Source organism: Marmota flaviventris, chromosome 15 (assembly GCF_047511675.1).
Source record: "Marmota flaviventris isolate mMarFla1 chromosome 15, mMarFla1.hap1, whole genome shotgun sequence".
Lineage (NCBI taxonomy): Eukaryota > Metazoa > Chordata > Mammalia > Rodentia > Sciuridae > Marmota > Marmota flaviventris.
The window spans coordinates 29,918,142-29,979,089 of record NC_092512.1 but is presented as its reverse complement, the minus strand read 5'-3'; the positions used below and the strand labels follow the sequence as shown (position 1 = coordinate 29,979,089).

The 60,948-nt window shown below is 34.5% G+C and overlaps 1 protein-coding gene and 1 long non-coding RNA gene across 2 annotated transcripts; one reads left to right on the top strand and one right to left on the bottom strand.

Annotated features, from left to right (window-relative positions):
* Nucleotides 1–1,172: 1,172 nt before the first annotated feature.
* Nucleotides 1,173–49,925, bottom strand: Eif3e (eukaryotic translation initiation factor 3 subunit E). The gene is made up of 13 exons (XM_027949273.2): nt 49,805–49,925; nt 44,322–44,436; nt 42,640–42,757; nt 40,101–40,143; nt 39,007–39,111; nt 33,470–33,595; nt 32,683–32,807; nt 20,997–21,123; nt 20,108–20,209; nt 18,593–18,702; nt 2,698–2,800; nt 2,263–2,397; nt 1,173–1,351 (listed from the first exon to the last, which is right to left on the bottom strand). Exons 1-13 carry the CDS (start codon nt 49,892–49,894, stop codon nt 1,313–1,315), a joined length of 1,338 nt encoding a protein of 445 aa, XP_027805074.1. The 5' UTR covers nt 49,895–49,925; the 3' UTR covers nt 1,173–1,312.
* Nucleotides 49,926–50,037: 112 nt separating this feature from the next.
* On the top strand, nt 50,038–51,324 carry LOC139702081 (uncharacterized). The gene is made up of 2 exons (XR_011704668.1): nt 50,038–50,264; nt 51,242–51,324. It is a non-coding gene; the product is annotated as an uncharacterized lncRNA (long non-coding RNA).
* Nucleotides 51,325–60,948: the final 9,624 nt, after the last annotated feature.

The following is a 60,948-nucleotide window of genomic DNA, read 5'->3' as shown; positions in this document are numbered from 1 at the left end:
TCATTATAAAATTCAACTTATACTCCTATTTGGTCTCTGAAGCTACAGTGATTACAGAAGTATTTGAAGAAACCAAGGAACATCTTTATTTATAAAATCCCCCACATGGAAAGAGCCAAATATCTTTCGATGGGTACATAGTTAAAAAACATGGTACATCAATACCATAAAATCCAATAAAAAGCAACAAATCAATGATCTATATGACAATTTCAATGGATCTCAAGGAATTGAATGAAAATATATGAAATATAATAATCTCAGGGTAAAGGTCTGCCTCACATGTGTGAGGCCCTGAAATTGTTCAATTCCTAGCACAACCATGAATAAATAAATGGAAGGAAGGAAGGGAGGGAGGGAGAAAAAGCTAATCTTGAAAGGTCCCATATTACATTCAATTATATCTGCAGGGGGTTACACAAATCCATGGATGCTTAAGCCTCTTACATAAAAAAAAAGAATAGTATCTGGATATTAACTAGGCACTTCTTGCCATATCTTTAGACTATTTATAATGCATAACACAATAAAATTACTACATAAGTGGTGCATTAAAGAAATAATCACCAGAAAAGTCAAGTCTGCATACAGAACCTGCAGACACAGGGGGCTAACTTTAATTCTACTTGTCATATTCTCATTATGATAAAATTATAGCGATGAAGAACAGATTAGTTTTTCTTGGGGAATTAGAGCTGCTAGGTTAGTTATGGTTACAAAAAGATCACATGAAAACGATCTAATGAGAGTACTGCACCTTGACTGCAATGACAGTTACACAAATCTATACATGTGATAGAATACTTTAGAGGCATTCACACACATTGTACCAATGTCAATAACCTGGTTGTTGTTTTTTTAAAAAATATTTTTACTTGTATATTAACACCGTATCTTTATTTTGTTTGTTTATTTTCCTGTGGTGCTGAGGATCGAACCCAGTGTCTCACATGTAAGAGCAAACTCTCTACCATTGAGCTACAACCCCAGCCCCTAACCTGGTTTTGATATTTTATAATATTAAAAAAATAATAATAAAAGAGGGGAAACTGGGTTTAGCTGACACAGACCTCACTGTACAATTTTTTCAACTTTCTACGAATATATAAGTATTCCAAAATAAAAAGTTAAAAACACATACTTGCACATACAAGGAAAAAAATCACAACAAATGAAAATGAACCTCAGCCAATTTTATTTAAATTCTTCAAAATGTACACTGAATATGTTAATTGCTTCTAAAATGTGTCACCCTTTATATATTGGCTTTATTATTTCATATTTCCCATTTTCATGTATTCTTTACAGCTCTTCAGTAGAAGCCAGAATCTTGGGTTGCCCAGTTAGGTGCCTAAAATGTGCAGAAAAAAATTGACATGGTAAATAGAAAATACTTTCTGAAAAAGTTAACATATAAAAAAGTGATACAGCATTAATATAACTCTTGGCAAATAGCAAAATATAACAATAACAGAATCATCAACACTGAAACAATAATCGATACAAAGTGATCCTGGAGTAAACAGAAAAAAAATCATAAAATTTATTAATAATTCAGTTATTCTAGACTTGGTTGAAAGATGCCATTCTAATTCATCCTTTTCTTTTAAAATTAAAGAACTATTCTATGAAAACAAACCTTTCTTTAAAATCTCAATTAAATGGAGTACCTGAATGTTCCACAATTTCCTCCTACCTAACAACTTCCTAATCCCCAGCCACATATAATCTTAACATCTAAAGAGAATTAAGGATGATTTGGAATCTCAAAATTACAAGATCCTTCAAGTTCCCTCAATATCTAATATATAGGATCTCTACCAAAATAGGGCATTATTTTTTGACAGTTAAATATGAACATCAGATAAAAGATATAATGAATTTTGTATAAAACCAGCATTAATAGGTAAAACAAGACCAACATTTTAATAGATACATTTCTTTTACTTAGAAAGAACACACATTTCAAGCACAAGAAGGCTACATATGTAGGTATGTTATCAACTACCAACTAAATGAAATATTGAAACCCTGGAGAAATGAGTTAATGAAGTCACACAGGAAGACAAAATTGTTTCAGTTCCTTAATCTTAACATATATAATACTTCATAGAAAATTATTTTCAGTTAGTAATTTCTTAAAACAAGATGTTTATTAAGTTGGAAAGATAAAAATCTGATACTGAAATGTTTTCCAAATTCATGCAGCAATTATGTTCTTGCTAAATCCCAGAGAGAAAGAAAAAAATAAGTGGTTCTTACCTCTGACCTACTATTCTGATTAAGTTTCTTTTCAATATTCATGGCCAACATCTGGCTTCTAAAAGAAAGGCTTTTGGTCTTTTCAATCACTTGCTGATAGGGTGAGACTGCATTGTTACCCATAACCACATGGCCCTAAAATGAAGCAGAGGAAAATTGTTCCTGTAATGCTAATGACAAGTTTCCCAGTAAGTCATGAGCATGACACGACAATACTACATATTGTTGCACATATTTTTATATACTGTACAGAAATAACAATATTTCTGTGCAAGAAAAAAAAGAGGTTGATGTTAACCTCAAAGAACTATTATGCATTAAAAAAATGAAACAAAAATTCTTAATAGATTAAATGCACTAATAGAAAATTCTCAGAAGTAGTAAAAAAATCAGTGATTATGATTTAGTATGTACCATAACTAACACAATACTCACTAATTTAGAATCAATCTTGGCATCCAGTCTTGCATTTCTAATCAAATTCACAATCCATCTTTCAGCTTCTTCTGGAGTCATGTTCAGTTTATCTGCCAACATACTAATAACAAAAAAAGTAAAAACAGCAATGTTAATTAACCAGGCCAAAAACTTGTTTTACATACATAGTGTTTGATCCACTCTGTGCAGAGACTTCTGGGTTACATTCTTTTACATACCATGTCTGCATTGTTCATATTTTTGTCTACTGTCTGGTAATGTTTTCATTTCACCAGCCAGACTATAAGATCCTTGAGTGGAAGGTACTATACTCTGCATTTATAGAAATCCTTCTGGTTTCTGGTGTACCACCTTATACATAACAATGTGAGGGAAAAACAGGTTTTATGATATATAATGATTATACAAAGTAAACCTATAAGGAGCATCAGTAAATAAGTATAATCTAATGAAAAACAACAAAAGCAAAAGGATACTGTGTATGATTGTGTTACAAACTCGGGTTTCTCCACAGAGATGTACACCACATAACCTAAATGGCTATCAAACTGAGATAATCAGAAAGACAAACTCTTTAAGTCCTTCATCTAAAAATGTTTTCTGACATCAATCAATCTGTACTTTATATTTTTTCAACTTATAATCAGATTTTAGATGACCACTGCAGTGCTAGATTTATCAGGGCTAAAACAAAGTACTAGCTTTTATAGCAGCTAAATCATCAGTCAGTTGATGGGAGAGTACCTATGTATGCATGCATGGTATTAAAGAATATAATATATATGCACACATATATGATATATGATAATATTACACAATAGCCAGCCCCTTGGTGTAATCACTGGTTTGATTAAAACATTAACAAAATAATTCCTTGCAAAAAGACTACAATTCCTGAACTGATAGCATTCTCACCTTTAAAATGCAAATATTTAAGACATTAGCATAATTAACTCTTATAATTATGTAATTCTAGAGCTCCCAACCAAAATCTAACCTAAATTTACTTAATAAAAGTACCTTTATAAAAATAATTTCTCTGTGGTATCCTTATTTCATGTTTATTAACAGGGAGTTAAAATGTGAAAATTAAGTTGGGCTATCAATACAAAGGTACAAATTTATGAAGAGGTGATTTCTAAAATCCCAAAATAGACAGCGAAGATGGCCGAGAATAGAGTGCATCACACCCCGTGTACCGCGTCACTGCGCGGATGAATAACGAGTTAGAGCCACAAAGGGCTATCTGGTTAGGAATTTACAGCAAAATAGAGGTGCACCGAAACCTAGAGGAAGGATTTCCAGCACCGAGGACCGGTTATTGAATCTCTAACACGAGCCAACTGTGCGACTGGAGTTCCAGGCCGACTGATCTGCAGCCCATCGCGCGGCTCGCCCCATGGCTACAGATGGCGGGGCGCCCCCGAGAAGCGACCAGCAAGCAGAGAGAAACACTGCTACGGATTCTGTGGAATCCTACCGGCTGTGCCCTCACTGAGCTTCGGGCTGAGTTCGGGATTTGAGATGGGGAAGGAAGCGGTCCAGTTCTATCTCCCACAAGGGAAAGTCCACCAAGGAAGCCAGCGGCCACCATCTTGGAGAGCTGACGTTACCACCACCACTCTCCGAAAGATTGCAACAATAAAACAGGTGTGTGTTACACAGCCCATCTCCCATACAGCGGAGAATTCGAATAAAATCTCTCCCAGGATTCCCGGGGGAGGGATTATCAGAACGAGCCTGCATAAAGACACAGGGATAGGTAGAGACACCTGACCTTCAACTCCCCCTCCCATCAGCGGCGAAAATGAAACCTGTCTAGCCAGCGCTGGGGGAGGGGCAAGCGGAAAAAATCAAAACAATAGGGTGTCGGGGATCCCAATAGCCACCCTCCACACCCAGCAAACTGCAGGCCCAGAGGACAGTTTGAACTGCTGAGAGGCATCACACAGGGAAAGGCCGGGCTAGCAGGAGAAGCCAGGGCTGGCAGGAGAAGCCAGGGGACGAGAGGCCAGGCCCTCGCGACTGGGTGGCTAGAGATCGCTCGCCCGCCAGCGACCGACCGCCTGCCCGCTGCCACGCAACTGGGCGGCTGGAGACCGCCCGCCCCCCGGCGACCACCCGCCCGCTGCCCGAGTGACTGGGTGGCTGGAGACTGCCCGCCCGCCGGCGACCGCGCAGCTAGACCCCGAGGTGCGGCCCAGCAGGTACAGCGCAGAGACTCTAGGAAGAGGTCTATAGACAGGCCTTCATGAAGTAGCTAACCGGGAGCTGAAACCAACCAGAGACAGACCAGTCTCACCCCTCCCTTCGGACACCCCGGCAAGGAGCCTGGGGCCGCCATAGCAGAGAGATAACGTCTGGGGCCTTCGGAACTCCTGCCCAGCAGAATCCACTTTAGCAGGCATAGTCTACCACCACAAAGGAGAGACAAGAGAGATATACAAAACCAAAACAAATTTATAGGAGACAGCAGAAACACAGCAATCAAACAGAGCTGGTAAGTAACGTGAACAACATGAAAAAACAAGGGAAAAAAGGATTACAAACAATGCAGGACAACTTAAATCTACAGGAGGACCTAGAAGCATCAGAAACATGGATAGGGAAAGAACTCAAGGCATACCTAACTCAGATGGAAAGGAATATTAGAGAAGACATGAGACAGCAAGTCCAAGCAATGAAAGTATATTTTGAAAACGAATTAAACAAACAAATTCAAATGGCAAAGAACGAGCTTTACCAGGAGATAGAGATTTAAAAAAAAAAAAACCAAACGGTAATCCTAGAAATGCAGGAAACTATAAACCAAATTAAAAACTCAAACGAGAATATTACAAATAGACTAGATCAAGTAGAAGTCAGAACATCAGATAATGAAGACAAAGTTTATCAACTTGAAAAGAATATACTCAACACAGAAAAGATGCTTAAATCCCACGAGCAATCTATTCAAGAGATATGGGATGTCATAGAAAAGCCAAATTTGAGAGTCATCGGGATAGAAGAAGGCATAGAGGTTCAAACCAAAGGAATGGACAACCTATTAAATGAAATAATTCTAGAAAACTTCCCAGAGATGAAAGATGGATTGGATTGCCAAATCCTGGAAGCCTACAGGACCCCAAACATTCAAAACCGTAATAGACCAACACCAAGACATAATTATGAAGATAGCCAACATACAGAACAAGGAGAGAATATTAAAAGCTACGAGAGAAAGGAGGCAGATTACATTCAGGGGTAAACCAATTAGGTTAACGACTGATTTTTCATCACAGACTTTGAAAGCGAGAAGATCCTGGAACAATGTATTTCAAACGCTGAAAAATAATGGATTCCAACCAAGAATACTCTATCCAGCAAAATTAAGCTTCAGATTTGACAATGAAATTAAAATATTTCACGATAAACAAAAGCTAAAAGAATTCGCAGCCAGAAAACCAGCACTGCAAAGCATTTTGAGCAAAATAATACAAGAAGAAGAATTGAAAAATAGCGCCCAAAACTAACAGCGGAAGGTATCTCAGTAAAGGGGGAGGAAAATAACCAAAGAGTAAAAACTAGCCAAACTAAAATAAGTAAAAAAATAAACATGACTGGAAGTACAAACCATATTACAATTGTAACCTTAAATGTTAATGGCCTAAATTCATCAATCAAGAGACATTGGCTAGTGACCTGGATCAAAAAAACAAATCCAACAATATGCTGCCTTCAGGAGACTCATATGATAGGAAAAGACATACACAGGCTGAAGGTGAAAGGTTGGGAAAAATCATACCACTCACATGGCCCTCGGAAGCAAGCAGGAGTGGCCATACTCATATCGAATAAAATCAACTTCAAACCTAAGTTAATCAAAAGGGATAAAGAAGAACACTATATACTGTTAAAGGGAATCATCCACCAACAAGACATAACAATTATCAATCTGTATGCACCAAACAATGGTGCTGCAACGTTCATAAAACAAACTCTCCTCAAGTTCAAGAGTCAAATAGACCACAACACAATAATTATGGGTGACTTCAACACACCGCTCTCGCCATTAAACAGATCCTCTAGACAAAAGCTGAATAAAGAAACTACAGAACTCAATAGCACAATCAATAACCTAGACTTAACCGACATATATAGAATATATCAATGATCATCAAGTGGATACATGTTCTTCTCAGCAGCACATGGATCCTACTCAAAGATAGACCATATATTATGCCATAGGGCAACTCTTAGTAAATATAAAGGTGTGGAGATAATACCATGCACCATATCTGATCATAACGGAATGAAACTGGAAATCAATGATAAAAGAAGGAAGGAAAAATCCTACATCACATGGAAAATGAACAATGTTACTGAATGATCAATGGGTTACAGAAGACATAAAGGAGGAGATAAAAAAATTCTTAGAGATAAATGACAATACAGACACAACATACCGGAATCTATGGGACACAATGAAAGCAATTTTAAGAGGGAAAATCATTTCCTGGAGTTCTTTCCTCAAAAAAAGAAAAAACCAACAAATAAATGAACCCACACTACACCTCAAAACCCTAGAAAAGGAAGAGCAAAACAACAGCAAATGTAGTAGAAGATAAGAAATAATTAAAATCAGAGCAGAAATCAAAGAAATTGAAACAAAAAAAAAACCATTGAAAAAATTGATAAAACTAAAAGTTGGTTCTTTGAAAAAATAAATAGGATCGACAGACCCTTAGCCATGCTAACGAAGAGAAGAAGAGAGAGAACTCAAATTACTAACATACGGGATGAAAAAGGCAATATCACAACAGACACTACAGAAATACAGAAGATAATTAGAAAGTATTTTGAAACCCTATATTCCAATAAAATAGAAGATAGTGAAGATATCGATAAATTTCTTAAGTCATACGATCTGCCCAGATTGAGTCAGGAAGATACACACAATTTAAACAGACCAATAACAAAGGAAGAAATAGAAAAAGCCATCAAAAGACTACCAACCAAGAAAAGCCCTGGACCGGATGGAGTTTTACAAAACCTTCAAAGAAGAATTAATACCAATACTTTTCAAGCTATTTCAAGAAATAGAAAAAGAAGGAGCTCTTCCAAATTCATTCTATGAGGCCAACATCACCCTGATCCCGAAACCAGACAAAGACACTTCAAAGAAAGAAAACCACAGACCAATATCTCTAATGAACTTGGATGCAAAAATTCTCAATAAAATCCTGGCGAATCGAATACAAAAGCATATCAAAAAAATTGTGCACCATGATCAAGTAGGATTCATCCCTGGGATGCAAGGCTGGTTCAATATACGGAAATCAATAAATGCTATTCACCACATCAATAGACTTAAAGATAAGAACCATATGATCATCTCGATAGATGCAGAAAAAGCATTCGACAAAGTACAACATCCCTTTATGTTCAAAACACTAGAAAAACTAGGGATAACAGGAACTTACCTCAACATTGTAAAAGCTATATATGCTAAACCTCAGGCTAGCATCATCCTAAATGGAGAAAAACTGAAGGCATTCCCTCTAAAATCTGGAACAAGACAGGGATGCCCTCTCTCACCACTTCTATTCAATTTAGTTCTTGAAATACTAGCCAGAGCAATTAGACAGACAAAAGAAATTAAAGGCATAAAAATAAGAAAAGAAGAACTTAAATTATCACTTTTTGCGGATGACATGATAATATATTTAACAGACCCAAAAGGGTCTACAAAGAAACTGCTAGAGTTAATAAATGAATTCAGCAAAATGGCAGGATATAAAATCAACAGGCATAAATCAAAGGCATTCCTGTATATCAGCAACAAAACTTCTGAAATGGAAATGAGGAAAACCACTCCATTCACAATATCCTCAAAGAAAATAAGATAGTTGGGAATCAACCTAACAAAAGAGGTGAAAGATTTATACAATGAAAACTACAGAACCCTAAAGAGAGAGATAGAAGAAAATCTTAGAAGATGGAAAAATGTACCCTGTTGATGGATAGGCAGAAGTAACATCATCAAAATGGCGATATTACCCAAAGTTCTCTACAGGTTTAATGCAATGCCAATCAAAATCCCAACGGCATTTCTTGTAGAAATAGATAAAGCAATCATGAAATTCATATGGAAAAACAAAAGACCCAGAATAGCAAAAGCAATTCTAAGCAGGAAGTGTGAATCTAGAGGTATAGCGATACCAGATTTCAAACTGTACTACAGAGCAATAGTAACAAAAACAGCATGGTTCTGGTACCAAAACAGGCAGGTGGACCAATGGTACAGAATAGAGGACACAGAGACCAATCCACAAAATCACAACTACCTTATATTTGATAAAGGGGCTAAAAGCATGCAATGGAAGAAGGATAGCATCTTCAACAAATGGTGCTGGGAAAACTGGAAATCCATATGCAACAAAATAAAACTGAATCCCTTTCTCTCGCCATGCACAAAAGTTAACTCAAAATGGATCAAGGAGCTTGATATCAAATCAGAGACACTGCGTCTGATAGAAGAAAAAGTTGGCTACGATCTACATACTGTGGGGTCGGGCTCCAAATTCCTTAACAGGACGCCCATAGCCCAAGAGTTAATATCAAGAATAAACAAATGGGACTTACTTAAACTAAAAAGTTTTTTCTCAGCAAGAGAAACAGTAAGAGAGGTAAATAGAGAGCCTACATCCTGGGAACAAATTTTTACCCCTCACACTTCAGATAGAGCCCTAATATCCAGAATATACAAAGAACTCAAAAAATCAAACAATAAGATAACAAATAACTCAATCAACAAATGGGCCAAGGACCTGAACAGAAACTTCTCAGAGGAGGACATACAATCAATCAACAAGTACATGAAAAAATGCTCACCATCTCTAGCAGTCAGAGAAATGCAAATCAAGATCACCCTAAGATACCATCTTACTCCAGTAAGATTGGCAGCCATTATGAAGTCAAATAACAATAAGTGCTGGTGAGGATGTGGGTAAAAGGGTACACTTGTACATTGCTGGTGGGACTGCAAATTGGTGAGGCCAATTTGGAAAGCAGTATGGAGATTCCTGGGAAAGCTGGGAATGGATCCACCATTTGACCCAGCTATCGCCCTTCTCGGACTATTCCCTGAGGATCTTAAAAGAGCGTACTATAGGGATACTGCCACATCAATGATCATAGCAGCACAATTCACAATAGCTAGACTGTGGAACCAACCTAGATGCCCTTCAATAGATGAATGGATAAAAAAAATGTGGCATTTATACACAATGGAGTATTACGAAGCACTAAAAAATGACAAAATCATGGAATTTGCAGGGAAATGGATGGCACTAGAGCAGATTATGCTAAGCGAAGCTACCAATCCTTAAAAAACAAATGCCAAATGTGTTCCTTGATATAAAGAGAGCAATTAAGAACAGAACAGGGAGGAAGAGCATGAGGAAAAGATTAACATTAAACAGAGACGAGTGGGGGAAGAGAAAGGGGGAGAGAAGGGAAATCATATGGAAATGGTAGGAGACCCTCAATGTTACACAAAATTACATATAAGAGGTTGTGAGGGGAAAGGGGGCGGGAGAAACAAGGGAGAGAATTGAACAACAGCAGATGAGGTAGAGAGGGAAGATGGGAGGGGAGGGGAGGGGGGATAGTAGGGGATAGGAAAGGTACCAGAATACAACAGTCACTAATATGCCATTATGGAAAAATGTGAATGTGTAACCGATGTGATTCTGCAATTTGTATTTGGGGTAAAATTGGGAGTTCATAACCCACTTGAGTCAAATGTATGAAAGATGATATGTCATGAGCTTTGTAATGTTTTGAACAACCAATAAAAAAAAAAAAAAAATCCCAAAATAGAAAAGAGTGCCATTTTATTTAAACAAAAAGGTATTTTTTTAATGAAGAATTCTTATAATTGTGTTTTCTGTGGCTTCCTTTTATTTTTCATGGGTATTTGACTTGTTGTAGAGAAATATAAATTCCATTCTCATGTGCACTAAAGTAAGCAAATCTGAAGCTGCTAATTTAGAAATAAATAACAAGTTTTCCAAAATTTTATACTCACATTTTCTTCAGTTAGCAAAGGTAAAATAACTATTAAAATTGAAATCTTTAAGATCTATATTCTTTTAAAAAGCAAAAACAATTTTTACATAGCAAATAGCTATGTACAATCGGTATAAAAATTTTGTAGTTACAATATAGAACCACTTACAAGCTATTAAAGTAATAACAAAATATCCAGTCTTGAAACCTAAGTTAAGACTCCTCTCCTTGTTGCCTATGCCCAATTAAGAAATCCTTCTGTCACTAATCATAACTTCTCATCTAAAGTTCCTTACACATCTATTCTCATTTTTAAAGACTCTCATCTCCACAAGCCATACTAAACCTCTCTGTTCATTAAACACGCCAAACTCTTAACTACTTCAGGGCCTTTGCACATGCTGTGAAATCTGCTTAAATAGGCCCACTCACCCTTTTCTTTACTTAGAGCTGTTAACATGGGTCTCAGCTAAAACAGCATCCTCATAAGCCTTCCAAGACACCTCTTCAAACTATGATGCATTTATTTGGTGCTTTTATAACCAACCCCCTTCCTTTTCAACAGTATCAATAATAGCTGTAGGTTATTTTGTTGTATATCTACTTTTTATTGTAGACCATATATATGTAACCAAAGAGCATGCATTATATTCTCCTTCATTACTACTATGTATCCAGCAATTAGCACAATGCCATTCACACAGGAGACAATTAATAATAGATTGAATCTTCCCTGTCATTTATTCAATAAAATATGAACTGTGTTAGATACTAACACTAAAATATCACCTGATCTCGGCCATTAGAGTTTTAAACAGGAGGGTAGGGCAGGGTATAATCAACTAATTCTGAAAATATATAAACTAAGACTAATGAAGAAAAACTTGAAGGACTATATGAAAGGCACAGTGTTTGCCAGTTCTAGTTCAGGGCTTTGCCAACAGTTTTCTTGAGGAAATTATATCTAATTTTCGATTTTAAGATTTTTTAAAAATCCATTTATGTAACTACACTATAATTCTCTATCCCACCTCTTTCTTTAAATCCATATTCTAAATCTTGTATTCCAACACGGCTGGAAAAAATTCAACATTGCAAGACAATTTTGCAAGACCAAATGATTTGCATGATGTGAGCTCTAACTGCACTTTGGGGATTTACTGTTCGTACTGTGTTGGTGTCCTTTACTTTAGTGAATCAAGTCAAAGAAAAACCTGAAATAAGGTCTAAGAATTGTTAGTAAATTACTGATGGTGTCTCAGGTTATCTAAGCCATCAATCTTTCCTACAGTGAATTAAATATGGCAATAGTCTAGTTTCTTTTAAGTAACATGAAAATACAATAAATGGAATTAATGATTAACAGAAATTCTCAAAGTCTACAATTCTTTTCCATTCTAATAATGTCATACAAAAAGAGTAAAGGTTTGAAAATTTAAAAAAATGTATTATCCTAGCTGGATAATTACATGGTGGCACATGCCTGTAATCCTAGCTACTTGGGAGGCTTAGGCAGGAGGACTTCACCAACTTTAAAAGACCCTATATCAAAAATAAATAAATAAAAAAGGGCTGGGATGTAGTTTAGTGGTAAAGCAATCCTGGGTTCAATCCCTAGTACCAGAAGTGGGAGGAATTAATAACATCAGGAAAACTTAAATTTAAAGTAAAAAAAAAAAAGTTGATTTAAGTTGTCCTGATGTTATTAGGAATTGTTCAATTTATCAATAAACTAAGTAAAAGATAAAATGCACCAAATGTAGAATGAGAAAAATATCTAATACAATCCAGATTTTAAACATTAAAAAAATAAATTCTACATTTAGATTACACCAAAAATCTCAACCTTGTCTATAGGTAACTTAAAGGAGACATGTAAATATTTTCTATAAAACTTATTCATACATCTTTGATTACTTGTCCTGACAAATACCATATTGAATGTTAAATAAGACAGAGTTAAGTACTAATTCAAAAGACAAAACAAAAATAGTCTATCCTCAGTTCAATTTCTTTAATTAAATATGTTCATGATTCCAGCACAAAATAAGACACATTTTTGTTTTGGGCAGTAATTAATACCAGTGGTCCCACTTAAGAACATATATATGTAAATCTTGATGTAGGGACTATCAAGTCTTCAGTGCCTAATCTTTTTAGATGGGTCTCCCTTCTCTGAACTCTCCCATAGCCATCAACTGGGGACCCCCCCCCCAACACTTCTTATCTTAAAAGATTTGGGTAAATAAGAATTTGGAGTCCAGCATTTCCTATGTCTTATTAACTGCTTCTTTATATAATCTCACTATAAAAATGTTATTTGATAAACATAAATACTGCTGTTTCAGGCATTAAGATATGTGAACCTCTGGCCTAGTTTTTACTGAATGATATGGCTAATATATCCAAAGAAAAGTATTTCAGGTCTTTAGTAAGTGTATGGTATGAAAATAAAAAATAAGTGTTAAGTAGAAACTGTGTTTAACTGTGAAACTGAAAAGAAATAGAAGAAAACTGAGAAATGTTAAATGCTGCATGTAATAACTGAAAATTCTCACTGAATTTTCAATACCTTCAGTAGTTAAAAAAGAGTGCACTACCTTTATTACAGTTAAAAAAGAAATACAATGATAATGGTCTTTGAAACTATCTCAGTCTAGCCATGTTCTACTTCTCTCTCCTATCAGTAAGTATAATTCTTATGCTTATTGATACGAATTTTTATGTGGTACAAGAATTTTAGAAAAACTATTAAGATCTAACACGTAGGGCTGGGGTTGTGGCTCAGTGGTAGAGTGTTTGCTTGGCACCTGTGAGGCACTGGGTTTGATGCTCGAAATCACAGAAAAATAAAAAAATTAAATACAGGTATTGGGTTCATCTACAACTAAAAACATATTTTTAAAAAAGATCTAAAATGTTACTTCATAAAATAAGTAATGACATCATAATTTAAAATCCTTAAGAGTAGTTGGCAAATACTTTCTTTAGTGAAAAGCCCTCTTTAGGGAAATCATATTAATGTATGCACCATTGTGTTTATCATACACATTCAAAATATTACTTCCATACTTTGTTTTTTTATCTACAGTTGAAAACTGGTCCAAGAATTATTTTAAAACAGCTTTTAAATTTCAGACACACAACACATCTGATAAACTATCCAGTTATACTAAATTAAACCCACCATGGTAATCTCTTTTGACAGATGTTGCATATTTTATAATAAACAGATTTGTAACTTATCCTACAAATCTATAGGATTGTATATAAACTGATAAAAACATCCTTAACATGCATTTTTATAAAAATATGACTATCACATGTGTTTATAGTCAACAAGTAAGAATGTTCCATATCATAACTGTAGAGTTGTTTAATAAACCACGAATTTCACTATTCTATTCAGCATTTAAAATGTGTCCTTTGAGGGACAGGCAAAAGGCCAGAAACATATGCTTTTCCCCCTCAAAAGATAAAATATCAAATAAATATACAGTAATTTAGAGGTAGAGGCAAGCCAACATGAACTAGTGAATGGAATAATGTGTCATAATTAGTATATAATGTTCTTCAAAACACCTTTCTTAATTTGCAGTTTTATATTCATTTGTGCATTTATTTAATATCTGCTTATTCCTCTGTATTTTAAGTTTTTTTAGGGGATACTCCCAGCTTTCTCCCCAGTGACTGGCCTGAGAAGACACTCTCTGTAACCTGTTCTTCTTTGAACTATACATATTGGTTATACTGTTATTAATTAATTACTACATTGTTTATTTGTTCTTTCAAAAATTTGAATACTACCTTTTAGAAAAGGTTTTGCACATTCTCAAAATAAAATTATAGAATGGGAAGAAGCATGGTTGTAGGGAATAAGAAAGTAGTGGGAGGAAAGTAAGAACAATTCAAATTGAGAGGTCCTTGTGGTAATGGTACCTTGAATGTACCCATGTAAAATATCCAGGTTACAATATTTTTTACTATGGTTTTGTTAGATGTTAATAATGGAAGAAAATGAACAAAGGACATGCATGGGAGTGGGGCCCTCCTATAATTCTTAAAACCAAAAAATGATATTAAGATTTAAGAAAACACACAAGTTTGCATCAGAATTACTTAAAAGCCTTTTACAAAAATACAGTATAGATTTTACCCCTATTTCCGAGAGTGTTTTTGTCTTTTAGGTGTTCACCCATTATTTTTATTTCTTTTCAAAGATTATCACTTGATTCTGATATGTAATCAGAATCACTGATTTAGATAAAGCAATGATTCCCTAAGTATGACTATAAAAGAATCACTGGAGAAGCTTTCACTCATTTTCAAGTGTTTACTCCCTATATTTTTATTAGTACATTATAATTATGCATAATGGTGGTGCTGTTACATATTTGTACATGATATAACAATATAATTTGGTTAGTATTTTTCTCCTTCATATTTTTTCAGCAATTTTGATTCAGAAAGTTTGGGCAAGGCCAGAAAATAAATTCTTTTTAGGTTGTTTAATTTCTCCAGATTAATTCAATGTAAAGCTGAGTTTAAAAACCTCTGGAATAGAGCTGGGTGTAGTGACATATGCTTGTAATCCCAGCTACTTAGGAGGCTGAGGCAGAACGATATCCAGTACAAGGCCACCTCAGCAACTTAGCAAGGCCCTATCTCAAAATAAAAAATAAAAAGGACTGGGGATATGGCTCAGTGGTTAAGCACTCCTTGGTTCAACCCCCAGTACAAGAATAAATGAAACATTTTGAATTGAAGAATGGTTGCTTTTTTGCTATGTTTAAAAGTAAATATTAGTTCTATTGACCATTTTCATGAATTCCAAGTCATTGGAATCTGAATCAAGAGGTTTGCTGCATTTGTGAAAGCCCAACATGAATACTTAATATTATTTTCAGCTGCTGTATTTCTAATTCAGTGGAGCAGCTTTAAAAACATGAAAAAAGCTACCTTATTTATTATATAAGATATTAGATCACTGAACTCCCATTCCATTACTATACTAGGCTGTAATTTCATGGCAAAAAAAAAAAAAATGGTGACCAAATGTAGTGACTTTCAATTCTGGCTGTACTTTGGAATAACCAGGTATTCTGGCTATATCACAGAACAGCTTACTTTTAGTAAATTTGATTCAAAGTGGCTACAAAGAGCTGTGTAAAACAAAGCTACAGAGACTCTGAGTTAAACACAAACTTTGGGATTTCATCTTTACCCTCTGGCTCAACTGACACTCTAAATGGCTAAATGGTCTAAACCTATTACTTCTGAAAATACAAACTGTTTACAATGAAAAGGAATTTATAGTAAGGTACAGAAACCTATTATCCTAGGTTCTGACACTAAATAAGACCCAAGTAAGATTAATGGCCTGAGCCTTAAGTTGCCCAGCTAATGGACTTACACTCTGTGTTTTGTAAACCTTTGTTTCAGTAGTCTCAAGGCTCCAAAATGAATTCTTAGTTGTCAGTAGAAAAAGAGCTATGGGATAAGTAGGCCCTGCTTTGATCTATTTGTACACATACACAAATATATATAATACTGCATTTGAAAAAAAGTACTTTAGTTTACATGATGCATAGGCATCATGACCACTCAAGGTTTGAAATCCATGGTTCTACAACTTGAAATGTAAACTACCTTTCAAGTGAACCATGCTGAATAATACAGATATAACATTCCCATCACTGCAAAAACATCTATTGAAGAGTCTAATCTAGATAACTGTAGTGGTGGGTTAAAAAGTTCCCAACATTTCTTTCTGCTCAAAAATTCTACCTTAATATTTGGAGAAAATATATTAATCTGTGTATTCTTTACTTTTCTTTTTTAAAAAATCTATGTATTCTTACTTGTCCATGTTAGTGAAACATTCCACAGGGAGCTTTAAAGTTTGAACAACCCTAAGTGAAAGCAAGTACTATCACTACAGAAGAAAAAGATTATTGAACTTTGGAAAACCACCAGGAATTTAGCCCGAAAATGTTTTAGAGACTTTGCCTAGCAGAAAATTAAAGGAATCAAAGAAAAAATAAAAATCTACACTATGATAAATCTGAAAATTATTTGGCAATAATAATACTACAAACCAGTTTACAGAAACATTCCTACTTTATTATCTTCTTTGAGTGAGCTATACATTTCTCCTGAGTAGACAGGAAAAAATACTTAAATTTATTTCACTGCTAAACATAGGAAACTGAATCTTAAGAAATAAAATAGTGAATCCAAGGTCTAAAAGATAATAAAAGCAAACAGTAAGAATTTGAAAAAAACCTTTGATTAAAAACAAAGTTAAAAAACATTGTAATGGGCTGGGCGTGGTGACACAAGCCTGTAATCCCAGCAGCTTTGGAGGCTGAGATAGGAGAATGGTCGGTTCAAAGACAGTATCAGCAAAGGGGAAGCACTAAGTAACTCAGTGAGACCCTATCTCTAAATAAAATACAAAATTGGGGTGGGGATGTGGCTCAGTGGTCAAATGCCTGAGTTCAATCCCTGGTACCCCTCAACGCCCCTCAAAAACCCAAACACTGTAATGTTCAAAAATGTTAGTTTACTACTACAAAGAAGAAAAGAAATTTATTCACTTAACAAATATTTATACTATATATATATATATATATATATATATATATATATATATATATATTATACTGTACAAAGCATGCTAGGTGCTACAAAATTAGCACAGTCAGTGATAAAGACACAAAAGGGAGAGAGAACCTTTCAAAGGGTTCATAATCAGGGTAAAGAAGTTCTAGACAACAAAAATCCCCAAACACCCAAGTGACCACATTTTAATGATAAATGGAGAAAATTCCACAACGAACACCAAAATGCTAACATTCTTCTCTCACAAGCTCTAATTATAAATCTTAAGAACAAACAATGCATGAATTCAGTTATTACCTCTTTATCTCAGACTATAAATGTATTCTTTAAGACAGATTTTTAAAATTATGTCTTCATGCTTTAGTAAAGTACAAATAAAACTAAATTTCAAGATCAACAAGAAAAGTCCCATGATCTCTATACTTCTAACTCTGGATAAACATTTCCTGATAATCACTTAAATAACAGCCCACTAAAATAACATTAAAGAAAAAGAATTTGGTCTACACACAATTCCTCAGAGACAAACATTAAAGTACTAAGTTTTTATGTTTTTTATTTGATTTCATCTGTGGCCAAAGGCAGTAATTATTTTTCAAACTCTAAAATGTGAAATTAGTTTCGAATAGGTTATGTACATTTCACAATTTTTTTCCCAATAATTTTCTCACATAAAAGAAAATTTCAACTAAAATTCACCATAATTTTTCCATGTTTCAACATTTTAGGATGTCACAGGAATTTACTATATGAGAATTCAAATAGGTAATTAAATAAAACAAACTTAATTAACAAATGATTACCAAATGTAATGGTCTTTCAACAAAACTTAAAATTTACTGAGGGCTAACTACTCATTTCAACTACTGTTGAAAATCCTTTTAAAACTGGTAACTTTGGTTTTCTTCCTATGTAATGGTACAACAGTATTTATTCCTTACCAAGTAACTAAGAATCTTATACTACCTTAAACTTCTTATTTTGAAAAATTATGCTGTGTCACACACATGAAAACTAAAAATATTTCTGAGTCTACAGCATCAAAAAAGTTAATTTTTTTTATAAATCTCTAATAAATTGTTTCCTTTTTATTCTATAAGTGAAATAAAATAAAGAGCCAATTAACTGGGATTCTAGTAAGTACAACTATTTTATAATAAACGGAAAATTCCAGGAATTTGAAAGTAAAAAATACATATCAAATCAGGGTTCTTACTTAATGCTGATACACTGGTGGATTCGACAAAAAGTCTCAAATATAAACAGACGGGCATTTTCAATGAAATCCTCAAGACAAGCCACCAGGAAGAAGTCATTCACAAGCACCTATGCGTGTAAAATGAAAAAAAAAATTAATGATTCATACAAGCAATTTTCAAAACCTGACTCAAATGCTCTGTCTGCTTTACTTACTGTTCTAATCACTACAACTATACCACCTAAACAGAGTTCTACACCATAGCACCCTCAAGACATTACATATGTTCTAGCATCTAACAACTTAAACAAGCAGTAAAACAATGGTTGAGGAAAAAGACCTCAAAACTCATTCCACTGATGACTTTAAATAACAGAGCAATCTTTTGAGAAAGAATAGATTTGTGTTGTCCTATATACAAAAGACCTCTGCAGATATCTTTTTAGGCTACTTAAATAACAGACATGAATACTTCTGTGACAGAAAAAAAGTAGGCTTGAAAAACTAAAGGAAAGGTAGCAAGGGATGGCTCCTATTCCATAGGAAGAATATTTTAACTCCAAGAACAGCAATCAGGTAACATGGATTTACAGGAAGGCCTCCATATTTAGCATAGTGAATATACTCCAAAAATGTCACAGATGACAATAAATATACAAATTATCAAACTGGATTCTAATTTTCTATTTTGTCTAATGTTTGAAAATTATGTCTGGCCAAGTGCAGTGGCACACATCTGTAATATCAGCAACTTGGGAAGCTGAGGCAAGAGGATCCTAAGTTCAAAGTCAGCCTCAGCAACTCAGCAGGGCCCTAAGCAACTTAACTAAAAAATCACCCTTGAGTTAAATCCCTGGCACCAACCAAAAAAAAAAAAAAAAACCCACAACTCTGAATGTGTACTTCCATATATATATATATATATATATATATATATATTCTTATTTTAGTAAATATATATATATATATATATATATATTCTTATTTTAGTAATTTAAAACTCTTTAACTAATTCAAGTTTCTATTAAACAATAGAAACATCATAGTTATTTCATAACTACAATGTGTTGCCAGGTCATATAGCAAATATTAAATGTAATAGTGAAACATTCTGAAGACAGCCACCTATAAAACAAAACAGTGAATCACAGTTGTGACATGTAATTCACAGTGACCCAGCCTATACATATAAAATAACTACCTACTTAAGTATTCATGTGTGCATTTAAAATACCTCCATTTTTTTAAAGTTGTAGATGAACACAATACCTTTATTTATTTATTTGAATCCAGTGCCTCCCATGTGCTAGATGAGTACTCCACCTGAGCTATCATCCCAGCCCAAAAATACCTCCAGTGTTTTAACAAACTAACTTAACAAAAGATATACATATAAGCCAACATTAAAAATGTCTTCACTCTTAACATTTACAAATAATCTGCCATTTTAAGATTAACATATTTCTGATACAATTGATTAACTCTATAATATTCAAAAATTTAATTAGTTTATAAGTAAATATTTATACTCACCGATTCACATTCCCTCAGCTTTTTCTGAGCCCCATCAAAGTCAAAGTTAACATATAAGCATTCAACAAATTCTGTAATTGGGTCTTTATATGTATAAGACTCCTGTAAAATTAAGTCAAATGTCCAGTTAGATTGGATTAAACCCTGTTTATCAACTGCTCCTAAAAGATCCCACTCTTCCTGTTTTCTTCCTCTTTACCATTGATTCATAGCAAATAACCTAGCATCATCTTCTCAAAGCAATTGCTACAATCCTGATTCCAGATCACCATAAGGTTGTAATACTTTTCAACTCCAAATTCTCATCCTAGAATCATTCCAAAAGCTTGACCAAAGTGTCCTTTAGTTTATAAACAATGATGAACTTTCCAAGGTATAGATATATTCTTTCTTACCCTACTAGTGACAATTACTTCTTTGTAATTTGTTTTATTCTTGGATAAAATTTTAACAACTTCTCCTAATCCACAGTGTTTTATGGTTTTTTTTTTTTGGGGGGGGGGAGCTCACTACAAATCAATCAGCAGGGCTGTAGTGGCTTATGCCCAACTTGAAGACTATTCTAAAGGTCACTCCTCTAGAATTCTGCAGCTAATGATCTCCCAAACAAGCAGCTCCAGATAGCTTGTCTTTGCAGTAAGAGCAACACATATGCATTAAGTAGTCACCTAGCAAACAGCAATAATCATTCATATCACATCTAACATAAGAATATCTTGGACATAAAGACAGTAAATGCTAATTTAAATCTCTTCTGACTTCTAAACTTCATGTATGCTTCTCTCCTATTTTCAGTACATGTTTACCTTAAGAAATAAGAGTCTTATTTTAGAAAATCAGACTAGACCTAAAGTTGTGGTACTTTAAAAAAAATAAAGATTTGTTTTACCTGTTGAATAACTTTTACTAGATCTTTTAGCACCTGCCGGCGTTTGCGAACATCTTTGTTTGTTATAACTGCAGTAGTCAAATAACGGAGAATATGTGGACACATTGTCTGAATTGCATTAAGATATCTAAGGTAAAAATAATAGTTAACATTCAGTAACTTATCTAGTTTTCTACATCTACAACCCAGTATGAGTTAAACACATGAGCGCCCATCAGGTGCACTGTTTTACTAGCCTGAAAATGAACACTTTAGAATAAATATTGTAAGGACATCACCTCCAAGGAAATAAAGAAAGCGCATTCAACTATAGTAATCTAAATGACAATCCAGCTAGTATTTAACTTAGAGTGAGATGAAAGACTCATTTAAAAAACTAAGTATTACATATCATTGCTGACTTTGAAAGGCTAAGTAGATGTACTGCTGGTATATTCTGAAAAACTTCTAAGGTTATGACTTTTCATTCAGCCATTAGAATGGCTATGTGAAAACTTTCTGCGTGCAAAACAATCATAATTAGAAAATCAAGCACTTACACAAATGTAACAATCAGGGATGAAATACTGGAAACAACAGGGAGAAGTCAACTATTACATTATTACACAATCTGGGTTAAATCAATAGCAAAAGCAATCAGAAAAAAGGGAACAGATGTCAGGTAATGTCAACAGAGCCTTGGCTAATATTTAACAAATCTTGCTATGACAATCAAGAATGGATAACCCCCTCTGTCATGCCATGTATTTCTTCTGAAAAATTCCTTAAACAACTCCTTATTTATTTACCTAACAGGTACTCAGTGGGCACCTCTGAGTGCCAGGTTTCATGCTAGTTTAGTGGCTGAACACTTAAACCCTAAAATCTCACGCCGTATGAATTGCTCTCCCAGTATATCCCTAAAAATCTAAATCCTAGTCATCCATCAAAGTCCAACTTAAATCTTATCTTCCAAGTCTCTCAGTCTATAATTTTTTTCTATTTTATTGTACTGTAGATTCCCTACAAATACACTTTAAGAGGACCCTAGAATTTAACACTTAATACTATATAGTGCCACTCAACCTCCCTTAAATGCTCCCTAAACAAGGCAAGGTATAAAAAGAATCAATATCCATTCAAGAATATAAAAACTTCTAGGGGTTGGGATTGTGGCTCAGTGGTAGCGTGCTCGCCTAGCACGGGTGGGACATGGGTTCGATCCTCAGCACCACATAAAAATAAAGGCATTGTGTTGTGTCCATCTACACCTAAAAAATTAAAAAAAAAAAAAAAAAAAAAAAAACTTCTAGGAAGAGAGACCTAAAATATACCAAATAAAAGTTGTATCAAGCCAGGCACAGTGGCACACGCCTGTAATCCCAGCAGCTCGGGAGACTGAGGCAAGAGGATTGCGAGTTCAAAGCCAGCCTCAGCCAAAATGAGGCACTAAGCAACTCAGTGAGACCCTGACTCTAAATAAAATACAAAATAGGGCTGGGGATGTGGCTCAGTGGTCAAGTGCCCCTGAGTTCAATCTCTGGTACCAAAAAATAAACAAATAAATAAAAATAAAAGTTGTATCATCTTAGAAACTGAACCTGAGTTTCAAGTGGCAATTTTAAAAACTGTAATTCTCATTCAGAACAATTAATAATTCTCCACATTCTCTTGCCAGCAACCTCACATACAAGCATAGGAGAACATAATTGTTTTCTTACTATTAGTGCAGCAGACACTTATGAGTTCACAAATAATTCATCTAAAATCATTATACAGCAATAATAAATTCTTTAAGTTTATTGTATATGACATTAAACTCATATTTCTTTTTTGCTTATCTTGACTTTCTATCATTATACCATATATATTTTTATTATTTTTTTTCTGGAGAATTACTTCCTTGGGAAATCATCTATTTCTGATAGAAACAAACTGAGATAATGTAGGTACATATTATATATAAAAAATTTTAAATCTAAGTTTACTAATTAAATTCCTTCATCAACAATAACTTCACTTAACTGCGTTCAAATTTAGAGGTTCTTAATATTAAAACTGACGCAAATGTTTATCAATTAATGCTAACCTAAAATGAGACTTCACATACTGTTTTTTTGGTAGTGCTGCAGATCAAACCCAGTACTTCATGAATGCTAGGCAAGCACTGTACCACTAAGCTCATACCCAGCTCTTTATATTTTGTCTTTCAAAACATTTTTTTTGTAGACTGGTACTACTAAATACTGCTATTAATCAAAAAGCATATACTTTAATTGGGTTTAATATATTTATTGCTTATTCTATTAAATTCTTCTTTTGATATTGCCTTTAAGTGGCATTACACTTAAGATTAATCACCTCCAATTCAACTGGGTTAAATTTTGAAATATGAAAATTTCCTTTGTACTTAATTGTCTAAAATTTTTGGAAACTGTTATCTGAGCTTGAATATACGGCTGTTGAAAATTGTAGAAATGAAGGTCTTTGGACAGAATAGAAAATGTATGTTGCTAGACATGACTTGTGACTCATATATATGTTGTCACTGAAAAACTTCAGTATGAATTTTACCATTTTACTTTGTAATTTTATATTGAACAGACTAAAAAACAAAGACTGCAGCAAAAGTTAATAGTGAATCATTTAGTGTGTGACAGTAGTAGTTACGGGCAATTTTTATCACTTAGGAAAATGTCATTCTTCCCCTAGAGCAATATGGTCTCAATATCCTCAACTATAAACAACTGTTTTAGCTTTTAAAAAGCTTAGTTTCTCTGGCTGCTGCGATTAAAAAACAATTTTTTAACAAAATCGCCAATGAGAAATAATTTTCCTTAACTGGAAAATTTTATTTTTAATACCAATTATAATCAGTCAGAACCAATAAGAAACTTGCTTTGGTTGAAACTTCATTTTTATTAATTTTTGTGAGGAAATTCTGCTATGATGCAATTTTTAAATTTTCCGAAAGTTGTTTTCTAACCAGTTGCAAATACTGGTATAAGTGTATAGTTTGGTGACATGGACATATATGGTATTCTTTTAACACATTATAGTGTGAACTTGTTGCTTTACTATCTAATCCAGTATAAGTAAAAAATTCCACTCCATTGTGCCTTAAAAGCACATTTAAAGTCCATCTGTCTCTATTTTGACGTAAGTATGCACTTAAAATAATAAAAATATATAAGTAAACAAAATGTTTCAGTGTGATAATACACATGGCATGAGAAACATCATTCAGGTATAACTGTAGCATCCGTAGCAGTAGAATGGAAGACAAAGCATAATGTATAACCTCTATCTCAACTACTCAACTCCACCAGTATACTTCAAAAGCAGCCAAACATTATCTATATGCATATCTACACCTACATATCCTAGTAAGAGAAGCTGCTTTCCAATAAAAATTTATGGACAATGAAGTTTAAAGTTCATATAGTTTTCAAATCACAAAACATACTTCATTTCCCCTCAAGCCATGTAAAATGTAAAAGCTATTCTTAGATCGAGAGAGCATAGGAAAACATTGGCCATGGGCAAGATTTATCAGCCAGTGATTCAGAGTTTGCAGACCCCTAATACACAGCATTGCCATGGTTCTGGATTTCCAAACAAAGCAAAGATACCCCACTTTTTAAGACAGAGGTGATCCATTCATCCCGTGCAAGTATGTACAGGAAAACAGAGGAAGGTCATGACATAGGGATTAGGGATAATTCTTTCAAAGCTATCTCAATACCCATTCTTATGATTATCAATTATGATAATCAAATTTAAAATAATATTTAGCTCAGACACAAGGAAAAGCATAAATCCATGTTAAGAGCCTATATACTACCAGCGTATTCTTTTATTTTACCTCTCTGGTTTATCATCTTTTTTCTCTGTCAATCCAAATTGAAGAGTCTAAATTTTCATTTGGATGTTCCAACTTTTCTCCAATTCTCACCAATGTATTCTCGTGTTACTTCCTGTGTTATTAGTTTGGACTATAAACTATTTGAAAATGGGTAATACCTCCCCATTTTTACATCAAATTCTATTATTTTTTATTTTAAATAAGAGCCTCAGTATTTCTTTTAAAATGTTATTTCATGGTAGCTAAGTAAAAAGGTTTCAGTTTATTTTTTTACTCTAGTACAGCCATGTTCCAACTGTACAATTTTATTGAAGTTTTCCTAGTGTTTCACAACCATAAGTCAGAAAATTTAGTAATCAAAAGATAATACAAAAATATGAAAACTAATGGCAGGACAAATTCGAGGTACCACCTAGATGTCCTGTTAATAATAAAACTTGAAAATTCTTAGGATATTTACACTGTTTTTACATAGAAAGCAAATTAAACTACTAAGAACTTGGCATCTTTCTCTTTCTAACTGGGGAACAAGAAGGCATTGTATTTTAAATGCATTCTTCTTCAGACAGCATTTACATTTAGTAGCAAAGCCTCACCTCTAATAGCCCAGGACCAGGGTTCTACCTTGCACCTGATATATATTATGTTACACTTAAAAGTTCAACATTTTTCAAATGTGTAAATCCATTTTAGATGTAGAATAAATTATGGCAGAAATGATAATATACATGATCTCAGAGACTTTAACCTGTACTGGCATCTGAACTTCCACTTCAAAGATAAATGAATAAAATTATTTCCAAAATGTACACACGCACGTACACACACACACACACACCTTCCCCAATTCATAATTCATTTAAAATATCAATATAACACATTTACACCATTCAGTTAAGTTACTAAAAATCATTAAGTTGTTAACAAATCTTTTGGTCATGGCATCAAACCATACTAGGCACTTTAATTTTTACCTTCATAGTTGTGCAGTTAAAATATATATATATATTTGCCAGTTTCAACCATGTCTTCAATTAGACAGTACAAATCATTAATTCTAAAAACTTCAAACCTTGATTACTAATTTTTTTAATACCCTGTATGACTAAATGGAAATGTACAAAGTACTTCTGCTGCATACTTAAGTGTCATAATTGTCTTTAATAAAAAATACTTGAAGGATACATGAGGACCACTTCCTTCCTCTTTGATCCCAGCACCTCATTCCCCCTCCAAAACCTTCATATGGCTCTTAATGAAGCTTACTTGCTTGGAAGGAGACTCCCAAGAAGGAGGGGGCTGCCCTTTTCACATCTTTTTGACTGTAAGACAGGGCTGTGTATTAGTGAGACAATGAGAAAAGTCCCAGGTAATGGCAGAAATTTGCACTTTGAACACATGTGTTTTGTGTTGTAGGGAAAAAAAATGCTTCAGCGATGATTAGCTCATTTTCTCAAAGAACACTATTTTCACTTAAATGAACCAAAATCAAAGTTATTCAGATTAGGATTTCTTCTAGAAAATGGAGTGAACCAGTCCTTCAGAAAAATAAATAAATAAATAAATAAACAAAGAACTGTAAAAACTGGAAATACTCTTGCTGTTTGAAAAATTTAAAAAGACGCTTTAAGTAGAACTGATTTTTATCTATCACTGGAAGCTTGACAGTTTTAAAATACCTAAAGCCTTTTCTAATGGGTTTGGCACAAATAGCAATCAATGCAGGGTTTTTTGATGTTGTACAATGTTAACACATTGGAATACCTGCACAACTCACTGCACCAATATTTCCAAAACAACCAATGTGTGTTGTTATAAAGTCATGCATGGGTAAAAGATTCATTCCAAGTTGTAAAATACATGAATATAGTCTAGAATATCAATATAGTTAAGAACAAGAAGTTTAATGAAATGGTTTCAGATTTCATATTACAAATAACTTTTAAAAAAACGTGTGAAGTTTTGTTGTATTATTCAAAAAGAATATTCACAATAATCTGAAAAGGTGTTTAGATATAAACACACCAGTTTTCTAACTAAATACAGAAAAGACTTATATATGAGACTTAGGCTTTCTTCATATACTTTAATCAAAACAAATGAAAATTACGTTTAAAAGCAGATATGAAAATCCAGCAAACACAGATGTTAACCAAGCAATTAAAGAGATACAAAAACTAAAAATGCCATTCTTTTCACTAAATTGTCTTTTGAAAGTCATTCTTCACCTAAGTTTCACAAATCCAATCAATTTACTACTTAGCAATTAAGAAATATATACTATTGCTCTAATTTTTAAACTCTGTGTTTAAAACATCAATAAATATAAAACCTGAATAGATATAATCAATGCAAAGAAAATCACATTCAACAATTCTTAATAGTACTAAGGGGTTGACCAAAATATTTAAGGGCCATTGGCTATTTGAAACAGTATTCCCTAAGATAACTCTAATGTCATTCTATTTCTCCTTCCATACATCCAATAGCGCTTCAGCATATATTACTAATTTGGATCACCAAAGAGGGAGGCTTTTAAGTTAAGTATGTTCCAATAGAGGCCTATTTGCTTCATAAAGTTAGAGTATACCCACATATTCACACACTTAAAAAATACTTTTAGTTGTAGAAATAAATTTCTTTTTATGAGGTGCTAAGGATTGAACCCAATGCCTCATGCATGCTAGGCAAACGCTCTACCACTGTGCTATAACCCCAGATCTACACACACTTTTATCAACTCTGAAATAATAACCCAGAGTCCTTTCAGTGGACTCATTTAAGAACAACAAAACCCCTCAAAATTCCTTCCTTGGTTAACTGATATAATAATGCCACCTGGGGTATTCTTGAATGTAGAGAATATCCTCCAAGAAGAGTATGTCCTTATGATTTTTAATTTTTAAAATATTATAGCATTCAAGTTTTATTTTCTTTTATTTTCAATGAAATTAATAGGTTAAGACTAGTAATTTCAATATTTTTTTACCATATGGTTAATTTTATTTTCATTGCCTTTGTTGTATTTTTCTTTGCTTTTTATTAAAAATTTAAAAAGTGAGTAAGTACTAGAAGCTATGAATTAATTTGAGGGCTGGCTTTGAAATATTTCCTTTTGTAAAAATTTGATTTTAAAATCAAAATCACAATTGTATTACTAATATCTATAACAACAGGTAATGAATTAAAGTTTAATTTCATGAAAGTCAAGAGTTGTCAGCAAGTGACTCATTATAGAATTTTCAAAGTGGGTTCAAATACTTTCATCTTTCTAGTTTATATTTCCCTTAGTGCTTGAAAATGTTCTAAGAGCCAGATGAATTCAACGTTTCTTTTGGGCTAAATAATTGCAAAAAAACCACAGAAGTAGTTATACTACAAAGTGGCAGCATAGAAAGCCAATTCATATTGATTCCTATGGCTGAATTCAGGAAAACCTTTCCTTATCCTTAATCCAGCACTAGGCATCACCAACACTGGAGGCAGCTGTGACAGGATCCATGCTGAGGACAACTCTGCTCATTCAGGTCAGGCTCATCTCCCCATTCTTGACTTTCAGAATATCAATCCACTCTTAGGATAAACTTACAGGTTTTAGTCAGGAGGGAAGGAAAATACTGACTAAATTATTACTAAATATTGTCTCATTTGCATGCATGTTTGATTAAATCTCCATAGATACTGAGAAATATGTACTCAAATATTGAGTTTGAAATTCTCAAGGCATCTTTTTTCATAAGAATAGTTTGATGGCTGCATAAAGGATACAGGAAAAGGTACTTCTCAAGAACCAGGCTATAAGAGCCTACTCTCATAGTAGTAGTAAGTAAACAAGACAGCAGCTGAGACTGATTAATCACCAGATGAGAGGACCACAGAATAATCTAATAAAAGATATTAACGTATTTAAATATATATTGGTCAATATGGAGGAATGAGAGCAATGTGAAGGATGCTGATAGTGAAGGATGAAAATAAAACTTGGGAATGTTCAACCAAACGTTTAAGGTGATACACATGCAAAAATTGCATGGTCCTAGTAGCAGGAATATTCCTATTGCAATGACGGTTGTCTGTCCAGCTTAACCTGATGGTGCCAGTAAACATTCTAGTCATAAATTCTCTATTCAATTCTCTATTCTGATTCCAAGAATCTATAAAGCAACCTCTGGTTTGTTATATAGCTTCCTATGTAACAAGTCTACAAGATGAGAACATTCTGGTCAAATGCACCATATACTTAATCCTCTTAGCACTTATACTACTCATTTTAAATTACTGATGGCATTCTGGTTTATAAATCAGGTTTTTTGTTTTTAAAGCTAGATTCAAATTTGTTCCTCAGAATACTGACAAATAAATGTTCAGAGCTTACCATGTCAAGGTCAGAACAAAGAAATGCCATCCTTACAGGATTATTTTAGTAGTCTGTTGGCTTTTTTTCCCCTAAACATTTTAACCTAGCTTTTCATTTCCTCCAATGTATAGACTATTGATTTGGTTATAAACTATAACATCCAGCAAAGAGAAACATGCAAAAAAATTTTAATTTATATATTAATACTGAATTTCCCACAAATAGGACTTAAGAAAGGAACAACCACACAGGCAGAACAAGGCTGTTGTGTATACACTTGTGAATATGTATAGACAAGGCATATTTCAATGTTATAAACACCCCTCATTAGAAAACAGAAATAACCATAATGCTGTATAAATTATAATTTTCATCTCTCACCATTTATTTACACTTATAATTAAAACTTTAGAATGCAAGCAAAGTTCATACACTGTCTCCTCACTCAGTGCCATATCTGTTTTTCCTTTATTAAAAAAATTCCTATTACAGAAACATGCAAACAGTGACTAAATTATATCAATACTGAACTTAAGTTGCAATGTTAGTATGAAAAACAAACTAGACTATTAAAAGTGTTTCTATTAACCAGAATTCAGGTAAACATTTAGTATTTAATGCAGAAATCACAATATACATCTCTTAAAAAATACTCGTTTATCCACACACACACACACACACACACACACACACACACACAAATACTGGCACTTTTCCATTGTCTAAATATTTTAAAAACTGTATCAATAACTTAAATTTCTTTTAAATTCAAATTCCTGGTTGATTATGTTAACAATTTAACTGACAAGGTCAAATATTTCAATCTGAAAAATGTTCCCAAAGCAAACACTTAAGAGTACATGCTTATTAATGTAATTCAGTTTAGATCATTATATCCCATCAACCTATCCAAAACCATCAAGAGTATCATTTTACTTTCAAGACCGAAAATTATGAAAATAAATAAATAAATAAAATAGGCTGTTAACTTAATCTTCATTACACTATCTCTTTCTAATCTACAGTTTTGTAAATTAAAATGTTTTAGTGAGCTTTTTTGCTTGCAACTGAAAGACCCCACCAAAACAACCATAGAGGAAAGGTTTATTTAGGAGCTCAGTTTCAGAGGTCTCAGTCCATAAGTGGCTGGATCCATTCCTCAGTGCTCAAGGTGAGACAGAACATGCTGGTGGAAGAGTGTGGCAAAGGGAAGCAGTTCACATGTTGATCAGGTAGGAGAGAGACAGAGGCTCCGTTCTCCAGATACAAAATATATATCCCATAATCATACCCTCAATGAACCACTTCCAGCCTCCAATAACCACTCACTTAATCCCATCAGGGATTAATTCACTAATTAGGTCGAGGCTACAGCCCAATCATTTCTCCTCTAAATCTTCTTGCATTGTCTCACACATGAGCTTTTGGGGGACACCACATCTAAACCATAACAAACGTGCATTTTTAAAAACACATTAAAACCATAAATTTTGTTGTAAATGTGTTAAAATCATAATTTAACAGACAACTGTGAGAACAAAACAAAATGTAAGAAAACTAAACAGCAAAAACATGGTTTAAGAATGTTTATGTGAAATCTTGGGCTGGGTTTGTAACTCAATGGTAGCATGCTTGCCTTGCACATGTGAGGCACTGGGTTCGATCCTCAGCACCACATAAAAATAATACAAAACACACAATAAAGGTATTGTGTCCATCTACAACTAAAAATAAACAAATATTTTTTTTAAAAAGGGGTATTTACATGAAATCTGGTTAACAATGCAGTTAATATAAGTCATAACAAGAAGCAAATAAATGGGTTATATTAATTAAGTAAATGTACAAATGGGAGCTAATTTTGCCACCACACTCTATAAAGCTCAGACAATAATCCTAAAATAGGCTTAAATTTTGAAGTTAGAGATTTTAAGGTATGAAATAAATGTAAATGATCCAAAGAAGACAATCAAGCCAGTGCTAGAATCTAAAAACCTGTAACTTAATGAAGTAACATGGAGATACTTATTCTAAAGGGACACAGAAGTAAAAATTATCTTCAAATATGAGATGTTTACATAAAGCAGACTTGTTTTCTCTTGTTTCAGAAACTAATTGAGAAAGAAGGAACCAAAGTTTTATGGGCATTTGAACTTAACTGTAAGAGTAAATTTTTGAAATTTAGTAGCTAACAATGGAATAAAATGTGCATTTAGAATAATTCATAAAGCAGTGAATTTCTTTCTCTTTTTTGTGATGGTAAATGAAAATTTATTAAATTCCTCATTAAAAGAAAATATTCTGAACCTTTTATTTTAATCCTGTAATGAACCACTTATGAGAGTGACAACAAAATAAAGGCAGGCTACATAAACCCACATACACAATAGCAATATATTAGCAAACAAGCAAAACAATAAACATAAAAATCAGGCACATAGTAATTATGGAATATAAAGGATATATCAATAAAGTATATTATCCATAATGCAAAATGATCCATTGCATGCCCTGTGTGCTATCATCACATCAAACTATACAAAAAAGTCTAAGTTTTGTAAATTGAATTTTGTAACAAAATGGGATGGAATGAGGCAAAGAAGAAAGAAAAACAAATACTCACCAAAAAAGTGAATTTCTTATTGTCAACAGATTAACAAAAAGCTGGATAGGACAAAGATGATATAAAAAGGATTCTTCCCTAGGATATATGTATTTCTTTCCAATAATATAAACTAGAGCATTACTTCTAAAACTTTAATGTATAGTCATCCTTCAGTATTCACAGGAAATTGGTTCTAGGAGACCCTGAACAAACAAAAATCTACCAATTCCCCTATCTAAAATGGAGTAGTGTTCACTTACAAACTAAGCACATCCTCCCATATACTTGAAATCATCTTAAAATCACAGGTTAACACCTAATGCAATATAAGTGCTATACATGTAGCTGTTATGCTATAATCACAAGAACAAAGAATCTGTACATGTTCAGTACAGAAATATGTTCCCCCTGAATATTTTCAATCTTTGGTTGGCTGAATCACAGATGAGCAAACCCACATATATGGGTGTCCAACTGTATATATAAATTTTCTAGCACCTTGTTAAACATGTTCCAATTAGCTCTTTTTTGGTGAGTCCTGAGATTCTACATGATACCCATGCTACTGACTCAGGGACTTCAAAATAGTACTTTGAGGGGCCTACAGTACACTTTATAAAATAAAGCACTTAAGAGTTAAATGTGAGTTTTCCAATTGAAAGCAAATCTACCACACAAGGAATAAATAAATGAGGAACAAAAAAAATTTTAAAAAATATTTTTAGTTGCATATGGACACAATACCTTTATTTTATTTATTTACTTTTTATTTGGTGCTGAGGATCAAACCCAGTGCCTCACAAATAAAAGGCAAGCTCTCTAGCTACAGCCCCAGCCCTAGAACAACAAATTTAAATGTTAACACAGTGAAATAACTTACTGTGGTTGGTAAAGGAAGAGATCAATAATATTATCACGACCTTTGGGGTGATTGAAGAAAACAAACAAAGACCAGTGAATGAGCCATGTTCGCTGCTGAAGAGACTGGAGTGGAGAACTCACAGACTAAAAGAACGGGGGAGGAGGGTGAATATAAAGAAAAAAAAATTAATATAAGAGAAAAAGAGAAGAGACTAAATATTACTGATTTCAAATCTGTGATTAAAAACTGGACCCTTGTAAGGCATGTACTAGGGTCATTAATCATCAAAGTCTGACCCCATTCTTCCTCTCTGCATGATTCTCAATCTTTAAATCCCATCACACAGTTCTTACAGACAGAATCCATCATGTCCACTAAATAATACTTAGATTATAAACCACAATCACTTCAGAAAACATTTTAATATCAAGGACTAAACTAAACGTTTCCCAGTTGATTTCATTAGACATTAATTACACCTAATACACATGTCATCATATGCACAGGATATTCAATAACAGGAGGCCCTAATAAATAACAACACTGGCATAGAATGAACAGGCACAGCAGCTATAGCAATATTAAAGACTGAGTTCTTTTCTATAAGAACCAAAAGAAGTTTGATCATTACCTCCAAAGGAGATTCAGTAGAACTGGTTGGTTCACAAATTCATACTGATTTGTCAAGTCAAACAAAAGCTAATTTGAAACTTTAGTTCCCCCCACCCCATAAACTATACAGTATTCTTCCTTATCAGAAAATATCACATGTATGCATAAATCATTCTGAAAAAGTGCAACTCACATTATTATCTATGGTCTCTTTTAATCGTGTCAGGTCTTCCATAGCTGCATCCCAATTTTGCATTAAGATCTCAGAAGCCAGTTTTCCCCATAGTGAACTTAAAGCATTTCTATCTGTTGCTGGGACCTGTTTAAACAATCATAATTAATTATATTCTGACCCTCTGGAGGGAAAAAGATAATGTGAATGTCATACCCCACACAGCCACCTAGCCTACAAAAAGATGTTACCTTTTCACCTAAAACTTTAGTTATCTAAGTCCTTACTAGATCATACTACTTCAAATAACTTAATTTACTAAAAGTATTTAATCTTTAATATCCAATCTAAATCAGAAATAAAGAAAACTTTTTAAATCAGGAAATAGCAGCACTGTTTTAACACAACCCACTTGAAATAATTTACATACACAAAGTTTAGGAACCTAAGACTTTAGAAATAAAGTGAGATTCACAGAAATGTATCTAAATATCACTGATTTCAAATCTGTAATTAAAAACTGGACCACTGGAATGAAGATGTAAGAAACAAAGACTTGTGGATCTCATTCACAGTGTAATGAAAATTATGTACAAAATTTAAAAAAAAAACTCCAAATGATTATACAAATGTAAGCGGTTATATATAAAGAGAAAAAAAAAATAGTCCCACTAGTTAATAAAAATACTTACTGAAGGATTAGGTACTAAACAATAAGTTAGTTTTCCCATAATCCTAAAAAGCCCCCCCATAAGGTAGATAATTTTTATTCATGAGGGGAACGAGAGGGTCTATAATATAGATAGTAATGTAACCCAACTCAGCTGTGTAGCTTAAATAACATATGTAGAAATTATATCCCCTGATACTGAGTAAGAACTCAGTAAATGTTATTATCAAAATGATGACGAACCACACTAAGATTCCATCTCACTCCAGTCAGAATGGCAATTATCAAGAATACTAGTAAACATAAATTTAGTGAAGATGTGGGGGAACAGATACACTCATACATTGCTGGTGAGACTGCAAACTGGTGCAATCACTCTGGCAGGCAGTATGGAAATTCCTCATACTTGAAATAAAACCACCATTTGATCCAGTTATTCCACTCCTTGGTATATATCCAAATGACTTAAAATTAGCATACTAAATGATACATCAATGTTTGTAATAGTTCAATTCACAATAGCTAAGCTGTGGAACCAACCTAGGTGCTCTTCAACAGATGAATGAATAAAAATAAATGTGGTTTCTATGCACAATGGTATGTTACTCAGCTACAAAGAAGAATGAAATTATGGCTTTTGCCAATAAATGGATGTAATCAGACTATCATGCTAAGTGTAATCCAATCTCCAAAAGTCAAAAACAGAATTTTCTGATATGAAGATACTAATACACAATAAGGGAGGGGATATAAGTTCATTGGATTAGACAAAGGGGAATGAAGGGAAGTGAGAAGGGATGGGAATAGGAAATATAGTATAAGTTATATTCCATGTATGTGTAACACATCAAAATACATTCTACTGTCACCTATATATCCTGTATGTCTAAAAACAATAAATAAAAAAAATAAATTTAAAAAAATGACGAGGAAAGGGAAATGATATCATAAAACTACAGGTTAACTGAACAAAACTCTGCCCACCCTAAATTTCTTTCTTTGGTAGTACTAATTATCTCAAATGTACTAGAAAACATTTAGCAAAGTCTAAGAGCAGGCAAATTAATAGAGACTACATTTATAAATTAAATTCAAAAACACAGCCATGAAACCACTAGTTCTAATTATTATAATGAAGTATATCCACAACATAACTTGTACATGAATATTCATGACTATATTTGTTACAGGCAAAAACTGGAAGTAATCCAAATGCTCATTAACAGACAAATACATATTTAGATTTTGGTATATTCATAGAATGGAATACTACTTAGCAATAAAAAGAATCCAACTTCTCATAAATACAATAACGTGAATGAATCTCAAAAAATTGCTGTTGAAAATAAAAAGTCAGACACACACACAGACATACTATATCCTTCCACGTGATATCTGAGAACAGGCAAAACTAATCTATAGGATCATAAAGCTAGGGGTAGAGCACAACTGCAAAGAGACCACAGAAAATACTCTTAATCTTAACAGGTGACAGTTATCCACCTATACGCATTTGCAAAATTTGTTTAAATTAAGCCAAGCATGACCTATAATACCAGCTACACCAGAGTCGAATGCAAGAGAAGCACAAGTTCAAGACATGTGCAAGGATCTGGGTTAAATCCACAGGAGTGCAAAAATAAATAAATAACTACATAAATAAATGAGTAAATAATTTTAAGAAACCCACAAAAACCATTGTTCCAATTATAAAGGATTAAATGTTTAAATGTTTGATCCTTCTTAGGAAAGGAAATCTGGGAAATAAGATATTTCATCAAGTCTTAAGTTGCCATAAATTTTAAGATAGAACATTTTGTGTTTCCAAAACCAAAAACTACCAACAACTAATTTAAGTCACATTGCAATTTAAGATGTTAAAACACAAAAAACCATGTCTGAAAAATCAATATGAAATAGACATCTTTTATACTGATATTACAACAGGGTATGTCAAAGCCAAAACCTCAGTCAAGACCCTAAAAAAGCCTTCCAAAGCCACCAGTACTCAAGCTGCTGTTATTATTTTTTTTCCAGGGGGGATAGGGTCTTTGTATATGCTTTCCAGGGTAGTCTGGTCTTGAACTTGTAGGCAAGAGCTCCTTCTGCCTCAGCCTCCAGAGCAGTTGGGACTATAAGCATGCACGAGCATGCTCAGTTCTCAAGCTGTCTGAGCTTCACAGAAAATTACTTTTACGTGGAATGGTCTACATTTAACAGTGGATACACCCTCAGTGACATATATACACATATATATCTACAAAGCTCTGATCACAAAGAATTCTAGCATCTTAGAGTGATGTTTACTTCAAATACTTGCTTACTGGGTTATATTTTGAAGCCAGACCAAAGGGTACATATAGTGATGGCAGTTTTAATTAAATAGTTCAATGTTAACTTTCAAAACAAAAGCATTAAAAAGTTCCTACCAACCTTCTCCATTTCATTTCAATTAACACATTTCTCAGTGCATAAGGCAAAGAAGCTTCACAATAAAAATGGATGCATCTAAGAATTCCTTACTGTATAAAAGTCTCCAAATCCTTTTAAAATAAAGGCAGATTCTAGGGTCATACTGCTTTAATTTATACAACACTGACCTACAATAGGTCATTCAGAGAGTTAAATTCTAATCTCAGAGCATAGTTACAATGGCTCTTTCATAGCTTATGTTTCTCTAACCATAGATTTAAAAGAATAACCAACCACCAGGAAAGAATTTAGAAATGAACAAAGCTATCGCAGAAAAATTAAATAAATGAAAACAATGATGCTTTTCATCCCAAATGCAACACACAATTTTTATTTTTGATATTAAAATTTCAAATACATAGATCTATCTAAAAGCAAAAAAAAGATAATATAATCTATTCTTATTCTTATAATCTTAGCATTCTTAACCTCTGCCAATATGCCAACAGAAAGCACAAGATGATACAAAAATTTAAAAATGAGTTGCACCTAACTTCTAAGAACTAGTCAATCTCTATATATTCACTGCTCTTAATGTCAAGACATTATTTACATTAATATGTTTTTTGTGTTCAGATCACAATATTCACCACTCTACCAAAATGATATTTGAGTTCCAGCACAAGATTTGTTGGAACAATGCAAAAACTTAAAATTAAGCCAGATTTTTTTAAGACACCATTTTTTTATATTGCCATATTTTAAAAAGTAAACATAAAAATTCCCAAAATCTTAACTACCAATTGTGAAAATTTTCACACTAATTATAAAACCATACTACATAAACATAATGTTACTATTAAAATTAAAATATTACATATTCTGCAATAAAAGCTTTTTGTAGAAGTATAGTGAGTTTTTTAATCCCCAAAAGGTTCATGTGTACTACTCTGGCTCAACTCCATGTCATTACAGTTGGCTCTTCATACCAACCTGCTTTCAAGGGTGGATATGCTAGAAGAGTTTCAATATCTGGATTTCCAGAAGTTACCTTAAGTTTCCATGTCTTAGCAAAATGGCACATTCACTCACTGACCAGCAACAATAAATTTACTGTGCTGGAACTCTAACATGACACTAAATCTTCATTCTCAAAATTCAATCCCAGCATTAACAAATGATATGAATAACCAACTCTTTTCATGTACCTGTAATCATACCAGGCTTCTGATTTTACAATCCTGGTTTAAGCTGTTTACATTTTCAAAGTAATCAACTTTTGCTCTCCTAAAACCCTGGTAATATTCAAAGTAAACCTGATGGAATTTTCTGATAAATCACCACAAGTTTAGCATCACTGATTACCTTCAATGCACTTGCAGGCTAACCACAGCTAATCTGCAAATGAACAATCAAATTGTACATGGAAAGAAAAGAAAAATAATTTGTTTTAAATCAAAGTTGGGAATACACAGAACAACTTTATGTTTCGAGGGAAGGATAGTGGATAACTTTAAAAACGAAGTTTTTTTGCAAAATCTCAACATAGGAATTGTATGAATCAATAACACCAATCTGTTCCCTTCCCCACAAAAAGGGAAAATTAAATTTTATAGAAAACAATCAAAGGTAGAAGCTATAAGTCTTTTCTTTGTGAGTCTTTTCCAACTTCCAGGATTATGGAGAGAAATCACAGGCTTTTAGGTACTTGCTTACTAACTGAAAGTAAGTAACAAATTGTAATTTCTCAAATGTGAGGCTACATAAAGCCATTTCGGTTATACTAGAAGGCATTTATTAATACAATTAGCTAAACAGAAGACAGAATGAAGAAAGTCTATCTGAAGGCCTGATTTTTAACTGGCTTTACACAACTCTCCTTCCCTAACAAAAGCACTGAATCTAGGCTAGGAATTCATTAAACAGACTTCTTTGTAACAAGAAGGGTACTTTATGGTTAATAGTATTATTTAAACTTATCTATATCTCACATAATGGTGAAACCATTAATCATTGCATTCTAACAGTTGAAGGCATAGCTAAATAGAAAAAGTTACTATTAAAGCATAAAATCTTTTAAAAATACCATTAGATTTCCACAGATGTTTAAAATGTTTTAGGACTAAATATTTAATTAAAATTAAGAATTATGAATTTATTAAATAATAAACACCTAGGTTATGCCACTTACTAATATTATAATAAATCTATTACACCACAGAATTCCACTAATGCTAAAATTCACATAGCAACAAATCAGTAGTTCCTGCTTTTGGATTTCAAGGACAAGTTAATACTCCAAATTTTGAGGTCCTAATGTAAAGTTTCCTTTTTTTTTTTTGCTGTGAAAGGTTCATTTCCTCCCTTCTTTGCCAAGGACTGTTGAAACTGTGGACAGAACGAAATCTATACACGTTTTGAGGAACCAAGAAAATTCTATAAAATAGAGGACACAGAAATAAAATAAAATACTTACCAACACTCTAAAAAAGTAAAGATATTCTGCTGCTCCTGAGTAATTTCCACATTCATACTGGAATTTTGCGTACCTGTAGAGTGTATCTAAATATTCCTGCCTAAACTAGGGAAAAAAAAAAAAAAAGTAGTAGTTCTATTTGTTAATGAGATTTAAAATTCGATTCTATAAAATGTGTAGAATAAACCTCAGTTAACTAAAAACTAGCCTCCAAACCAAACCAACTTTTTAAATAATGTAAACAAAGTGGAACTGAAATCTAAAAGAATTATAAAATGGAAAATACACAAATCCACTCAAATATGTTGTATGGACGTCAGAAAGAGTATTCTGCTCCAGTGCTTTCTTTGTTATATAACTATTATAATTATAAAATATTATAAAAATGAGAGGTGAAACTTGAATGCAAGGAGCTAGGGTTGTGGCTCAGTGGTCAAGTGCTTGCCTAGCAGTGTTAGGCACTGGGTTTGATCCTCAGTACCACATAAAAATAAATAAATAAACAAACGAATAAATAAAGGAAATGTGTCCAAACAACTAAACAAATTTAAAAAAACCTTTTTTTTTGAATGCAAGGTAAAGATTATATGCAAAGCATCACACTTTGAGTTAATACAGGAGAAATGAGATTAAGAAATGGCTAGAAAAGGTTATAACATTTTTTTACTTGTGAATTTGAGAACTTAAGAAGACTCTGATGTCAAGAACCCAAAGAATTGCTTAATTCTACTACTTAAAGCATTTCTAATTCATATCTAGTTCTGTTTTCACTTACTTGTGAATCCACAAAAAAGGCACCCTGTGCCCTGTAATTCTTAGCCTGCAATTGGTACTAACAAATACTATAATATGATAATTCTGGAGTAAATTAATCAAAACTTTAAGAATCTGTTATCTAAAAGTAATTATAAACATATATTTTCCTATCAATACTACTTTTGAAAAACTAAATTTTCAAAAATATAGCTGATATATTTAATATGTAAATCTGGAAATTATGAGTAAGCCAAGATTTGAACCTATCTGCACAGCACTTGTATTTAATTAGCCTTATTAGATCATGAATACTTTGAAACATTTTTAAAAACACTTACCCCATGCTTGTCTGCCAGGTAGTCAAATAGCATCCGACCATCCCTTAATAATAAAAAGCAAAAATTATTGTAATTAACACCACAGAATACAAGCATATCCAACTTCTAAGTTATTACCTACACAAAGTTAATTTAAATATCTTAATATGAGAATTACAAACTTAAAAAATTCACTTTCAGATTCCTTTAGCTCTAATTTAAAAATTATAAATGCCGATTTACCACATCTAAAGTAAGGTCCTTAAGACATTTTAAATAAAACCAGAATATATATGTTTTTATAGTGGTTTACTTAGGTAGTAATCTACAAAGAATGATATTTGCTCTCTGAGATTACAATTTTGATGGGTAATACAGTCTTATAAAAGAGGGGCTCAAAAAATGTGCTACATAAAATAGCAAGAATTAATCCTATATATAAATGTTATCTCCCTCCTCAATCTGATATTTTTCAGAGGAACAGTGATTTGGCAAGTTTCCAAGATTAATAAATCAGGTCAAATTTATAATGCCTATGTCACATATCCTATATAATCATTATTTAAAACAAACTGCCAAATAACCCAATTTAACTTAAATCAACTTTGCATTAATTTGAGATGCTAACAAATTGGTAAAAGAAAAGTTAATGAAAAAGATATCAAGGGACAATGAACAACAGGCATAAATGCCTTTTTTATGTTCATTTTTAAAAATTAAAAAGCTGCAGGGGGGGGGGGGGGGGGACTAACCTACATTCCTAGTCCCTTTTATTTCTGAGACATGTTCTCTCTAAGTAGCCTAGGCTGGCCTCAAATTTGCAAACCTCCTATTTCAGCTTCCTGAGCTGCTGGGATTATAGGTGTAACCCAGTTAAAAAATCTGGGAGTCTAATTTTATTTCAAGATTTAATAAGGAAGGAAGATGTCATCATTAAAATTAATAAGGGTATATTATAATAGTGAATATGAAGTTTGCATGAAATTTTAACATAATAGGATTTTAAGAAAACATTTCTGTGGATCATAGTAAATAACTATGTTATCAAACTCCTTATGCCACTCAGGTATATAATCCCTGACTTACAGCTGACTTAGTATTTCTGAGAAAGTATGAAAAATAAAAGTTTATTCCTTTGAAAGATTCTACTCCTTTGAAAATAGATAGTTTATAAGTTTATTCATATTGCACATGTTAACACTTGATTATTCATCTCCCATTTTTTTCCTATTAAGCTACAAGGAAGTATTTTCCTAATATTTGGTGAACACATCTTATGTCCATCTTATTCATTTCCTAATACCATTACTTCCCAGCCTTTAAATGACTAAAGCATCCTAAATATTCTAATATACTCCAACACCTGGATTATTTTAGGCATTCCTTTGTAAGCAATTATATGTGGCTTGACAGTCTATAATTACTAATTTATTTCAAGAATATACAAGTAATTTAGTTATACTATATCTTTATAAGAAAGTTTTATCAGTGTATGTGAGTATAATATGCCATAGTATAGTATACTACAGCATGGCATAGTAATTATAACAGTATTTGCTTGTTTTCTAAAAATATGTAATTAACATATCCTCAAATCACAAATAAAAACGTGGAGCTAGTCTCTAAATATCTGGTTTGAACACATACATACAAACTAAAGCTGCAACATGTCAACACCTTTAGGAATATATTGATAGCTAAGACTTTCACAATGATATTATTTAATTTTAATAATTTTATTTTAAAATATTTCTAAAATCCAAAAGGCTTCAATTAGTGGTATGTCTTAAATCAAACTAAGGCAACATTACTTTCTTTGGAAACCAAACAATAACTCTATTTTTAGCTAAAGGGAAGTTAGTAATAAAATAATCTTATCAGCTCCACACTACCTTCTTTGAGCTGAGCATTGAGAGTAGACAGATATGAAAGAATGTAGCAAGTGATAAAATGAGTTCAGGTTTCTCTTCCACTAGGCAACCTATGTGCTTCATGAATTGCCCCAGACAGGAGTTTTGTGGTTTTTTTTTTTTTTTTTTTCCGGATGGATCTTTACTTATTTATATGTGGTGCTAAGAATCGAACTCAATACCTCACATATGCTAGGCAAGGGTTCTACCATTGAACCACAACCCCAGCCCTGAGATAGAGGGTTTTTTTAAGCAACATTTTGGTTGGGTAATTCTTTGTTAGGGAAAGAGGGTTATAGTCCTATGCTCTATAAAATGTTTAGCAGCATTCCTGGTCTCTACTTGCTTGGTGCTAGTACCATCTCTCCAGTTTTGAAAACCAAAAATGTTTCCAAATAGTACCAAATGTTGCCTGAAAAGGAGGAGAAGGGATATATGGTTACAGCATAATCAGGTGTGAATAACTGGTTAAAAAAACATTTATTAATAAGAAATACTACACCCTGAAAAATAAAAATTAATGAAAATAAACAGATGAAGCAATCATTTACATCATGAACTTTTACTATGGAATACTAAATAAAGTTTGATTTAAAATCTGTATGCATCCACACAAAAGATCACTTTTAGAATTTATACTAAGAGATTACCTGGTTGACTGCATTTGCCTTGTAGTTTCTGGATCTTCAAACATCTTCACAATTGGTTCTGTTTCTGCCTGAAGCTGCTTCAACTGTGCAACAACTGTGGTTCTTTTTTCTCTCAAAGCTAATTAAAAATGCAAAACAGTAAAGTTACGGAGTGTTAAATTACACTGCTCACCCTGAGAATGCCTAAAATATTGTCAATTTACTTAAGCTATGCACATATTTATTTACACCAGATATAGTCACATGCTGGAGACCACAGTACTTCCCAGATTCACAATTTCTTTTTTTTCTAACTCGGTAAAGGCACATAAAAGAAGGAAACCTCTTCCTCAGGAGATTTCAAGTTCAAGGCCAGCCTCAGCTCCTTTGCCAGGCTCTAAGTAAAAAGTGAGACCCTGTCTCAAATTAAACAAGAAAAAGGACTGGGGATTTAATAAGTAAAGTGCTCCTGGGTTAAATCTCCAATACCAATAAAAAAAGAAAGAAAAACAGTTTACTGTTTACAGCACAAACTAAATTTAAATAGCTAATATCATTGCAAGAAACTATATATAAATGAAAAAATGATTATTTGATTGTAATAACTTCTGCATTATACATTACAAAGTATACTATTCTACTATAGAACAGTGCTTCTTTATACACAGAAGGGGATCTATGAACAAATTTTAAGAAATGTCAATCTAAACAAAGTAAACTGTACCTCTCTACTGACAGAATTTAAATGCTATTGTACATAGAAAATGCTGCAGTATTTCCCAAACTTACAGGACCACTTTTTGAAAGAAACACCTATTACACAGAAAACAAGAGTTTAGAAACCACTATCCCAGTAGACCTCCAACATGAGTATTGGGCCTCATCCATGAATCAAATGTATGAAATATGATATGTCAAGAGCTATGTAATGTTTTGAACAACTAATAAAAAAAATTTCTAATTAAGTAGGTCTGGGGTGTGGTCCCAAATTTCTAGTTTTAAGAAATTCTCTCAGGTGAACCAATAATGCTGGTCCTTGATGACCATACTTGGAAAATACAGGCTATATCAGATGTCTCAAGATTAAAAACAAACAAAAAGCTAACTGAAAAAGTTAGCAAACAAACAAAATTGCAACATTTTCAGATAACCCTAAGGAAATAATGTGATCCATAGACACAACTTTGATAATATATAATATGAAGTGAAGGTATTTGATGACCAATTTCACATCTTTTTTCTTTTTTGGTATCAGAAATTAATCTCCTGGCACTTTACCAGGAGCCACATCCTTAGGCCTCCCCCACTTTTTGATACCAGGGAACTGAACTCAGGGGCACTCAACCACAGAGCGACAACCCAGCCCTATTTTGTGTTTTACTTAGAGACAGGGTCTCACTGAGTTGCTTAGGGCCTTGTTAAGTTGCTGAGGCTGGCTTTGAACTAATGATCCTTCTGCCTTAGCTTCTGGAGCCACTGGGATTAGAGGCCTGCACCACCAAACCCAGCCTAGTTTTTTTTCACATCTCCCAGAAAGAAAAATAACACATTTCAGAAGCCCTGTAACCTTTACATTACCTTTCACCCAGAGAACTTTAAAATCACTCAATTATTTTTGGCTAAAGCTCTTATAAATCACAAAATGACTGAGAATGCACATTCTCAGTCACAAAGTAAGTTTCAGTTTTAGTAACAAAACTCACCATGAGGAATATCATCAGAATAAAGGTTTTTGTACACGTCCATAGCAAAGTCTACCATGTTGGTGTCACTAAGTAGATCCAATTTCCCTTGTAGTAATTCTTTTTCATTATATATCTGCAAGAGAAAATTACTTTCCAATGAATACATTTAAGTTCCCCAAATAAACTCATAATATCAAGATAAGCTTACCTAGAAACATATTTCATGATACCTTTTATAAGATATTATAACTATTAATTCATCTTCTAACAAGAAAAGCAACCAATACAGAAAGCATCCTACCTATAGAGACATATCTTGCTTACTTGGAGGTAAAAAAAGCCATTCTTTTTTCTATCAAGTAACCTTTTGTCCTTTCTAGACAAGGCTAAAAACCCATACCATTTCCCCTGCAAAGCACAAAGAATTGTCTCCTATCCATATCCAGTTAATTAAGAATAAGCTCTTAAGTTTGTCACCTTCTTGGTACCCCTCACATCCACATGATGCCTACCCACCTCTCCTTAATCTTAATGTGGCCTCTCTTTTACCTCCACATATTTTCTCTCATTAAATAGTAACAGTCTTTTATAGTGCTTCCCCAAATGAAACTAGCACCATTTTGTAAGTCAACAATGTCATACTACGTTTTTAGTTTGCAAAAAGTCTTGGAAGATAACATACTCTGTAGTATAGGAACTAAATAGATACATACACAAACCTACATAAACAAGTAGTACATTAAGCAATATGCAAGTAAATCATAATATTTAGGGGGAGAGAGGCTTCAACAAAAGAAGATTTCTGTACTGAATTTAATTTTACCAAGAAAAGAAAAATTCAAAAAGATACTGAAATATTTCACTGTCCACAAGAAGGTGGTCAAATGGTATGACCACAGCTCAAACAGCTCTGAGTTCAAAACTGAACCTTCAAAACATAAAATTCACACAAAAGAGTAGATAATTCAACTGAAAAGGCTAAAAGATTGAAATAGTCACTTCACAAAAGAGGATAACCAAATGACCAATAGGTGTATAAAAATGTTCTCAAACTCATTAATTATAAAAGAAATGGATATTCAAACCAAAATAAAAATCAGAAAAACTGTAGTTAATGTAGACATAGACTAACTGGAATATTCATACTCTGCCAGCACGAGCACAACCACTTTGGAAGACTGTTTTTATCTCATAAAGTTTTTACCTCATATCTCATTTATCTCATACTTTGTGACTCAACTACTCTGCTCCTAGGGACCCAAAAGGGTGCGTATATTTAAAATGCATTTCTAAAAATATTTACAGCAGCCCTATTTACAAAAGGTGAGTCTATCAATGTCAGAATGAGTATACAGACTGGTGTATTAGTACAATGAATTAACATTCATCATTGAAAATCCTGACTGACAGAAGTTTCACACGCTTAAGTGATAAAAGCCATACAAAGCAGCACACGGTGGCAAGTGCTAATTCCAAACCAGAAAAAAACTGATCTATCATCAGAATAGGGATTACAGTTGGTAGGTGTAACAGACTAAGATCAGAAGGCAAAGTTAGGATGTTTTGCAATGTTTGACCCAATGATGGTGGTAAGACAAATGTGTTCCTTGTTCACTTGTTTAAATCTACACCTGCACAGATCAACTTCTCTCAATTCTATCACATAGGTCTATTTATTCTGTAAAGGGCAGAAAGAATATTTTAGATTGTGAGTCAAGAAGTAAAAATTGAGGACATTATGTAATTATAAGTAAAAAGCAGATCTCCATAATTTCTTTTTTCTTTCCACATTTATTTTTGGTGCATCAGAGTTGCACATAATAATGACATTTGTTGTTATATATTTGTATATGTGCAGAATAATAGAGGTCTAATGAGAATGAAATTTTTTTGAAGAAATACTTGATTTAACTGGCATATAAAATTATATGCAAATATAATTGAAAATGTTTGCAAATGTTCATCCATGCAAATGTTCATCCACTACAAAACATTCTTATTCAGCTATAAATAAAAAATAAAATAAAATAATATCATTGGCAGGAAAATGGATGGAACCTGAGAACATTATTTTTAGTAAAATTGGCCAAACTCAGAATGTCAAGGGTCGTGTCTTCTCTCATATGTGGAAACTAAGAAGAAAAAGGGAAAGAATGGTGGTGGTGGGGAATCTCATGAAAATCAAAGGAAGATCAGTAGAAGAGAGAAAAGAGATCAGGGGATAGGAGCAGAGGAGGAAGAGGGGAAAGTGCTACGGAATGATATTGGCGAGATTATATTGTGTTCATATATGAACATGTAACAACAAATCCCACCATTATATACAACTATAATGTACCAATAAAAATAATAATAATTTTAGCTTGCAGATCACACAAAAATAACAGGCAGAGGCCTGTAATTTGGTTCCTAGGATATGGTTTGCTGATCCCTAATTCCCTAGTCTATCAACTTCTTGTAAAACAACAACTTCTTAATAGATTTAAGAACCTTGCTTTTTTTTTTTTTTTTTGTCATCTCTTCCAACATCCATAATGAGAATTCTTTGAAAACTCAAGTCTTAAAGTTTCTTTATCCCACAAATTGTGACAACATCCATCTAGTTCCTCATCCCTAAGAATTCCAACTTAAACTCATCACCATTACCATCAAAACACTTTGGTGCCCCCAAAGTGTTTAAAAAAAAAAAAAGCATTTCCTCCTCCTCCTTTTTTTTTTCAGAGCGGGGGCAGGATGGGGATTGAACCCAGGGGAGCTTTACCACTGGGCTACATCCCCACCCCTTTTTATTTTAAGACAGGATCTCCCTAAGATGTGTAAGGCCTAAGTTACTAAGGTTGATATTGAACTTGAGATCTTCCTGCATCAGCCTTCTTCGCTACTCAGATTACATGTCTGCACAACGATGCCTATACTGTTTCCAGCTTTTGTGTACCTCTTTTTGGTGTCTGTCACTTTCAACCTTGGTTTGGATATCACTTTTAGCTCTTTCAAAGATTTTCTTTTTAGCACTATTATTGATTTCTTCTTTTTCTCTAATCATGTACAATTTTAATGTCAACATCTAGATCTGAAAAATTCATATATTTTCTAGGTTGTGGCTAAGGTCAAATAAATAATGTTTCAAACCTAAGCAATAATGTTATTCAATCACATTTTGTGCTTTTCTCTGATCAGTAACTCTTAATTAATCTCCAGATAATATTTATCTACAAGCCTATCCCCAAATACTTCTCTATTACTCTTAAAACCTTCCCCAGCTACTCCCACTATGACAATGACCATCATTAGTTCTATAATGTGTGATTTTTGATGTCAGTTGAGGATCCCTATACTTGTCTTCAGTCAGTTTCCTTGATCACCATTTCTAGTCTTTTCCTCTGTACTCAAAACCCTAATTCCCTGTCTCCCCTTATAGTATGGCCTAGTATCCTAAGGGAAAATATTCAGGAATACTTACTCTACCTCCAAAGTATTAAATGCTTTATATGCATTACCTCAAGTAATTTTTCTAACAATCCCATATCAACATTTTATTCATGAGAAAAGGCTTAGTGAAAAAGGGAAAGAACCTGCTTTGAAGGGCACAGAGATATTAAATCATAGAGTTAGGATCCTAACCCAGGTCCAAATTCAGTACACAGAGACCCACACACTGCACCACTTATCCTTCCACTTCAGGAGAATAAAAAAGTGAGACATAAAGATGTATTATTTAACTATTTATTAAACAGCCATTAAAAGCCAGACAATTTCATGTGCTGAGAACACAGCAGGGAATGAAATAAAGCTCCTGCTCTCTTGGAGCTTATGTTATCCAACACACGACAAATATTAGCAAATTATTTTCCTTAGTGCAATCGTGATCACTGACTCTACCCTAACTATCTAGACTTCAAGACTCAAAAGCCCCTCAAAAGTGGTTTCTGCCTACTAAAGGTAACAGAATCTCAATTTTGACAGCCCCTTTGCCAAAACTTGATCAACATTACTTTTGCATTATATTATATAATTATATTTTGTATTACTTTTGCATTATATTATAAACATACAACTTTATAGCACAGGTTAAGTTTTTTAATGGTGAGATGCCTGGCTCTAATCTTAAATTTCTCACAATTCCATGCCCCAATACTTAGTAACTGCTAAATAATCTATCTAGTCTTCCTCTTCATATATAAGAACCAACATTCTCTCCAGGGAGGAAGGTATTGGGTATAGATATGTTTCACTGTAGGACCTGACTCTATTAAAATTTATATGTACATTCCTCCCTTTCTTCTGTCTTGAAAAAATGAAAGTGTAAAGAACACAAAAAATATGAAGTTCAACTACTTTAGAACACTTCTACATGTAGTTGGTAAAGGATCTCAAAATATGGCCCATTTCTCCTCCTTGATCTTTGGTAAATTATCCTTATCTATCAAACAAAGGGAACAAGACAACAAACTCAACATTTTATTCAAGCTCTAATATGCAAGCATAAAAAGAAAGTGAAGGGAAAAATACATCCTTAAAGTTTTATATGGCAAAACATTTTTTGGACATTTGCTGAAAATGAACTTTGCTGTTTCTGAACATCAACAATCTTAATAGCTGTCTGTGTTTAGAAAAGGTTTATATAAACACCTTTTTAGTGAACCAGAATTATCTGGAAGCTTCGAGAAATTTATTGATTATGAAATAGCACCAATTTCTCAATAAACATAATTTTAACTAAGCTTAATATTTCTTTTAAACCAATCTTTCTTTTCAGTCCAGTAAAACTTTTAGGATGGAATCATGCTTTAAGATTATGTTCTGTAGCTACACATTTATTCAAGGTATCTCAAGGAGTTAAAGAAAGGTTAACAACCCATTCAAATTACTTGTAATCCATACACTTATACACTGGAAAACAATCTTTAAGTTAAAATTTGTGGTTTTGTGGAGTTTTAAAAAGTTTTTGGTCCCCGTCCGAATCTGACAACATCTGTTACGCTTCCAGGAAGTGACTACTTCAAAGATCAAGAAACAACGCAAAGAACTCACAATTTAAGTGCTAGGTATTTAAGTGTACGAAGGATTCGATATGCAATAATTCAAATCCAAACGCACGGTTCCTACAGTTCTCCAAAGAAAAACCAAAACTTCTAACAATACTGCAATTTGCTTTTAGGAGCCGGCCTGAAGCTCCAGCGTTACTACAGCAAGGCCAGGGAAACAACTTCCGAGAGACCTGACGCGAACGACCCCGGGCCCGCATCTCAAAAAGTGAAGCAAAGACCTTTCTTCCCAGAATTCTACACAGTCATCTCACTCCTTCCTACCGCCAAACTTCCCGGAGCTCATCAACTGGGACCAAGCTAAACGACTAGTAGTGGGTCGTTACTCTCCGGATGGGGGCCCAAGGGGCCGCCGCCTCACACGTGTATCAGGCCTAGGGCTACAGCCGCCGTCTTAGGGCCGTACCCGGCACCTCGCCCGCTCCCACACCTTCCTCGCGCCCACAGTCGTCTCACCTCCTTCACGGAGAGAAACTCAAGGAGCGGAAAGACCAGATGACGATCCAAAAAGTGGGCGATACGAGTAGTCAGGTCGTACTCCGCCATCTTGCCAAAGAAAAGGGGAGTGTGGTTCACTAAAACTTTATTGATAGAGCCGACAAACGAACAGACAGACGCCTACTGCGCATGTGCGCTGCTTAAACTCGATTAGACCAGGGCGTGGTATTCAGCCTGTGGAGCGCAGAACAATGGCGCATGCGCACTGGTTCTTTTTTCCTCCCGGCGACTCTGGGGGCCAGGGGGTGTGCCAGCAGCCGCCGCCGTGTCTTGTGCAGCCGAGTTTGTCTGTGCTTTCTTTCTATTTCTAGTCTACGATTTACACAGTGATCCGCAGTCTGTTCCATTAATAATTATTGAAAGCTCAAAATGATTGTTCAGGCAATGGCGATTGCATTAGAGTGCGGCAAAGAACAAGGTAATGGGGCCCCTGCTCTCCAGGAAGTTACCTGCTAAGGAGTTCCTGAACTTTCCTTTGGCAATCAGTGATATAAGCGTTTGTTAAATTGGTTGTTTTGGGTTTATAGTAATGAGCTATAAATCGGTGGGGGTGTTTGGATCGGACTGTTTAATTTGACAGACAAAACTCGCAATCAGGATGGTTAAAGAAAGTCAGATGGCAATCAGGGTGTTTAGGGAAAACAGGGCAACAGTTGAGCTGACACTTTTAGTAACAGACGGCGGTGATTAAAATTAGAATCAAGGTAAAACATTAGACTAGGAAGGACTTTGATGTGTTTCAAAAACGAAGTTGTCGTGTGTGTGTGTGTGTGTGTGTGTGTGTGTGTGGAGAAGGCCCAGGTGATGATTATGGAAAGGAACATGGACTTTCCTCACCCCCAAGTGTTCTGACATCTCCATTGCTTACCTTCACATTTCCAGGCCTTTTCATTTTGTAGTGCCTGGTATGTGTGTGGGGGCAGGGGCAGGGGTCGTCTTGAACCTCTTCTCTTATCTACAGCAGTGCCCTATGGGATAACGTTCAATCTAATGGCTTCACATGCAGTCTACACACTTATAATTCCCAAATTACAGCCCAAACACGGACTATTAGTTAATCCCAGACTCACATATACCCAACATTTCAACATGAACACATCTCATACCTAACTCCCCCAGGTAGCCACCAAAACCTATTCCTGCATTCTTCAACTCAGTGAATACTAATTCCATTCATCCAATTGCTGACCCCCAAACCTTGGAGTCATCCTTGGCTTTTTCTCTTACACTGTAAATCCAATCCACCAACAAATCCTTTAGTTCTAACCTTTAGGGCACATCCAGATCCAATCAATTCACATAATCTACCAAGTTATCCCTAGTCCAAACTATTGTCTCTCACTTTAATTTTTGGAGTAACTTCTTCACTAACCACTTTGTTTCCCCTCTTTATAGTCATCTGGAAGAGAAGAATATGTACATTTATGACAAACAGAAGATAAATCTATTCTGGACTGGAAATAAATGTTTCAAGATAATTCTCTTTGATATCATCCATTTTAATGCTGTTGCTGCCATGGTTTCATAAGTGATTGTCAGGTGGTATAACACAAGATTTTGAAGAGAAACTGCCTTTAAAGTCTACTTCCAGGCACACCAGTTTTTACCCCATAAGACCAGCAGGTGCCTCAATCTGGGTCCCAGGTGACTTGGAGCCAGAGCTATGTCTCCACCCTTTGCTGTGTTCTTCAAACAGAAGCCAGAGAAACTTTCAAATTTTGTTTAAAACCCACTGAGTCTTGCTATCTCGCCCAGAGTAAAGGATATAATAATATGATGCCCTAAAAAGCTCTAGGTCAACTGGACACTTAACCATTCTGCCCCATCTCCTGTATCTCCTCCTCTTGATCTCTTGACCCAAGCCACCAAGATTTCCTTTCAGTTCCTTAGATGCTCCTTTTCCTTCCATTTTGGCCTGTTATTTGCTATTGCCCTTATTTAAAGTATGCTTTGCCTGTTTGCCTACATGGCTTTTTCCTTATTTTTTTCATGTTTTGTTTAAATGTAATCTACTCAGTGAAAATTTCTCTTGACCAATCTAAAAGTGTAACTCACCTGCCTACGAGATTTCTCATCTCCCTTTCCAGCTTAAATTTTACCACCATATTTTACTTATTTACTTTGTTTATTGTCAGCCTTGCTTCAATGTATTATCAGCTCCACAAGACCAAGGATTTTGTCTATTTTGTTATAACTGCTTCTTCAATGCCTAAACAATACCTCAAAAATATTTTTGAGTGACTATATGAAGAAAAGAAGGACTAAGACTTTTACTTTGGAGAGTGATATTATATAAAGATTCCAAAATAATTCAAGCTTATTCTAGATGTTTCATGATAAATGGGTTATAAAAGGGCAGGAGTAAAAACAGCTAGATCAGTTTTATGTTCTTGAAGACTGGGTGAGAGCATGTGATAGTTTGGAGAAGCATATAAATACAGGTAGAAGAGATGAAATTTCAGATGCACTTTGGTGGTAGACCTGACAGGACTTGAGTTGAATGTGATGGATAAAGAATAAAAATGAAAATAATTTCTAGAAATACTCATCAATAGGAGAAACTATACACATAATCACATATCAATTTTCAGAAAATTATACTAAGTGAAAAAGTCAGTACCTAAAGATTATATACTACATGCATGTTATATGACATTTGGTGGTGGCAGGGTGGGGAATTGAATCTTGGAGTACTGTACCACTGAGCTACATCTCCAGTCCTTTTTTAAAAATTTGAAACAGGATCTCACTAAGTTACTGAGGGCTGGCTTTGAATTTATATTCTCTGCCTCAGCCTCCACAATAGCTGCAGCATTCTTAAAAAAAAAAAAACCAAAATTATAGAAATGGAGAATTGATTAGTGGTTGACAGGAGTTAAGGAGAGTGTAGTGGTAGGGAAGGGAGGGTGACTAGAAAGACAAAAGCAATAGAAATCTTTGTGGAATGGAATGTTCTGGATCTTGACTATCTCATTATCCTGGTTGTGCTATGGTTTTTGTTTTAAACAGTTTTGTTAAGATACAATTCACATACCGTACAATTTACTCATTTAAAGTGTACCATTCATTAACTTATTAGTATATTCACAGATATGTGCAACTATCACCACAATTTTTTTTTCTGGTACTGGGAATTGAACCCAGGGCTGCTTTACCACTGAGTTATATCCCTGGTCCCTTTTGAGACAGATTCTTGCTAAATTGCCCAGGTTGGCCTCAAACTTGTGATCCCTCTGCCTCAGTATCCCGAGTAGCTAGATTACAGGCATGCACCACTGTTCTCAGCACTATAGTCAGTTTTAAGAAAATTTTCATCACTTCAGAAAAAAGTTTTGTACCCTTTGATTATCATACCCCTCTTCTGTTTTTCTTCCCCCTACAGCTTGATGCATTCACCTCGCATCTGTATAGATTGCCCTATTCAGGAGATTAATATGAATGGGATTGTATAATTATGTAGCCTTTTGTGTCTTTTCAGTTTGTATGATGATTTTGAGTTTCATCCCAGTAGTAGTATGATATCAGCACTTCTTTCTTATGGCAGAATAATATTTCATTGCATGGATATACCACTGATTGTTTGCCCACTCATCTATTAATGAACATTATAACTGCTAAATTGTGGGGGATAGTCTGTGTGACCTCTAAGAGTTGAAAAATGATAGTTGTAATTTGAATTTTCCTGGAAGTCCAGGGACTAAAGTTGTGACAAAGTATAAACAAGAAGAAGGGGACTTTTTAAAAGAGGAAGGATGAGAACCTGAACTTTCAACCTTAGTGAGCTAGGGCATAGAAGGGAGGGCAGAAGCCAGACTGGGAAACTTGGATTTGATCAGATAGGCAAAGGGAGCCACTTATTAAGTTTTTAAATAGAAAAATACATGAAGACAGTGGTGTTTTGTCCTTTAAGATTAAACTGGAAGTGATTTACAAGATGGATTAAAGTGGTGACAGACTGGAAACTCTGTTGATTTGCCTGGCTTTTCCTTTGGAATTTTCCTTGCTGGTTAGTAAAAATATCTTGTTTCTTGTTATAAGGGAGATTTAGCCCCAAATATGGAAAATTTGACTTTCTTGCTTTAGTCTCTTCCTAGTGTTTTCATTAAACACAGAGGTATTACAGAGAAATCATAGGCTAGGCATCACCTGGTGCTATCTAGGTGAAATCAGGTGTAAGTTTTAATCTTCACACATTTATCAGCTTATTAAATGCTTTTCATTCTATGATCACCATGTCAAACTGTGGGAAAACAAGGAAACCAATCCCAGCCCATAAGGAATTCACAATTTAGTATGGGGTGGTGAGCATATGAAATGTAAAACTAATCATGGCACTGTGTGAGAATGTCTGTGTACACAATGTTCTTGGGAATTCTGGAGAGGAAGTAACTCAACTGTCAGAGAAGGTTTGAGCCTATTAGGGAAGGTAACATTTGACTACCTCTACTGGACAGGCTAAGAAAGTGGCAAAGGCAGGCACACAGGTTTGGCCTCATTAAACTTGAGAAAAAGCATAAAGTGATCAGAGACTTTGAGAAGATCTTAGTACCCGGAGGGTAGGCTATCTGGAGTGGCACAACATGAGTCTGCATTGGGAGGTTAGAGCTGAATTATCAAAATCCCTGTGGACTGTACCGAGGAGTTGAATCCTGTTCTGGAGGCCAAGGATCCTTAACATTCTCTTTACATCACTCTCTTTGCTGTGCCCTCCTGTGTCTTGAGAAGGCTCATCATCTCTCAAAGACTTTGGCAACATTCTTTCAAAGTGTCTCCCTGCCCTGGCCCTGTACCTGTCCACCCTGCTAGCTGGGTGATTTCCGTGGCTTAAATGTGTCCCCCAAAATTCACGTGTTAGAAACCTGACCCCGAATGCTGCAGTGTTGAAAGCCATACCTGTTGGGAGGTATTTGAACCTTGGGGGCACTGCTCTCATGAATTAATTAGTGCCATTATCATGAGAGAGTTTCCTATAAAAGATGAGTTCAGTCCCCTCTTGCTCTCTTTCACCTTCCCTTTGCAAGGATACCCTCACCAAAAGCCAGCCGCTAAATCTTGGACTCAGCTTCCACAACCATGAGTCAATAAGTTCCTCTCCATTCTAAGTTACCCAGTCTGTGGTATTGTTATAGCAGCACAAAACAGACTTAACAGTTATTGAAGTTGGATATAACCCTGTTATGGTATGTTCCCTCCACATTTGTATGTTGATGTCCTAACCCCCAGTACCTCAGAATGTGATTATGTTTGGAGATAGGATCTTGAAAGAAGTAATTAAGTTAAAATGAGGTTATAAGTTTGGACCTTAATTCAGTATAAACTAGTGTCTGTAAAAATAGAAGATTAGGACACAGACATGTACGGAGGGAAGACCATGTGAAGATAAGGAAGGCAGACATCTGTAAACCAAGGAGAGAGGCCTCGGAAGAAACATCTCTACCAGCACCTTGATCTTGGACTTCCAGCCTCTAGAATTGTGAGAAAATAAACTTCTGTTGTTTAAGCCACCCAGTCTGTGACACTTTGTTATGGGAGCCCTACCAAAGTAATATATTCTGTCACTTCCTGTTTTGTATGGTATAAAGTCAGAACTTATTAGCATATTCTATAAAGTTCTTAAAGACATTATCTCTCTAGAACCCTACACTCTTCCTCACTGAGCTCTGCTCAAACAAGCTACCAACTTTATTGTTTCTTCTGTAAAGTTCCTCAGTCTAAAATGCCTTTCTGCACCCTCTTATCCTATTCTCTTCATTTAAGATTTGGGTGAGGCATCACCTTCCCTATTCTGTGTTTTGCATTGGTCAAACATAGCTGAAGAAATCACCCCATCCTCCCCCACTCTACTGAAAACAAACTTATCTTAGAGCTCCTAACATTTTAGCCTATATATGTGTTTTATTTGCACCACTAGACTCAACTATGGATATCTTCATTCAAATATAATGTTAGAGTTCTGATTACTGTCTCAGTACCTGACATATAACAAGTACTCAGTAAGTACTCTAAAAATGAATGAATGTACATTAAGTCTAGTTATCCAGAACTATATAATCTTAAAGGAAATTGATCCACATTTTGGTATTCCCTAATGAATACCTACTACTACTGTGGTGAATGCAGTTTGAGTGACCAAAATGCTCATATCAGTTGATTTAATATCTCAGATATTTCTGAATAGCACATTGTTTTTAATCCATCTATACTTTTTATATACTACATGCAGATGCCTATTTCATTTTAATGCCTGCCTTCTTTAGTTATATTTTCAGTTAATACTGTCATTTTTTCAGTTCAGCCACATTAAGCTTGAGAAAAAGCATAAAGTAATCAGAGATTTTGAGAAGATCAAAGTCACATAGCTTTTCTATGCCAGACACAGTTCAATTCTGAGGGGGAAAATATTACTAAATACTGTTTTTATAGAAAGGAATTCAGCTAGGCAGAGGACATATAAACCAACAATTATACTTCAGTATGATAGGACAAAGATATGTTCATGGGGTGTAATGACAGAGTGGTTTAATTAAATTGAAAGCAAAACCATGTCCTACATTTAGGTGTTAATTCTAAGTTTTTTGTTTGTTGGCAAAATAATTATTGTTTCTTGGTGTGTATATCTTCATTAGATGACTTTTTCCTGACCTCCTTCCCTTGCTCTGGAGATACCTTATTGGAACTCCCTACGTGCTGTTTACACCTAATGCCTGTGTGAGAATGTCCAGAAGGCTCAAGCCTGCTGTCATCCTCATTAAAGAATCACACAGAGAGAAGCTGCCTTTGGAGGACTTTAATCCCCTCTTTCTTCACTTAGCACCTCATATAAAGCTAGGATTGACAGATAATTCTATCCTAGCTCTGAGGTCTTGCAATATGTGAAGGGAAGGATATTAGCAAAAGGGAGCTATCACTGTTCTTTTTCATCTGTCCCTAACATAAGGACCTGACATGTGGCTGCCCCAGTCTTTGAAGGGAAGTAGCAACTCCCAGTAGTTGGGTGTATCTCAGAGAAATCCAAAAGAATTGTAATGAATCTATAAGAGTTGACAAGCCAATATAAGCCACTAGCCAATTCAAAAACATAAATAAAATACCTGTGTATCTGTCAAAATATTTCTAATTCTAGTGTCTTTTGTAGAATATTCATTGTCTGTTTTGTCCTCCTCTAAAATCTACAGTATAAATAAATACTGCCTGATTGATTAGCAGATGAGCATGGTTGGTTGACACAATTACTGATAGAGTAAGTGATACTGAACTACAGTAGAGGTTTTTTTTTTTTTTTTTTTTTTTTTTTGGTACTGGGGGATTGAACCCAAGGATGCTTTACCACTGAGTCACATCCCCAGCCCTTTTTATTTTTTATTTTGAGGGTCTTACTAAGCTGTTGAGGGTCTCACTAAGTTGCTTAGGCCACTTTGAACTTGAAATCCTCTTGCCTTTGCCTCCCAAATCACTGGGATTACAATCAGTCATGAGCCACTGTACCTAGCTAGTACAGTTTTCTGATAGTGATAGTTATTAACACATTCTAAGGTGATAACTAACTTAAATTATCTGGCCAAAATGTTATTGTTGGAAAAAAATTGTGGAAAAAAATACAGACTTCTTATTAAAGTAATTTTAAAATCAATTTCCCATTTATTTTATGTATTATGCTAGTGAGGAAATTAAGCTAGTATTATATGCAAGTCAAAGTTATTACTGTTTTAGTTTAAAAATAACAAGTAAATATTGAGATGATGTAGGGAGCCAGGCAGAATTTTCAACCTGGAACCCAAATAGGATAAGAGTTTTCAGGAACTCTATAGAGACCCTAGATCGAAGAAGAGTTAACTAGCAAAAACAGTAACACTCCTCACAGGTGTACCCTTTGTTATGCTTTTACTTATCTGTTTATACATCTATTATAGTTTGAATCCTAAATGCCCCACCCTCTCAAGGCCCAGATGTTGAAGGGTTAGTCCCAGGGAGACACTATTGGGAGGTGGTGAATGGTGGGGCCTAGTGGAAGATCTTTAGGTCATTGAGGATGTGCCCTGAGGAGATTGTGGGACCCCTGCCTCTTCCTTGTTCTCTCTTGGGCTTTCTGGCCACGAGATGATCAGTTTTGTTCCGCCATGTGCTTCTACCAACATATGCTGCCTTGCCACAATACTTATAGCAATGGGGGTCAATTGATCATGGACTGAAACCTATAAGCCATATTAAACATTTTCTCTATATAAGATGATTATGGTAGGTATTCGTTACAGTAATGGGAAACTAATACAACATCTGTTCTTTCCACTAAGCTGTTAGTTATGTAAAGTCAGGAATGAGGTGTATTTCTATCTTTACATTTCTATCTTTATATATACATTTTGGAGGATATAAAATAAAGAGAAAGAGGCCTGAAGTTAGCTCCAAAAGGGAAAAACATGGGGGTTTCTTAGGAATGTACTTGAATAGTCTAATATTATACCAAAATAATCTGATATGAGACTATGTATATGGTTAGAGAAGTCTTCCCTGACTTTTCTATTTAGAATAGAATGACTTCCCTCCATTTCTCATCACTGTGTTTATTTCCTTCCCAGCATTCATCAGAGTCTGTAATGGCCTTGTTATTTGGCTAAAGGGTAACATACCTCTTTTCACCTCAAGATGATTACGACAAAGCAGGAACCTAATATGTGTTCTTATTTATTACTAATCAATAAGGATTTGTTGCTCAGTAACTGTTTGCTAAATTGGGCACAGTGGCACAAACCTGTAATCCCAGCAACTGGGGAGGCTAAGGTGGGAATTCTCAAGTTCAAGGCCAGCTTGAGCAACTTAGACCCTGTCTCAAAATAAAATAAATAAATAGAAAGGGCTATGGATGTTGCACAGTGGTAAAGCACCCTGGGTTCCATCCTCAGTACTACAATTACAACAACAAAACTATTTGCTAAATGAATCTGAATGAATTCATATGTGTGATTTAAGCTGAATGAATGTTTAGTTTGTATCCTGAACATTTCTTACATGATAGAAAAGAGTACTTATATTCCAGCAGACAGTGGGCAGAATGGGAGATAAAATTCTTCAAAAAGAAGAGCGCAAGAAATGCCTGGAATCCTGGTGTTTGATCTCTGAAAGGGAGAGCTCTTCTTTTCACTCTTCTAAGTAACAGTGGAAATTGACCCCTTGCCAGGGGAGGAAGGGACCTGGGTCGTGGTATTCTTATCTTCGAAGGCTTTCCTGAGTACTGGAGATAGGGGCTGAAGGAGTTGTCACCAGGAACTGAACAACCTTGTATTTAGCAAAAGTATTCTGTAGCTGCCATGTGTATATATGTGCAATAAGAATTGTAATGCATTCCACTGTCATTTATTTATTTATTTTTAAATCAATTAAAAAAAAAAAAAGAACCGAGGCCATGAACACACACACACACAAAAAAAATGTCTAAGAAAATGGTTGTAACAGCAGCAGCTACAAAGCAGAGGTGTCTGAAGCTGCTGGAAAGGATTCGTGTACTAGTTGCACTAACTGTCCTTATCTCTTCATCTCTTTGATTAAAAAAAAAATCTTTTAAAAATTAAGAAAAAAAGTTCACTCACTCACTTTCCATTTCTTTTTTAGTATTATCTGCTGTGTTTCTCTGCTCTTATACTCCTTTTGTTTTCATCTCTATTTCAGAAACATTTTTTGCTTTTATTTCTCTTTCTTCAGTTCTGTCATCTCAAAGCTGAGCTTTTTAATGTTGTGTTCTTCCGCATCTTGAGTTATTTTCTGGGTGTTTTCATGCCTATTTTTAAATGTCAGGTACAGTGAGCCATTTGGTGGACACATCTTCCTGTCCTGTTTTACTTGTCTGTAAGGATGAATCTAGTTTGCTCTTTATACAGTTGTCTCATAATTATTTTGTATGGAGTTTTCCCTCCCTGCTCTCCTGTGGTTATTTCTATAGGAAATTAGTTCTTTATAGTTTTCTTTTTTTCCCCCTTAATTTTTACAGTGACACAGTAGGAGGAAATCTTTTCTGACTTCAACAAGCTCCCTTTTTGTTGTTTTATGGTCAAAACCTCAGTGACTTGTTTCTGGATTCCCTGAACCTGTTCCCTCTGGAGCTTTCCTTTCCTCTGTCTCACCATTTATTTTTTTCTCTGCAGCTGCAGCTTCTCCTCAGTGTGGAGCCTTGTTGCAGATCCCAGCAGTAGAGAATCATGAATTTTGTAGTGCCTGCAGCGCTGCGATCTTGCCACTCCAGTGCTGCCCTGGCCCTGGTGTGCTGAGTGCTCACTGTCAAAGCTGCGGTAACACCAGCGGGGCTTGCACCTACTTCACCAGCTAGCTGTGCCATCCCGGCAGCTGGCTGGCTGTTTTCTTCACCTGGCACAGACCCTGGCAATCTTGTGACCTCTTGTGTTGTGAGGTGTCCTTGCTTTGTTGTAAATGTCCAAGCGTTTGGGCTTTGACATCCAGTTCCTTTTCTCCCTCTCTCCCCTCCCTGCCTCCTCTCTCTCTACCTTGGCCACACACCCCACCCCCAGCAGTCACTTTCAACTGCATTTAAAGCAGGGGTCAAACATGGGCCTGAGCATATATGACCTTCCAGACAGGCTCTTTAAATTAAACAGTGGTCCTAAATATTTTTAAAATGTATTGTTCCTTGTATTACCACGCCCTATTTAGTTGCTTATTTCTTTTCTAATCATTTGGGCTATATTCACCTTCACCTTCCTCCTCCACTCCAAGTTTAAGTAACCTGTCTAGTACACAAACATTACCACATCACTCAAATTTATTACCACATGATTTGTACTTCTACCGAACAAATTAGGTAGGCATGGAAGGGCATGGAAGGCCTCCATGAATGGGGCCTTCCTCCCCATTCTACCTGACTCCCTTCTCCTGGCCTTCAAACTCTGTACATTAATTGTATTGGACTGCTTGTGATCAAGCACATACATATTCTGTTTCAAGCTTCTGTGCTTCTGTGTATCTTATGGCATCTGTCTAGAATGCCTTTTCCACTTTTCCAAATCTTCTGGCTAATTCTTTTTCTTTTTGGAACTAGGGATTGAACCCAGGGGTGCTTAACCACTGAACATATCCCCAGCCCTTTTTATATTTTA

What these genes read in the sequence shown, in the direction of transcription:
- Eif3e (XM_027949273.2), bottom strand. Translation starts at nt 49,894, where the DNA reads ATGGCGGAGTACGACCTGACTACTCGTATCGCCCACTTTTTGGATCGT. An exon ending in AAGAGACCATAGATAATAAT is followed by an intron (nt 32,808 to 33,469) that starts GTGAGTTGCACT and finishes CCGTTCTTTTAG; the next exon opens with TCTGTGAGTTCTCCACTCCA. An exon ending in CTCTTCCTTTACCAACCACA is followed by an intron (nt 21,124 to 32,682) that starts GTAAGTTATTTC and finishes TTTTTACCTTAG; the next exon opens with ATATCTTAATGCAATTCAGA.